The following is a 59,158-nucleotide window of genomic DNA, read 5'->3' as shown; positions in this document are numbered from 1 at the left end:
CTGATTCACACCCTCCCCTTCGGTGTCTCTGGGCACGTTCACATCAACAGCACTTCTTCTCTACGTTTGGACAGCAAAAACAACGATCAGCAAAGTCTCTTATGCTGCGCTAAGCAAGGAGTCAGTAAGAGAATCACTTGCCATGCGTGCCACTTGCCATTCGTTGTGCATGTGTGGTGCAACTTCAAGGTGAGAAATTATATATCAGCAATATGTGATCATCAAAGGCCCCACAAGTCAAAGTCAATGATCAGGCTGATATCGACAATCTCAGTGTTATTCAAACAGATCTTATTGCGAGAATTTTTTTTTTTTTTTCGTTTACTTAATTTAACTTTAATGTAGCTTACACCTAGTAACAAATACTACGAACAATAAGGTACAATAAGGGTGATGGACCGAGGGGCTGCGGGGGTAAGGGTCGTGCGTCGGGCGGTACTGCCGCAAGGCATGGCTTCGCCGCCGCGAGGACACCTTTGCCGTCCGCTCCTTCCGCCTTAGCGTTCTCATAACGCTACAGGCGAAACCCGCGACCGCTTCCCATACTCTCGGCTCAGCCAGCATCAGCGTTTCCACGCTTATTCTTGTCCCTGCAACGGCTTCCAACTCTTGCCGCTCGTAGCCGAACCTATGGCACTGGAAAAGGACGTGCTGTTTGTCTTCCTTTATGCCAGTGCCACACTCCACTCCAATCCACCGTCTCGAAGCCGAAGCGCTTGAGGTAGCCGCGGAAGCAGCCATGCCCGCTCAGACACTGGGTGAGGTAGAAATCTACCTGCCCGTGCTTCCGCTCACCCCTCGCTATGCGCGGGATGAGGGTGTGCGTCCAGCGCCCTTTTTGTGAGCTTTCGCACCGTGACTGCCACTTCTCCAAGCTTCTCTTTCTGGCAGCAACCTTCAGCTTGGCCGTGGTGAGCCGCTTCTCTGTCCTGAGTGGCGTCGTATATCTCCGTCCTCTCCCGTATCAACTCCCAGAGAGGAATTTGCCCGGCGATGACCAGCGCTGCTTTTTCACCTTCGCGGCCTCCGCCCACACTGGCGCGGCGTAGAGAGTAAATAAAATGATGCGTAATTTCAAGAAGGACAGCGCAGATCGGAAAACCAAAGCGTATTTTGAAACACGCACACAAAATTTGCAAAGGTTTTCAGGTGAATTTGAACAAAATCGTCAACGCTTACTAGTACAAGTACGCATACATACGAGTCTGAAGAGGTATCGTGTCGATCCGATGAGGATTATACCAAGGCTGTCAGTACCATATCAGAGGCCTACGAAACACACATTTTCAAAGGCGCTGTCTCCGTTGCAGATTCCAGGACCAACCAACACATCGGCATTGGCAACTTTTGCAGGCAAGTTTGTGGATTGGCCGTCGTTTCGGGATGCCTTTGTTCAGCTCATCCATAATAACCCAGCCTCTGGTTATTATCTGACATCCAAAGGTTTCATTTCCTTAAGCAAGCGCTTCCTTCGGATCGTGACGAGGAAATTCATCAGATGGCTCTTGCGGAAACTAACTTTGAGACAGCGTGAAATCTCGTTGCGTAGTTGGAATCATTTCTCAATAACCGGATCGTCAGCAATGATGTGATTGAAAATCGATGCCAATCGACAACGTGGCTACCTATAAAGTCAAAGGCATTTGGCAACGCGTGCAAGGGCAACAGTTTCCACACCACGACCGGATCTTTTGAACCTCTTCGCTGCCCTCATTATAGCGACCGTCATAGTCTTAGCCGTCTCCCGGACTTTTTATCTAAGGACAGCTTTGCAAGGAAGGCCATCGTCGAACATGGCAAGGCGTGCCTCAACTGTTTGATCCTTTCCCATGGACTTGCAAAATGTACAGTGTGGGAAACGACATCATACGCTTCTACACTTTCCAACTCCTACTCATGTGGCGGCACAGCCTCAGGAAGGTTTCCCCAGCAATAGTTCGGGTGTCTGCAGCGACCGACTCTGCACAGCCCCGCACTGTCCTTCGGGCCACTGCCCTGGCCAAAATCCACAACTGCTACACTGGCCAATTAGATGTGGTACGTGCGTTTGGTCATTTTGAGAACCCTGAAAATTAGTGGTCTTAGGGGCAGTTCTGGCTATAATTTAGATCCAATCTGATTACCAGATTTGGCAATCTGGTTAGATATTGGCATTTTCCCGTACTCGGTTGGGGTTTGGGCGGGGGGGGGGGGGGGGGGCAACTGAATTATTCATCTGGCTATAATTATGACCAATCTGTTCAGTCGGCAATCTGGTAGATCTACTGCGCTTTTTAGTTTTATCGTATCTTTAAAACTGTGCCTGCCACAGTTTTTCGTTCTTTGTGTGGGCGGAAGGGGGTGGGGCGAAATTTTGAAATACACTTGTAGCAGTGTGATATCACATGAGTCTGGAAACCAAATTTGGTTTCTCTATCTCTTATAGTCTCTGAGATCCAGGCGCTCATCAAGACTGACGGACGGACAGACGGACATGGCTATATAGACTCGGCTATTGATGCTGATCAAGAATATATATACTTTATGGGGTCGGAAACGTTTCCTTCTCTGCGTTGCACACATCCACTTTTACCACAAATCTAATATAACCCTTAACTATTATAATTTTTTGAGTACGGGTATAAAAACGCTCACATCGCAGTTACGTACACAATCCATTAAATTGCCACAATGCTCTCCTCTAAACGAAATAGAACCCGCCTATACCATGCTCTACAAATCACAACGGATTATTTTATTGCTGGGAGTGGATGTAATCCCACAGCTCCTGCTCTCAGACATCCGCAGAGGAACGGAGAATCAACCTATTGCTCAACGCACACAGCTTAGCTTGATAGTTTTTGGTAGAGCCACTGCAGCACGCTCACATGCTGTCACCATTAGATGCCACCACACCAGGCTAACTCCAGAGGAAAAATGGTGTGAGGAGCGTTTCAAACGGACTCACACCCGCCAACCGAACGGAAAGTATCGTAGAAGTCGGTTACCACTTAAGAAGTTGTTTGACCCTTCTCAGGTGCTGGGCAAATCGCGTTAAATCGATTTCAAATGCTCGAACGGAAATTTCAGAGGCAGCCGGAGCTGCAAACCAGATATACAGACGTCATTGATGAGTATTTCCAACTAGGGAAGGTGACCAAAGTAACAACCAATGAGGAGCAGCAGAAGCAAGGATAATGGAATCGAGTCCACATGTTGCACCTTGGCACATCCCGCACCACCAATCTTAGAGTAGTATATGGCGCATCCTGCAAAAAATAAAACGGAAAATCGATCAACAATATCCTATGCACCGGGCCAGGGCTCCAAAACGATCTCGCTGTAGTAGTCCTAAATTGGCGGCTCAATCGGTTTGTCTTCGCTGCTGACATTCAGAAGATGTACAGATGGATTGACATGAATACCGAGGATGCGCAGTATGAACGGATTTTCTGGCGTGATGAACACAGTAAGATTTCTGAGTTCTATCTCAACACCGTTAACTTTGGGACCGCATCCGCTCCTTACACAGCCATTCGCGTCGCAGGACGGATGCGACAGATAGCTGAAAAGGTCTTATGACATAAGATATTCCACCCGGGAAGGAGTAGTAGAGATTCCAAATCAACAAATCGGAGCCCTAAAATAAGTAGGAATGGAACTGAGAAAGTGGTCTGCGAATGACGTGTCTCTTTTACAAGGCATACCTCCAGAACACTGGTCTAGCAAAACCTTATTAGAGTTTGGATACCAAGTTCCCGTCAAAACATTAAGTCTCTATTGGCATCCGTATCAAGACTATTTTGGGTAAAGATCAATTTCGAAATCAGTCAAATGCATGTAGATAGTTTATTTGCTTAATGGAAATTTATTTATAAGTATGGATGTTGAACTCATTATATATATTTCTTAGCTCCAAGTACAATTTGTGGTACAGTTATGTTCTTAACTTATGTGTGTGATTTTCGTACGATGCGTGGCTGAATTATGACTAATTGTCTCTGACTCTCGATTTCGACTGATCTCGCTTCTTTGCTCTCGGCTCTCTCAGAGGCGAAGGCTGCCTATACAGACGACGCGACGAAACTACGGCCGCTTCGTGTCTCTCTCGGTCCTCCATAACCTACAATCGGCTGTCCTGACGGACCATTCGCCTCGGATGGGTCTAGCCAAGATTTCATATACTCTGAAACTGTAGGAGTCGTGTAGGGTCCCTCAGTATCTCCAATCTTCTCGACTTCGTACCTTCCATGATTATTTACCTTGGTAACTTTATACGGCCCTAGATACTTTCCTTTTAGTTTTAGCCCAGTACCATACTGAGTACGCTTTATAGCTACCAAGTCATTCTCCTTTTACTGTCTATCTGTCTTCCTGTTTGAGTCAAAACTCTTCTTATTCTCCTGCTGTATCTGGACGTTGATATGCAATGACTGCACCATCAAGTGGCCCATGCGACACCAAACCGAAGCCTGTTACGCGCGGAACCCAGGCAGAAACGCAGCCCTCCACCCGCCCAACCGACCGAGGGGCGCTGCCGCAAGACGCGCGACGCGTGTTACCGAACCGATCGCGAGCATGCAGGAAAGATAGGTGTTAGACTAAAATTCGAGGAAAATTAGAGCTAAACACCACTCAAAGAGCTAAGAAATATAACTAATAACGGAAAAGGTATGTTAGTATTAGTGATTTAAGAAGAGGAAGGGAATTAGTAGTTGATATTATGTGGTAGAGGGAATTGAAGTCCGAGCAAAGTACCCTACAAAGCGGAAGGAACAAAGGAAAGAAGTTTCTAGTAGATCTAATAGGGATCGTAAAGTTTATGCGGCTCAACAAGTCAGGGCTATCTACGTCACCCTTGATCAGGTTGTGCATAAAATCACACCAAGCATTTTTCTACGACTTGGAAGGTTGGAAGGTTTATTAAAAGCAATCTACGAGGATTAGATGGCAGTCTCATACCTGCATCCCAGTTAAGGCCACGCAGAGCAAAAAGTAAAAAGTTTTTCTAGATTGATTCTATACGGTCCTGGTGTACTTTGTACTGGGGGCACCATACACAAGAGCCGTACTCAAATAAAATAACAGCGCAACAGAAGTTAAGCCCAAACACTTTGTGATTACAGCTTACCGTCTGGGAAATATAAAGCATTGAAATGCAAAAATGATGATTTTTGTGCGGTATTTTTTACGAAATTTTGACTTTAAAAACTCAGGAAAAGTCAAAAAAAAATTATATACAGTGTCCTCTATTTTTGTGTATAGGTGCATTAATTTGGCGTCGTTCAAGGTATCGCTTATTAAAATCTATGGAGAGACTTTGGAGCTAAAATTCGTTAACTAAACCTAAAATATGGAAAAAATGAACAAATAATACCTATTGGAAGGTTGCGAGCTCAACTGCCCATTGGGAACAAAGCAAACCTTCCAATAGGTATTATTTGTTCATTTTTTCCATATTTTAGGTTTCGTAAAAAATACCGCACAAAAATCATCATTTTTGCATTTCAATGCTTTATATTTCCCAGACGGTAAGCTGTAATCACAAAGTGTTTGGGCTTAACTTCTAGCTGTTTTAATTATCTTTTCAAAGTAGCAAAGTTCTTTACAACCAGACGTAAGATACTAGAGCTATGTGAAAAAACAAGCGCTACCTCTGAAAAAAGCTTAAAAAAAAATACCAGTTTTCCAAAATTCTTCAAAAAAAAGTTCTGCCATAGAAAAAAAAAAAAATATCATCAAACCATTTCTAAGCCCCAAATCTTTAAGAAAAAGTTCGTTTTGTTCCTTGAGGAAAAATCGTGTTGACTAGTGTTATTAGCATCAGACTTGCTACCTTTCTTATGGAGCGGAATAATAAAAGATTCCTTCCAGATGGGGGGGAAGCATGAAGAGTTAATGGATAGGGTGAATAGTTTAAGCAAGGGTCCACACAGAGCGTCGGAACAGTACCTGAGTACACAGCCGGGAACTCCGTCGGGACCTGGTGAAAACACCGGCTTAACTAGTCTAAGATCATGAAGCAATGAGCTTTCATTTAACAAGGGGCTGAAGATGCCATTCGACCTTGGTAAACTGTATGGATACGACTGACCAGAGTAGCTTTCATGAGAATAGGTTGTTTGGAAAAATTTGGCAAAAAGATCGGCAATTGCCTGATCATTGTTTGCTGACATATTGAGAAAAGATAACGAGTATGGATGTGCACGTTCTACGCTTACTATTTACGAAGCTGTAAAACTGTTTAGGGTCCTGTGAAAATCGTATCCTGCATCGAGATAGGTAGTTTTTATAGCATTGAGCGTTAAGAACGGAGAAATTTGACCGAGCTATTACATAGTGAGAAAGAGAAGAGGGAGAACCAACTTCTCGAAATTTTTTATAAAGTCTTGATTTTAAATTTTTTAGACTGGATAACTCTTTGGTAAACCAAGGAGGCTTTCCAGATCTAACCGGACAAGAAAGTGGGACACAAGAATCAAAAAATGTGTCAAGTACTTTGTAAAAAATGTTTGTGCCTTTCATAACGTCAGTGCACAAGTACAGAACGGACCAATCAAATCCCTAATAAGTTTATTAAGCTTCGTAAACTCGGCTTTACGAAAGCAGCGGACACGTTCAGATAGCCTACCCATTCGATCCAATACAGTAGGGCCAATATCGACTGACACTTCGAATGTAGGATGGTAGGAGTAGGAGTTAACAACGCTATGGTCGGATCCGAGACAAAGCACAGATCAAGCAATCGACCCAAGGAATTTTTCACATGGTTGACTTGAGACAGGGATAGGTCTAGCAAGCCGTCGATAAAGTCATGTCGTGACATGGGCACAAGGTTATTAGACTCGTTTACCGAAGACCAAACAGTACCTGACAAATTGAAATCACCAAGAACTATCATATGGTCTTTATCTGATAGCGAGGAAGAAACAGTTTTTAAAGCAGACAGGTGAGGCTCGTAGATTAAGATATCCGAGGAAGGTGGAATATACGAGCAAGTAATGAAAATGGAAAAGCCTGGGAGAATCAGTTTTACGCACAGGAATTCCAGGTCTTGTTGAATCTGGACCATGTAATGTTCTCCACGTCGAGACAAACGGTCATTTTTAAAAATTGTGTTAAAAATTGGCAGGTCGGTGCCAAAACTTCGGAACTAAGGATTCGGGCTTTAACCAGGTCTCGGTGAACACAATAACGTGGGATGAGAATGCGAGACTCTCAAGGAAAAGAGTGCTGAGCTTACTACGCAAGCCTCTAGCATTCTGGTAGGTAACTACAAGAGAGGAAGTTAGTTTTTTTTGATGGGTGGAAGTAGAGGTGGAAGATGAGGATGGAGATGGAGCACTGGTCTGAATGCTAGGATGAGTAATGAGGGGCCTATTCTTTTTCTTAGCCTTAAACTCTTTAACCACCATATGCTCCGGCCAAAACTTGGCGGAACAAATGGTTTAAAATTGAGTTGGGGAGACGCTTATCTTGAAGGAAGATATCTCCCTGGCGTAAGAAAAGTTAAATTGTTCCACCTTTAAGCCGACGGCTTTTATTTTGCTTTGGATGTGAGGTCAGGGGCTAGCCGCGAGACTAAAACTTGGTCCTGGACATCTATTAACTGGTGGGAGCGAAACTGAGGGGATAGTTAAGGGGTTGGGTGCGGACTCGATGGACATGGACAACATATCCGTGCTATGTTCTCTAATACTTCCTCCCTAATCTTTTCACGCTCTTTATCAAACTCTTCTATAAGCGATTGTTCTGATATTTCTTTTATGTTCGGATCAATAGGTATGCGCATGTCTAATCCAGTTAATATCTTAAATGGCGTTGACTTGGTACTTCGTGGCTCAACACTGTTGATCATCTGCTGTACCTTTCCTAGCTGCTTGTACCAACTCCCAGAACTACCCTGACACAATTTCGACAACATAGGAATCACTATCTTGTGCATCCTTTCCAGTTGCCATTTCCTCTTGGAACTCCTGTGGCGATCATTAAATGCTGAATTTTCTGCCCCTCACAGTACCTACGGAACAAATTGGAAGTAAATGCTGCACCTCTATCCGTCACTATTATGTTTGGATTACCAAAGTTAGTTTCCTGAACTTCTAAACACTTAACGACCTCTTCAACGCCTGTACTACAAGTACGATACAACCAAACAAACTTGGAAAAACCATCAACGACTACCAGTATATAATTATACTGCTTTTTGGTCATTTCAATCGGTCCAACGTGATCAACGTGATAAGTTAATAGTGGCCTGTCGCCCTTGTCTATCGGTTGCAAATAACCTTCACGTTTCCCTGACTTTACATTAATTTCCTTCAATTTTGGAATATAATACGACTTTTCGATTATATCCTGTCTTTTTGGCCGAAAAATGCCCTTGGTTATGACCTACGATATATTTTTTTTCATTAGCCGGGGGGGCCGCGACGGCGGTTGGGCGGCCCGACACTTCTTTTTTATTGTCATTGTAAACGCATTACAGTCTGTGACGATTTTGAACTGTATACCCAAAACATATACACGCCATTTTACTAAGGCTTCGATAATTTCCAGAACCTCGAGATCATACGAAGGATATTTTTCTTCACACGGCTTAGTCCTACGACTTATGTACTGAACGGGATGGAATTGGCCGTCTTCCAAATTCTTCTACAACAACACTGCACCGTATCCCCATTTTGAAGCATCAGTGTGGATTTCTGTCTCCAATTTCGGGTTGTAAATTTCTAAAACAGGCCTACTAGTCAATGCTACCTTTAGTTGTTCAAACGCAACGTGATGGATCTCCTTAAACTCAAATTTAACATCCTTCCTCAACAGATCTGTCAACGGCTTTGCAATAGCAGCATAACTCTCCTATGAAACGCTGTACTGCCTTCTTATCACCTGGCACTGGGAACTTTTCGACAGCCCACGTCTTCTCATCGCTTGGTCTTATCGTATTATTTTCTACTATATACCCTAGAAAATTAACCTTTTGTTGTAACAGCTGACACTTGCTCCAATTTATACGTAGCCCATTCAATTCCGCTACCTTCAAAACTTTTCTCAGCTTTAACAAACCCTCTTCTATGTCTTGACTCGAAATGATTACGTCATCCATATAGACTGCTGCTTCGTTATTCTTCACCATATCTCTCAAAACTGCCATTATAAATCTGGTAAATACCGCGGGGAGTTCGAAATTCCAAATGGTACATATAAAAATTCGAACTGGCCCTTTTAAGTCACAAAAGACGGATATTTTTGAGACTCTACTTCTACTGGTACATGGAAAAAACCATTCGATAAATACAATGTGGTGAAATACTTTGCACCCTGCAGCTTCTCCAAGACTGTATCCATATGTGATATTGGAAAGTTATCGCGAATTATTTTCTCGTTAAGCTTTCTGTAGTCACAGCATAACCTTTTGCTGCCATTTTTTTTCCCTACCAACACTACTGGTGATGCGTACTCCGATGTACTTTATAATCTTCTGAGCCAACCACTCTTCCACTTGCTTATCTAAGATTTCTTGCTCACACATCGCTAAGCGTCTTGGATGCTGAAAAACTGGAATCTCATCCGCTAATATGATTTTCATTTTGACAGGTGCATCAACATTTCCTCTGAGGCTGGTACTCTTTGACCATACTCATAACTGATCTGGCATCTGACTCACTGAGATGCGATACGTCCACTGAGAACTCCTTCTCAACTTCATCAATACTTGACATGCAAATGCCTCCAAACTCATCAAACAATTTCTCACATGACGACGATTCTACATTATTTGGTTTCTGATCTTTTTCCTCAATAAAAACTCTACGAACAAACTTTGTTCCTGCCTTAGAAACTTGCATATCAACATGATCAAGAATAGTCCTTCCTAAAATGGCTTCAAAACCAATATCCTCGTCACGTATGACATGAAATTCTACCTCCATTTCAATCTCATCCACTTTCACTGGTATCGAAAAGCTACCGAAAGTCACAACTTGACTATCTCCAATACCTGTTAAACATTTCTCGCGGCCGATCAGTTTAACATTTCCGAATTTCAAGAATACACCTCTACGAATTAAACACAAATCTGCTCCCGTGTCAATTAAACCGTGGAATACAAATGTAGCATACTTTACATTATTTAATTCCAAACCTGATGGAGTGAAAATACCTGTCGGCTTAGCAACGACTTCCTTATCTCGAATAATGTTCGTATTCATCCTCCTTTCTTGTCCGGTTTCGACTTTAACTTCACAATTAGCAGCACAGTACCCTGGCTTACCACACTTAAAACAACAAAAATAATTTTTGGGACAGTCTTTCCTTATATGCGATTTTTCCCCACACTTAAAGCAATTCTTAAAATTCTCTGCTATCGAATCTTTCGTCGAACTCTCAATTTTGATACCCTGCAACCAATTCTTGCTCACTGGCTTGGATCCGCCTCTTGATTTCTGGTATACGTCAATCTGAAATTTAAGCTCCTTTATGTTTCTAGCTTGGTACAGCATTGCCTTATTTGTCCTTGCGTCTGGGATACCATCCACAAAATATTCGATCTAGCTAGAATCATCTAGTTTAATTGGCTTGGCTATCTACATTAACGCGTACAAAAACTCATGCAACGACTCTCCCTTTTTCTGCTGACGCTTCTGCAACATCCTATGTACTTCCACTGACGATAGTTTTACACTAAACTCTACCAACAGAGCTGCCTTCAACGAACTCCAATTACGAATATCACGCAAACTACGCGAAAACGATTTTGCGGCACCAGCCAACAACTGCTTGGCATATATAAATATTTGTAATTGCCTCCACTGAACAGTAGATGCGCATTCCTCCAATTCCTCTATCCATTGATTGATGTCGGGGTTATTAGAACCAGAAAATTGTGGCACGCTACCTTCCACGTCTTTCAGCGTGATCTATTCTTCAACTGTCGTGCACCTCGTTGGACTGCCACGGTATCGTCGATTGCTGTAACTACAGACTCATCATCTGAACCTTCATTTTCATCTTCCTCAACTTGGTAACCGAAATGAACTAACAGTCTATCTTGCAAATCACGTTTCCGACCCGTCGTCTGTAACGCAAGCTCTCTCAACTTAACTCGCAAATCTGCGACTCTCAGTGTCATAATCTCTTTAACTTACATCGTGACGATTTAAATACAATTTTAATATTTTAATATTATTATATTAATAATTAATATTATATTATATCTAAGAAATTTAGTTCAATCAAACAATATAAATCAAACGATAAAAATCAAAGAATATAAATCAAATAATTAAGGTCTTAACGTTGGCCTGTTAACAATCTTCTATGTTAACAGAGCTTCTGATTTCGCCTTTACAGCCTCTGTTAACGATCGCTTCTCTGTTAACACTCACCTCCCCTTACTAGGGCTTTACCCTTGTTTCGCTCGTATAACTTTCCAGACTCCAAATACGACGCACACACACTACCACATCCAGATCTCGCTTGACTGTCGATGTTGCTTTGGTCGTCCTCTCTTTGTTGCCTTGCTTCTGCTCACGAATACAAGAGCGCTCGGATTGTCGTCTCTTTGCCGCTTGCCTTTCGTAGCTCACGCCTCTTCTAGACGCAATGCACAACAACAACCTTTGATTTTTGCTGTGTCCTCTGCCGTCTCTCGTCGCTTTGTCCCTTCTGCTTTCGTTGGAACGAACGCGCACAGATTGTCGTCTCTGTGCCGCTTGTCTCCCTATAGCTCTAGCGTCCTCTGCCGTCTCTCGTCGCTTTGTCGCCCCTGCTCTCGTTGGAACGAACGCGCTCAGATTGTCGTCTCTGTGCCGCTTGTCTCCCTGTAGCTCTAGCGTCCTTTGCTGTCTCTCGTCGCTTTGTCGCTTCTCGTTCTCTTGAACATCTGCATACACTCCTGCGTGTTTCTTTCCGACAATTGTGGTGTTGTCTCTCTCGCACTTGTACGCCAGACTCCGCTTCAATTTCGCACAGCGACTTATTTCACTGGTCAACACGATTTTTCCTCAAGGAACAAAACCAACTTTTTATTAAAGATTTGGGGCTTAGAAATGGTTTGATGATATTTTTTTTTTTCTATGGCAGAACTTTTTTTTGAAGAATTTTTTAAATCTGGTATTTTTTTTTAAATCTTTTTTCAGAGGTAGCGCTTGTTTTTTTCATATAACTGTAGTATCTTACGTCTGGTTGTAAAGAACTTTGCTATTTTGAAAAGATTATTAAAACAGCTAGAAGTTAAGCCCAAATACTTTGTGATTTCAGTTTACCGTCTGGGAAATATAAAGCATTGAAATGCAAAAATGATGATTTTTGTGCGGTATTTTTTACGAAATTTTGACTTTAAAAACTCAGGAAAAGTCGAAAAAAAATATATTATATCCTATTATATCCTGTGTTCTCTATTTTTTTGTGTAGAGGTGCATTAATTTGGCGTCGTTTAAGGTATCGCTCATTAAAATCTATGGAGAGACTTTGGAGCTAAAATTCGTTAACCAAACCTAAAATATGGAAAAAATGAACAAAAAATACCTTTTTGAAGGCGGCGGGCCCAACTGCCCATTGGGAACAAAGGAGCGCGAACAGGTACCAAATGTACAACCCTTGCAAGGGCCTTGTTCGTTTGCTACGGCCGCTTCGTGTCTCTCACGGTCCTCCATAACCTACATGCATACTAATTGCTTTTTACCTTTGGGGCTTATTGCTCCATTTATCATGACAGCGAAAGCGATACTCAAGGACACGTGGTAGCCCGCATCAAATGCAGCGATGGCAGTCTTGCACAACTGGACTGGGACGAGCCGCTGCTAACCGCAATGCGTGATAGATGGTTCTACAGATGCTACAGATACAGGTCAGATGCTGCGATCGTTTTGCTTTAAATAAATGGAGATCCACACCGATGGCAATTCTTTGTATCAAACCGTTAGTAGCCGTCACGCAAAGTTTCTAGTTTCGACCTAAACATCAACACACTGTGCAAGTCTCGGAGGTGCAGGGAAACTTCATCCAAAACTATTATTCATACAACAGGTTGGTGTCAGTTATGGGATATTTTCGACGGTTTATACACAACGTGCACTCCAAAGAAGACAAACTTTCTGGCCCACTAACTGTGCAGGAGCTCGACAACGCTTAATACACCTCGTTCGTATCATTCAACTGGAGGTATACGCGATGGAAATATCACGGTTAAAATCAAAAAAATGAATTATCGGGCACTCACAAGCTTTGTTAATTGTCCCCATTTCACAGACCTCGTCGTGCGTACTTCCCTGCGCGTTGCACTCCACGGTGGCACCGAGTTAACGCTTGCCACAACTCGACACAAATTCTGGATAGTGAATGGAAAACAAACTGTCAAACGCATCCTTCGACAGTGCCGATGTCTTTGTCGCTAACAAGGCTCTTCAAACCTGGCAAACACATTTGAAACGAGATCTACCGACAACTGTTATACCTGTGTTAGTAGCCCAGCATTTTAATCCACCACATAGACCTAATTTTGGAGGCCTTTGGAAGGCAAATAGAAAGTCTGTCAAAATACATCTTTACCGAGCGTTTTCAGGATGTAAAATGATCTACGAACAACTTGCTACAGTGCTATCACAAATTGAAGCCTGTTTAAATTCTAGACCATTATGTCCACTAAGCGCTGAGCCCGATGACCTAGCTGTTTTAACACCGGCTCACTTTCTTATTGACGATTCGCTTATAGCTCCTCCGGATGTAACCATTAGAGAGGTCCCACTCACAGTCCAATTCCTGGAAGGACAGAAAATGATCCGACTCTTTTGGAATCGTTGGAGTTTCGATTGGCTTCAAGCCCGTCCAAATTGGCGTCCAATTGTGATCATTCAGAATGAGCGATTAGCACCCACTGATTGGAAACTGGGAAGGCTAATAGAAGTTCACCCTGGAGCGGACCGTTTAGTTCGAGTCGCCACCGTTCAAACAGCGTCAGGCCAAAATAACCGATCTGTTTCTAAACTATGTCGTCTACCGTTGCCAAGATCCTCAGAATAATTCTACCACCGCACAGTGGACGGTCTTGTATGGAATCAGCGGCCAAAAATAGTTCCACTGCCTATATCAAAGTGAAATCTGTGTATTAGCTTTTAAAAATTATTATAAGTAATAAACAATAATTTTTATAAAAATAAACCGCAACAAGCCCTTTCCCACTACTCACGCCCACAAAAATTAATTTGTGAAAAACTTGTACAATATTTTTTTTTTTGATTTTGACTAGTTTATTAAAGTAACAAATTAAAGAAAAATAAACTTTAATAAAATGATAATGTACTTTAATTATTTAAAATTAGTTTAAGTTGAAAGATGCAAAAAATGTTTGAATACTAAATCCAAAACATATTTTGATAAGATCGATTTGGGTTTGCATGCTAATTACGTTGACCAGTGATCAAAGGATCTGAGCTCAAAAGTAAACGGTTACTGCCTGTCTCCAGCACCGCGGAAAATTGCGGCAAGGAATTTGTTTGCTATTCCGTGAGGGTGTGGAACATAGCTAAAACAGTGTTGATGAATCAGCTGTGTTTTGTAAACCGAGGCAACTGTAAAATTCTGCTAAAATTAAAAAAGGAAAAAATGCACTCTGATGATGAAGTGATTGTGTTGGTGGCGGCATATTTTGTTGTAAAACAAAAAAGAATAATTTTCATCTCTCTTTTTGGTTTTGCGGACAGTTTTTGCCAACATCTTGCACCATTCACTTCAGGAAGAATTGTAAAGTATATATTCCTGAGCTGGGTATCAGCTGTTCTCTCAGTCCACACACGGTCCCGATAGGCAACTATCAATATAAATCTGTGGATTCCGCTCGTGTTGCTGGATACACACTCCAGGAATACGTAAACAAAACATTCCTTTCACAGTTTTTTTTTATATGGAGTTTGAACAAGTCCTCATTTGTAGCGACCCGTGAAATCTTTCTGTATGATGGAGTCGATACATCTTGATGTCTTTATTTCTTGACTCTGCAGCTTCTTCAGAACACTCTCCAATTGAAACTAATGAATATTCAATAACATCCGGAGCGCTAATTAAAATTGTATGGACTGACGGAGGAAGATAGTACCAGAAATACATGGATGTTAGTCCTCTTGCAGTATCTAACGCAAATTTTCTAACCGTATGGAATGCAGTGCACACCTCTGGTCACACAACTGGCCGCTAGAAGAATATATGACATTTGGTTTTGTTTAAAGTTAAATGCACTTCTTCGGCTGGGGCCGCTCTTCCCCTGGGCTGGGCTCCTGGGCTCCCCAACATTTTATTGGCAAGGTAATTTGTCTGATTATAATCAGCAGGAGCAGATGGCGACGCCTCCCATGCCGAAGACCGTGAAGGAAAACTGTTTTGAAAACAATATTTTTTATATATTTATGAAAATTAATAAAAATAATAAATTATAATATCCATATAATTGTCATTCATATAATACTGCATTAATTAGATTCATTGGTCTTCATTACTAAAATATTTCATTTGGTTTTTTGTTCTCTTATTGCAATGTTTTCTTCGTATTTGCTGGCAAAATATATCAAATTGATATATTTTTCTAGGTGGGTCGAAACATACCAGCAATACAAGCAAATACTTCGGATACTTTTCTAGTATATACCGCCTTTTTTGTTTGTTGATCTGAGTACTGCCTTCCGTACAGAGCCTAGAAAACAGTTTTTGCCGTAAACAATTTCTTATCGGTTTCATACGAATATCAACCCTTATTCTGTTCGCGAGTGTTTTTTTCGATCTGAGTACTAGGCTTAAATAATAGGCTGCTTACATTGGGGCTGCGTCATGGTTCTTTGCGTCTTGCCGGAGGCGCAGTTTTTTTTACATAGGTTAAGCATAGAGCCCTAGTGGTGGCAAAAATTTGAGGCGGTATTTGATTCATGTGCGTCCTTTCGCACTATTCACCACTAACCACAAAAACTTGCAGATCAAAAATCAGATTTTGGCGCTAAAAATTTATAGTTGTGCAAAAAGGTAAAAATATACATAAAATCATTAAATAAAATATTTGAAACTGTTTGTATTATTATCATACGACATTTTTGTGACCCCCCTGATGCCATTAAGTCACTGCTGGAGACGAACTTCGATGGTTTTCATAATTTGAAGAAGAACTCCCACAAACTCTACAAAGAAATGTCTGAAAATAATAAATAAATATGAGAATCAATTCTCTTTCGTGCATTTTCTTGTCGTCTTGCATAATTCTGTTCATTTTCCAAAATTAGTTTTTATTTCCTTGTCTTCAAGCACCCAAATCAAAATTCAAGACGAACGTTTGCTAATGTAAACGCCATTTCTTCTTCATTGCGTCTATTCCGATATCGATAGCAGACGCGCCCAGTGTAAAACGGCTATAAGAACACACGACGAACGTTAGAGGTGGAGTTCTGCAAACTTCGAGATTAACATATGTAATAAATCGAGTATGATAAATCGTAGTTTAACTTGAATAAATTCAAAAATTCTCCAGTTCAATTTTACATTTAAATTTCTTCTTAATTATACATTCCAAGGTATTTTACAAATTAATTGTGCTTTTCTTTTTGCAAGTTCTTCCTAAATATGTCAGCTGCATTTTCATTTGTTGGTACATAGTTAATGGTAAATAGTTAAAAGAACAGTGCAAACTCGAAGAAAAGAAAACAACAAAATCATAACAAAAGTCGGGTAACACCAATCAGAGAAGAGACAAAACCGGTTTCTGCTGGACGGATCGCATACACACAAAGATGTTTGCATGTGTTGGGCTTTCAGTATGCTGGTACACAGCACAAACTGTGTATGCATACAAGAATTGGTTTCCTATGCTGAGGGCAATTACATAGGTGGGCAATGGGCCTGGGCATAGCTGCAGTATATAGATGTGCGTGTGTGTACTGGGCTTGTGTGGGCTCTAAAATTTTTGGCCGCTTCAATTGGTGTAGCGACCTGATCTGACCTGCCGCAATATATTAAAATAAAAAATTTGTTTGATTTATTTGAAATTGCACATATACTAAATTAAATGTGCATGTACATAAATATTGTGCAAATGACGTCTGCTTTCGACTTTGCAACTTGGTCAATAAATTCCTTTTTTCCGAAAAACTTTTCTATATATATTTTTTCTTTTTATATATATTAATACATATATGCAAAGAATTGGTATATGTATATACATACATATGTCGATTTTTTAACTTAAATTAATTATTTATCATATACATACATTGATTGTTACCAAAGACTATACAATACAAAGATGTTGCACGAGGAGCAAATGCTCGTTCAATTTTCGTTTGACGCTTAATGGCACGGGCGCGCGGGGTATTTCTTCTATTCTCTGCTTTCGGCTTCGTAAATTCCTCGGTCCGCGTCGAGTCGAGCGACAGAATACACCAAGAAAATATGAAGTCTGACCACGGGAATAGGTCCAGGGCCGCATTAGCAGTTGCCTAGGGCCCCCCCTAGGGCTAACAGAAAAATTTGTTGAAACAACTCCAATTAATGGATAAAAAATATAATAGCCACTGATAAACATACAAAATAATCAAACAAACATTAAATTTATAAGTTTTTATTTTAAATGAAAAAAGAAGGAACTGGCGTGAAAAAACACAACTTATGTAAATTCGAAAGTCATCGGACGTGTTTCTTGCCCAGCTCCAAGAAAATAGCAAATTCAATAATAAATATTAAACTTTACTCGCTTGAATTTTTTACAAAGTACAATCGAATGACAACTCCCTCACTCTGAGTTCACGGCAAACAAAAATAAACACGGCAGCAACCTTCAACAGAAAATTTAATTCGCGTTAGACGCCGCCAAATACATTCAAGCTAGACGCTAATATACAAACACTCCAAGTTACACTGATACGCACAAGTAATACAGAAAGCACTCAATACGGACAACCGGGGAAAAGAAACAAAGTAAATAAACACTCAAAACAACGATGGCACCACGACAAAAACGCCCACGGGACACGCTCACGCTCTCGCTGCCGACAGCCCTCGACAGCTTGAGCGCAACTTAGAATTAATGCGCTTCTTCCCCCCAAGCAAAACGGCCGGTTTCTTTACACGCGATCATATATATATTACGAATAAAACCCCCAGGAAAATATTGAAGAAACTTGGACTTTTCATTTCGACTTGGGATTCTGAACTGTGGGACTTCGAGACGCCTCTACGCTTAAGCATTGGTCCTTCGAGCCGGATTCCTTCGCCTTCCCCAACCAGAAGATATCCAGCATTCAAGCACGGCAACGCCTTCACCACTAGAGGATCCCAAGATAAGTACGACTTTTTTTGCCACAAATCGCCTCCATTCGCGGTTTGTGTTCCTAAATTCCTCTGTATATATATTTTTATATATGTACTTATTTCATTCTACTGTGCAATTCCGTTGTCCGATTCTTTCTTTTCGACACCGCCATATTATCGGCGATTCCGGCCGTCCTCCGTTCCATCAACTCCAACTACCAGTGCTACGGTAGTTTTTCAATTCCGTTTTGTCTGTGCATTATTTGTGACAATAATTAAAAAGAAAAATATTTAGCAAGTGCATTCCAGCTCACAACAACAACTCCGCAGCTGATCTGCAAATATTCAAGTTCCATACGCACATTCCGCAAGTGCATTTGATACAAAACCCACCCCAATAAACATATACCTTGGCACACTCCAAGTGCAAGGAGAATATAAATAAAGAGTCTTAATTTCATCCATCTACATATGTATAAATTCATTTCCATAGTTGGCGGCAATATATTTATATTGCCAACTACATACATACATATGAACATAGCGCACATACGTAAAAATACTACACCCCGCATAAAAATACTGCACTCCATACTACATAATTTACTCCGCGCATAGTGTCACGTTTTAATATACAAATTCTGCGATTCCGAGCAATTTACGCAATCCAGCCATACGTTTTGGCCGCCACACTAACGATTAGTATCTCCAAATACGCAATCAATTTTCCCCAACCAAGGCACGGACTGCGTCCGCAGTCCATCCGCAAATAACCCATTTCTGCTCAAGACTGAGTCAAGAGGGTAAACGGAGGAGCCCGCACTAACAATATTTGCAAAATATTGCCAAAATCAGTGTGACCCTTCCTCTCCTCGTCTCAGCGCAATATAAGTCACTCATTGTTTGAGAAATTTCACTTCACGGTGATCTCAAACAATCCGAGTTGACCCGACTATTGTTTTCCAACAAGCTCGAGGCCTTTTTCCTCGCAGCCTTCCATAAGTGGGTTATATTTCCGAACAAATATTTGTTTCCGGGCGTCTTTCTGTTTGAGTTCTACTCAGAGCAGTCTTCTGTCCCTCCAAGACTTCCAAGTCCGATTTTCTGTGCGTGTGTGAGTTCGTAATATGCCAACAGGTCACAATGACAGCAGCAAGCTTTTTCCTGTGTCCTCTTCAAGCCGTTTACGAACATCGTCCGCCTCCGGAACTACGCCGACACAGAAAATCAAGGCACCCCTCACTCCGAGAGCAGCCAGTAGCAGCCCTGCGGCAAGGACCAAATCGGTTCTATTTCCATCTCCTGTCACTCTTAAGGTTCCAGCTGAGACCAAACAAGATCCGAAAGGCTCCTTCGTCAGTAGCCCCGTCAGCTCTCGCCACTGCATCACAATGGCTCAATCCGCCACCTCAGTCGCTCGGACCAAATTGATAGCCGCTATTAGCCGACTATCGCACCTGGCAGAGCGCATCACCGCCGCCCCATCCGCCTCTCTGTCCGAGGTCCGCCGAGGCCAAATCCTCAGCATGTGGACGAACGTCGAGGCCGAGTACAGCCTGCTCCGCGGTGCTGACTGATGAGGATCCAGAAATTCAAGCGGACATCCGTGACACATACGGCGAATGCTATGGGGTATTTGAGCAGTGCCTCAGTTACCTCAATGCTCAGCTGGCCACATCCACAGTCCTTCCTCCTGCACAGTCAATCCAACAGGGCGGCTGTCGACTGCCTCCCGTCAACATTGTAGTTTTCTTAGGGGACTACGTCCGCTGGCCCACATTCCGGGATCTGTTCACCACGGTCGTGATTAATAATCCAAAATTATCTACGGTAGAGAAATTGTACTACCTCACCGAGAAGACCAGAGGCGATCCGAAGGCCATCGTAGAAAAATCCCCCCTCACCAATGACGGTTTCGAGTCCGCATGGTTGGCTCTCCGCAGCCGATATAAAAATAATCGGCTTCTGGTGACCAACCACATTAACATCCTCCTCCGAGTGCAGTCGTGCCTTGAAGGATCTTCAAAGTACGATGCAAGAAGTCCTAAATGCGCTAGCGGTCTCCAACGTCTGCACGGACAACTGGGATAGTCTGCTTGTGACCATCTGCGCTTCCAAATTGCCGAAGTTGAGCCGCGCGTTGTGGTGAAGCGTCCGTAACGGACAAAAAGGAGGTGCCGCCCTCACTCAGCGCTATCTGACGCTCGAGGCTATGGAGAGCGACCCTTCTACCTCATATGTCCGCTGAAGCACGTTTTAGTTGCATTAAGACAAAACAGCTGTGCCTAAATTGCTTCGCAAGAGGCTATCAGCTTCGCGACTGCTCAAGCAGCCACAATTGTTCCACTTGTGGAGCCAGGCATCACACGCTTCTGCATCGTGCCGCTCCTTCGTCCAGCATGGCGGCTTCGACATCCGCCCAAACCCCCAGCTCGTCCGAATCTCAGCCCAACGTACAGAGTTATTTCGCCTCCAGCACAAGTACCGTTCTTCTGGGCACGGCACTCATTAATATTTGCCACCTGGGGACCAATTTCCGTGCCTGCGCTCTGATTGACTCAGGCTCCGAGGCGACGCTCATCACTGAACGTCTCTTTAACATAATTAAGCCACCGTTCGAAGCCATCCAGACTCAAGTCGCGGGGTTAAACCAAACCGTAGTGCCCAAGGCGCAAAAGCGTTGTCACTTCCTGATCGGGGCCGCCTCCAGGCCTGGTCTTAAGATCGAGAACATGGCATATATTCTGCCTCAATTAGCAGGTAACCTTCCCTCATATCCGATACCGCAGCACTTTTTGGACAAGCTTCCAAACCTCCAGTTGACAGACCCCTCCTTCCACCGAAGCTCGCAGATTGATGTGCTTTTAGGCGCTGACATCCTTCCTTCTATTTTGTTGAGCGGCTTCCGGTCTGTCATTTGTGGCTCGCTTCTGGGACAAGAGACCATCTTTGGATGGGTCCTATCCGGTCCGGTATCAGCTGACTCGACTCGTACGGTTTCCGCCTTCACCACAAAGCTCTCGTTATATTCGGATGTCCGACTCGAGAAGCTTCTCACCAAATTCTGGGAGGTGCGAGGACCTTTCGGGGAGACCGACGAGTGAGTCAGATTCTGCGTGCGAGGAAAACTTCCTCCAGACCACTAAACGATGGGAAATACATTGTTACTCTCCCTTTCAAATGTCCAGAAAATGTCGATCTAGGCCACTCCAGAAGCGCGGTACAGGCCCAGTTCCTTAGAAACGAGCAGCGTCTGCAGCGGAATCTGCCGAACAAAGAGCAGTACTACGCCGTTATCCGAGAATCGTGTGTGACTATGAGCTTCCCACTGTCACCTTCGGAGTCGATTGCGCACCGTACCTTGCCCTTCGCGTCATTATGCAACTCGCATAAGAGGTGCGTCCACAGTTGCCAATGGCAAGCAACATCCTGGAGAGCTACATGTACGTGGACGACGTGCTGGCTGGTGCTCACACTCAATCGCAGGCAATTTCCGCCATTTCCGAATTACGCGAAGCACTCGACTCCTCAGGCTTTCCACTCCGAAAATGGACAGAAAACCATAAGGGCGTACTGCACGACATTTCGGTCGACCACCTACTCATAGCTGACTTCCAAGAGCTTGAAGAAAGTAGCATCGCTAGGACTTTGGGGATCCGATGGCAAGCCAGTGCCGATGAGTTCTTCTTTGCTCCTCCCGAATTAATTCAGCGGGAGTCCTGTACGAAGCGCAATGTTCTGTCTCAGATTGCGCAGCTGTTCGATCCAGCGGGATTGCTTGCCCCCTTTGTCATCCAAGCAAAAATGTTCATGCAGGAAATTTGGTTAAGAGAGTTAGGGTGGGATGACGTCCTCCCTAGCGATCTGGGAGACGTTATGAAGAAGTTTTCCGGCCATCCAAGATATCCGCATTCCACTGTGGTTGCACGTTTGTCCGATGGCCAAGGTGCAGATACGTGGCTTCTGCGACGCGTCTCAACGTGCCTATGGGGCAGCGATTTACATCCGAGTTGAGCGACCGCAGGGCATTGTCTGTGCCCTTCTCACAGCCAAAACCCGCGTGGCCCCCTTGAAAACGGTTTCCTTGCCTCGACTAGAACTGTGCGGAGCCGTCCTTCTGACAGAGCTTTTCGAGGCTATCCTTCCTCAACTGCCACTAGACACCAGCCAGGTGTCCTTCTGAACCGATTCCACGATTGTATTGGACTATCTGAACAGACCTGCATGCGATTGGACCACTTTCGTGGGCAATCGAGTAGCCAAAATCACTCGATGTTGGCCCAGCGAGCGATGGGGCCATTTTGTCCGATCCGAGGACAATCCGGCCGACCTGGCCAGTCGAGGGCTAGGACCCACTGACCTGGTCGGAAGTGGTTGCGTGCTCCGCAGTCGTAGTGGCCATGTCCACGGGACTCAGTCCTTGAGACTGACCTGGAAGAGCTAGTCATCAAGGTGCACCAGGCCACCAGCAGCGCCTCCGATATCCTCAGCCGTTTCTCCGAGCTCGGGCGCGCTCTACGCGTGATCGCCTACGTTAGGCGGTTCACCCAGCGAGTTAAAGGGAAGACAACCCAGGAACTGAACGGATAAGAGGTCGCTGCCGCTCTCCAAGCTGTCACCCAAACAACCCAACGCTTCCATTATGCGGAGGAACATCGGTGCCTTGTAAACAAGCAGTCACTCCCGGCCACGAGTTCTCTCCAGAACCTTAATCCTTTCCTTGACCAGACCGATCCTGCTGCCTCCCGCATGTCTCCTGGTTCGCCGGCTGGTTCGATTCACCCATCACATATCCCTACATGGTGGGAACCAGCTTGACATCCGCCTTATTCGGGCAACATACTGGATCCCTCGACTACGTCATGTAGTGAGGACAGTGATCCACTCCTGTAAGGTTTGCGTCCTCCATCGTAAGCGACTCCAAACCCAACTAACAGGCGACCTTCCTGCATCACGAGTCATATTTTCCAGGCCGTTCACATACACCGGAGTCGACTCGACCTCAAAGGGTTATGTCTGCGTGTTTGTCTGTTTTGCCATGAAGGCCATCCACTTAGGCCACGTCCGATTTATCCACCGACACCTTCCTAGCCGCCTTCGTTCGTTTCGTCGCGAGACGAGGCTGTCCTCATGAAGTTCAATCCAACAACGGCAGGAATTTTGTCGGCGCATCCCGCTCTCTGGCTGGGGATCTTCTCGAGGCCATTCACACTGGGACTTCTGCGGTGTACAGCCAGCAGTTCCTATCGTGGCGGTTTATCCCTCCAGGAGCCCCACATATGGGGGGCTTGTGGGAAGCGGGTGTGAAGAGCTTAAAGGCTCTGTTCCAACGGTCGATGTGTACGTCCAAATACACATTAGAGGAGTTCGCGACCTTACTTTCGAAGATTGAGGCATGTCTTAGCTCGCGACCAATCTCTCCTATGTCTGAGGATCCAACGGATCCGTTGGCTTTGAGCCCAGGCCATTTCCTGATTGGTGGTCCGCTACTATCTGTAGCAGAGCCAGAAATAAAAGCGAGCGCCTCCTCCATCCTAAGCCGCTGGCAACTTCTCAAGGCTCTCAATCAGCAATTCTGTTCGCGCTGGAAGACAGAGTTGCACAAGCGTAACAAATGGCAGCATCCGACAAGAGACCTCGAGGTTGGAGACCTCGTGGTGATCAAGGAGGAGAACATCCCCGCTCAGGAATGGCGTCTCGGCCGTGTACAGAACGCGTATCCTGGAGCCAATGATAAGGTCACTACTCACGGCCCGCGGCCTTATCAAGAGACCGATCACGAAGGTGGTTCTGCTACTTATGGAATCGGAGGTCCATTCCACCTACTGTCGCTTAGGCTCCGATCCATAAGACTCCGTCCTTTTTTTTTATGCTTAAGTCCAGCTTAGCACTCCGTATCTCCTAAGTAATTCTAAGATCTCACTGCTCGATTAGTTGACAACCCGTGCCAGCTCTTTACTTATGCTTGCTTGACTCCTTTCTTTCATCCTAGTATTTTTCCGGAATCCAGACATGTCCCCGCAAATTTCCTCACGGTCCCGATCCAGTCGCAGGTCGTATCGCACACGGACACGAGGTAATACCTCCTTCCAATGCCGAGTGTGCCCAGGAGTACATTTATTAAGGAACTACCGGAAATTTATCCGCTTGAGCGTAGAGAAGAGACTCCGAGCCGTCCTCTAATTGCCTGGCTCACGAACACTCGGGCAAGGACTGCCGCAGTGGGGACCTCTGTAAGGTGTGCACCCGCAACCACCACACGCTGCTCCACCTGCTCGGGTCTCGGCGCCCTGCTGGCTCCTCTTCGGCACCGTCGCCTTCCCGCGCCGAACCACGCCCTCGTCTTCCGGTCAGCCGCCCTGTCATCGGATGTCCAGCCCCGACAGCAAACTCCTTGCTCCAACACCGGGGCATCAACGTCCTCCCGACGGCACTGGTGGTCCTCGCAGTGCAGCAGAGCACTAAGGTGATGGGTGCGCTGATCGATCCCTGCACGCCGTTCAGCTGCATCGACACCGATGTGGCCAGGGAGTTCAAGTTGCCCACCACCTGCATCAGGGACGAGAAGGTGTGTACCGCCATGATCCGGGCTAAAACGGGAGACTTCCAAGTGGAGGCAGTCTTCAAGATCGAGCCCCGTCTGCGCGTCCGTACGCCGATCCGTCCACTGAGCGACACCGTCCGTGCTTGCTTCGACGACCTGAAGCTGGCCAATGAGCAATTCCATAAGCCGACGACCATCTCGCTCCTCTTGGGTGCGGATCTGTATCCGAGGGTCATCCAACCTGGGTTCCTCGCCCGCTCAGACGGCCTTCCCGTGGCTCAAAGAACGGTGTTCGGATAGATCGTGTCTGGTGCGTGCACGCAGACTTAAGAAAATCTTTGCAATCCTGCAAGGGGGGGGAGAATGTTCAGAGTGAGGACGGCGCTGGCAGGGCAGCCGCTCTATGGGCATTCCAGCCACACATCGCTGTTAGCGTTCCAGCTACACAAGAGGTCGCCCTCGCTCTCGCCCTCATACTTAAGAGCATTTTTCCCCCCGGCGACGAGCTCTCGCGCGTAATCTCACCTCGGGCACGCTCCCGCCCACGCTCACGCTCTCGCTGCCGACAGCCCTCGACAGCTTGAGCGCAACTTAGAATTAATGCGCTTCTTCCCCCCAAGCAAAACGGCCGGTTTCTTTGCACGCGATAAATATATATATTATATATATTATGAATAAAACCCCCAGGAATATATTGAAGAAACTTGGACTTTTCATTTCGACTTGGGATTCTGAACTGTGGGACTTCGAGACGCCTCTACGCTTAAACAAAAGGAAAAAGGCAAAAAAAGCTCACCGCATTATTTACGCGCCTGTCCGCTGTTCATGTGAGAGAGGCTGGGAGCGATAACTACGTTCGCATTAGTAGCATGCAAGAGCTTTTGTCCATGTATGCATCTCAATCTCATCACCCAGAACACGATCAACAAGGGAGCTTTCGTAGCTAAATGTCTCTCTTACCATTCTCTTTATGTATTTAATGTTAGTCTTAAGAGTTTACTGCACTTCTTTCTCCTTTATAACTTTAAGTTTTAATGTACGTTTTTAATGTGTAAGCTGAATATCTCTTTGAATTTGTCTATGCGTCTCTTAATTATGGATAAATTAATTGCAAAATGCAGAGTAACATGACATCAAAGGCGAGCAGTCATGCATTAATCCATATACTTAGCAAGCAACACTTAGGAATAAATATTTGTCATATTAATGCTCAAAGTCTTACCAAGAAGATGGATGAATTCAGGTACCTTTTTACTAACTCAAATGTTGATGTCATCTGTGTGTCTGAAAAGTGGTTTAAATCTAATATCTGTGATGTTATGACTACGTGTGACGGATACAATGTTTTTCGTTCGGGCCGTGAGGGACATGCTGGGGGTGTTGCAATCTATGTTAAGTCTAACCTGACATCTAATGTAATAAGTAAGCACACCAACAAGAGTCTACTAGAGTAAATCTTTCTCGAAATAAAGGGAGCAAGACAAGCGTCCAGGTTACTTGTTGGCTGCATTTACAGACCAAATCGCACAACAGACTTTTCGGAAGCCATCTCAATACTGGACAGAATATCATTAGGGTATGACAATGTAGTAATCACCGAATAATGACATGAAAAATGACCTAAATAGCAACGTTCTGAGAGAGCACCAGCTAAAAAACAATTTGAAAGCGATAGGTCTGCATGCTGCAAACTCTGACTACCCAACTCACTTCTCACTTAAAACAAAGTACTGACACCCTGCTGGACGTATTTTTTGTTAGTAATCGTCAAAGTATTTTATTATATGACCAAATTTCTGTGCCAGTATTCTCTAGACATGACTTAGTATATCTGACGATGATGTTTACTTCGAAAGCTCTGCCGAAAAAATATATTACAGGGAATTTAAAAATATTGACTAGGTTTCGTTAAGTGCTGAATGTGACCAACTGGACTGGAATAGCATCCTTGCTACAACCTCATTGGACGAACAAGTTTCATTAGTTCATAATAACATACTGTACCTTTACAATAAATTTGTACCAACTAAATCACGCACTATTAGGCCGTCTTTAAAGCCCTGGTTTTCTGACAATATAAAATTGCTAACAAATGCTCGAAATGTTGCTTATGAGTGATGGAAACGATACAAGACAAGCCATCACTACGCCATGTTTAAGGAAGCGAGACAAAAAGTGCAGAATAGCATTAAGAAAGCTAAAACTAACTATTACACGACCAAATTTCATGAAATCATTTCAACTAGCCAAAAATTGCAGGAATTAAAGTCGGCAAACAGATGCCGAAATCACCACAGGTGGATATCGACCTTGATGATTTGAACAGAAAATTTGTGCAATCTACCGTACCTACTGTAATAAATAACGTATACCTTGACCGTGATATTTACTGTGATAATAGATTTAGCTTTGAATGTGTGTACCAAATATGATGTTGTAAGGTCGATTCTTAAAATTAAATCTAGTGCAACAGGACCAGATGATATAAATCCCAAATTTCTTAAACCACTGCTACCAAAGATAATACTATATGTAACACATGTCTTTAATAGTGCAATAATGAGTTCGTCATTTCCTCAGGCCTGGAAAGCAGCCAAAATAATTCCAATACCGAATTTAGACCGATTGCCATTTTGCCTTTTCTTTCAAAAGTTCTTGAACGATTGCTCTCAACCCAACTTATTATCTATATGGCAAGTAATAAACTGCTTAATGAAAAACAATCGGGGTTTAGGAAAAACAGGAGTTGTACTTCTGCAATCCTTAAAGTCACTGAAGACATCCGTAAAAAAATTGATGAAGGACAGGTGGCATTCTTGACATTATTAGATTATAGCAAAGCATTCGATACCGTCAATCACGAGGTTCTGTGTAAAAAACTTCAAAGTCTATATGGACTGGACAGCACCGCAACCGAACTAATTCATTCATTCATCGATTACAATCTGTAGTCACGAAATTTGGGTACTCGTCATCTCTGTCCCCTACGAGAGAAGTTCCGCAAGGATCTATCCTTGGACCATTATTGTTTACTGTTTATGTAAATGACCTTCCCAATGTACTGTCTGAGTGTGAAGTCAATTTATATGCTGATGACGTCCAAATGTATGTATGCCGTCCCGTAAATAATATAAATAAGTGTGCAATAATAACCAATAGGGAACTAACAAACATAAACAGTTGGGCAAACAATAACGGACTGGGAATAAACCCAACTAAATCTAAATGCCTAGTAATCTCAAAGAGGAAAGTCGAATTTACTAACCTACGCAAAATAAAAATAAATTATAATACCATGACATACACAACAACAGCAAATAATCTGGGCCTGGTTCTTAATAGCATGCTTACATGGAATGATCACATCATAAAGGTCGTAGGTAGAACCTATGGTTTGCTAAGAACTTTAAACATGACACAACGTTACTTTCAAGAAAATATTCGTCTCCTAGTTGCTAAAACACTATTGATACCAACACTTTTTTATGGTGTAGAGCTATTTGCAAACTGTGATAGTACTTGTAAGCAAAAACTGAACGTCGTATTCAATAGTATAGCAAGATATGTATTTAATATAAGATGGAGGGAGCATATAACCACTCATGCAGGCAGAATTTTTGGTATAGGTTTAACAAAATGGATTGACTCGCGAGCATTAATATTTTTACATAAAATTATAATCAAGAAAGAACCACCATATCTATCAGACATACTAAGGTTTACTGCATCACGGAGAACAAATAATATAGTATGTCTTAAACACAGGTTAGCTAGCCCTGAAAGATACTTTTTCATTTACACTGTTCGCCTATGGAACCAATTACCAAATAGCTTAAAAAAAACTGTAGACGCATTAAAATTCAGGACAAATTTACCATACATCTGAAAACTCTACATTAAAAGAATAACATAACTCAAAATAAAATTAAGAATGTATTATGTTTAGGAGATATTTAAATTTAAATTTAGAATTAAAAATGTGTATAAAATTAAGCAAGAAACATAACATACTCAAAATTAGCTATAGGAACTATCTAATCCAATTTAATTTAATAATTAATCGTATTGAAATTTTTGTGACTAGGAAAATTAAAATAAACAAACAAACAAACGGAGGGCCCAAATTTATGGTTGCCCAGGGCCCGGTTGAAGGTTGATCCGGCCCTGAATAGGTCGACGGCTTTGCACAATTTATAAAAGAAACCTGTCTAAATTAGGAATATGTATATGTAAATGTGCAATTTCAATTAAATCAAACAAATAACATTTTTTATTTTAATATATTGTATTTATTTCCCACCCCTACCCACTCTGCCCATTCCTCATTTATGTTGCGGCAGGTCAGCTCAGGACGCTACACCAATTCAAGCGGCCAAAAATTGTAGAACCCACACAAGCCCAGTATGTGAGAATACATGGCACACACGCATTTACGTAAACTGAAATCTCAAGCAAAGTCGGTTTCGGCATCTAAAAGTTATTCTATGCTTACAATCATGTATTTTGTGGTGTTACACGTACAAATTCCACACAAATCGTAAGCGTCCATTTATACTGACTGACTAACGGTTTGAAAGTAGAGCCGAGCAAACAGAAGCGACTCACAACGTTCCTCCTCGTTTTTTTCACATAACTTAACTATCTTAGCTCTGGTTGTAATGGTGTATGCCATTCTGACAAGCTGATAAGTGCAGCTATTATGTGGACCTGAACACTTTGAAGCTTCAGCCTACCGTCCGGGAAACAGAAAGCTTTCAAATGCAAAATTTAACATTTTTGTTGAGCTATTAAGCGTTTTTAATAGCTATTGAGGCCTAATTTTTAATAAAAAGAGCCGAGAAGATTTAATACAAATAATAATTTATTGGTATGTAGTAGCGGCAGTACGCATATGTATATTATTGGTACAAGTATAGAGACCAATAGTGACGAAGATCAATACCAGACTATATAACGTGATTTCGATAATGATGACGATCAATTAAAGACTCAAAAGAGGGCAGGATAGAGAAGGAAAGAAGCGATAGAAGCTCGGGCTGCTGCTGAGCCGAGTACGAGCGATAGATAGAGAGAGAGAATGCGAGAATGCCGTAAATAATTATAAGCAGTTACAATATTTATATGTAGTGGGCACTGCAAATAGCAAACAAAGGTGGAATCCACCAATTGACACATCCAATTGACACAAGATCAGGCATATTGCGATAGGCTCAGGAAACAAAGAGAGAGAGCCGCCATTCAAAAGCGCTAGACAGATCACTTCCAGATCGGCAGGGCTCTCTGTAATTGAAGATGGAGTTTTGGAATTAGTAAAGCCCAAAATGTGGCCTGAGTTTTCAGTGATACTAAAGCAATTGTAGCTGCCCATCTTCACGGCAGCTCCACTCCCTCCAATAGGCCAATATTGGGATGGACTTAGTGTAAGCAGAGAACAGAGTTAGAAACGTTTCTAGCGGAAAGATGACCGAAAAGAGCAACACGCGAAATAGACGGTAAAGACTGCCGACAGCTATGTGTGGATGTAATGTATGTAAGTGCGGCCGGTGAAAATGCTTGAAGACAGCTATATGGTCGATGACACTGAGTGGACACAGTAGGCAAGCGAAACCAAACGAACGAACGGCAAATTATTATGTAAAGTTATAGTTTGTGATATGCACAACCGAATCGTTTATTGTACAAATCACGACAGGGTCACCAAATGTTGAGCTATTAAACTATTTTAAAAGATAATAAATGCTAATAAGGCTACTGAGCGCAGTGGAATCAACGTCACCAGCGAGAACTTTGTGAAGAAAATGAACTCCATAGAAAATCCTGCGGGTTTTGAGAGAGCGGATATCGAGGAGCCGGAGGTCCCAATTAAAGCCACGAAGTGCAAAAAGGATAAACTATTTTTGAACGGACTCAATCATATCCTGCTATTTTTGATAATGCGGAGACCAAGCGCGAAACCGTATTCAAGGACAAAGGGATACATATATAAGTTTACTGGTATAAGGGTCGGTAAACTCCTTAGACCATATTTTGATAATGCCCAGGACACCTCTGGCTTTATTCGAAATAGCGGATACGTGTGAGCTATAACACAGATTAGGTACAAAGATAGTTCCCAAGTCAGGAATTTTGTAAAGGCGTTTTAAGGAACTATGAATATTCAAGGGGAAGAATTTTTATTAAGCACCAGTTGTTGAGGGCGTCAAGATCGGATTGTAGACATAACGGGGACATGGGGTCGCCATGCTGCGATTCAGAGAATAAGGAACAACAAAAGTGTTGGAGCTGGGAAGTAATTATTTTTTCGAAGAGTTTGGGAATGGCAGATAAATGGGAGATCCCACAGCAATTAGAAACATCCGATTTAGACCCCTTTTTATGAATGGGAATAATATATGACTCTTTCCAGCCGGTGGGAAAATCGCTGGGCTCGAGAGATAGGTTAAACAGTTTAAAGAGGGGCATACAGAGAGAACCTGCACAAAGTTTAAGAACAGCACTAGGAACCATATCGGGGCCGGTAGAAAACGAAAATTAAGAGGTCATTATAGTCATGAAGGGGGGATAGATAGAGTTAGAACTATTCATGAGAAAAGGATAAGATTGATTGGGACAAAGTATGTCAGAAGAAGCCAGAATAGAGGGATGGTTACACTAGTCAACAAGATTTTTCCTCAAGGAACAAAACGAACTTTTTCTTAAAGATTTGGGGCTTAGAAATGGTTTGATGATATTTTTTTTTTTTCTTTGGCAGAACTTTTTTTTTAAGAATTTTTCAAACTGTTATTTTTTTTTAACCTTTTTTCAGAGGTAGCGCTTGTTTTTTTCACATAACTCTAGTATCTTACGTCTGGTTATAAATAATTTTGCTATTTTGAAAAGATAACTGAAACAGCTAGAAGTTGAGCTCAAACACTTAGTGATTTCAGCTTACCGTCTGGGAAATATAAAGCATTGAAATGCAAAAATGATGATTTTTGTGCGGTATTTTTTACGAAATTTTGAGTTTAAAAACTCAGCAAAAGTCGAAAAAAAATTATATCCTGTGTCCTTTTTTTTTTTGTATATAGGTGCATTAATTTGGCGTCGTTTAAGGTATCGTTCATTAAAATATATGGAGAGACTTTGGAGCTAAAATTCGTTAACCAAACCTAAAATATGGAAAAAATGAACAAAAAATACCTTTTCGATGGTTGCGGGCCCAACTGCCAATTGGGAACAAAGCAAACGAAAAAGGGTTGTACATTTGGCACCTGATCGCGTTCCGTGCCCTAATGCAAGCGAGATAGAGAACGAAAGAAGCGATAGAACTCTGGCTGCTACTGAGCCGAGTAGTAATTGTAAGCGGTTAAAATATTTATATGCAGTGGCAATGCAAATAGCAAACAATGGTGGTATTACGTTATTTTTCGCCACTGGCTATTATTTAGAAACTTGTTGGGGAATTTCAGGCTGGGAAACCAGACAATTTGTATTAGTATTTTTGTAAACTGAAGTCATAACTAAACTAGCAGTTGGGCAAGAAATGTAAAAATACCGCACAAAAATGTTAAATTTTGCATTTGAAAGCTTTCTTTTCCCCAGACGGTAGGCTGAAGCTTCAAAGTGTTCAGGTCCACATAATAGCTGCACTTATCAGCTTGTCAGAATGGCATACACCATTACAACCAGAGCTAAGATAGTTAAGTTATGTGAAAAAAACAAGGAGGATCGCTGTGAGTCGGTTCTGTTTGCTCGGCTCTACTTTTAAACCGTTACTCAGTTAGTATAAATGGAAGCTTATGATTTGTGTGGAATTTGTAAATACTTTATCTGTACATCTACAATGTAGATTTTACATCTTACATCTTTTACATCTGAAAATTAATTTCTTCATTTTGGCTATATTAATGATTCAATCCGAAAAAAGTGAATTTCGTGTGCTGATTAAGCATATTTTTTGTTGGAAAAAACCCACGACCGAAACCAAGGAAAAGCTTGATAAATATTACACTAATCGATAAAATCGAACTTTTTTTGGATCCAAACCAACTTTTTCTAATAGATATGGGACTTTTTGAATTTTTGAAAACTGGTACTTTTTTTGTAAGCTTTTTTCAGAGGTAGCACTTCTTTTTTCACATAACTCTAGTATTTTGCGTCTGGTTGTAAAGAACTTTGCTACTTTGAAAAAAATTGTTAAGCCCAAACACTTTGTGATTTCAGCTTACCGTCTGGGATATAAAAAGCATTGAAACTCAAAAATGATGATTTTTGTGCTCAATTTTTACGAAATTTCGACTTTAAAAACTCAGGAAAAGTCGAAAAAAAAATTATATCCTGTGTTCTCCATTTTTTTGTGTATAAGTGCATTAATCGTCGTCTAAGGTATTGCTCATTAAATCTAAAATCTAAGGAGAAACTTTGGAGCTAATAAGTGAGAACCATTAGCCAAACCTAAAAAATTAAAAAAATTAAAAGATATTCTTGATCAGCATCAATAGTCGAGTCGATATACCCATATAAAATTGTGTTTGACACAGATTTTCGTCCTTTGGGGTGGCGGAAGGGTGCGGGGCGAAATTTTGAAATACACTTGTAGCAGTGAGATATCACATGAGTCTGGAAACCAAATTTGGTTACCCTAGCTCTTTTAGTCTCTGAAATCTAGGCGATCATCGAGATAGACAGACGGACAGACACAACTGAAAATACACTTGTAGCAAAGTGATATCACATGAGTCTGGAAACCCAATTTTGGTTGCCCTAGTTCTTATAGTCTCTAAGATTTAGGGGCTTAACAAGACGGACAGACAGACAGACGGACAGACAGACATGGCCATATCGACTCGGCTATTGATGCTGATCAAGAATATATATACTTTATGGCGTCGGAAACATTTCCTTCTCCGCGTTACACACATCCACTTTTACCATGCATATATGTATGCTAATATATGCATAAATTAGTCGTCGTTTAAAGTATTGTTCATAAAATTGGTTAACCAACATGCCAAAAATCACATTTTATCGTTTAAAACGTTGCTGCAGTCCTTTTGTTTTTGTCTAAGAATCAAGATTGGATAGAATACGCACCCACGCGCAGATAACCAGGCTATATATTTGATAAAGACTTGAATTTTCTACAAGATCCATTAAGTCATATGGAGGCACGAGTGGACTCTTTTTTTGTACGCTTCTTCAAAGATTAATTTTTGTCACAAATTTATACTTGTTAAAAAATGAGCCATGAAACATAATTCTGAGTCCAATTTTTACAGTTTAAACTCACATACACATTTTACATACCTGTCTGAACCAAACCCATTGTAAAAAATTCACTTAATTGGATGAATTTACAACTTTTTAGCCCTTTTTACAAGATGAAAAATAAATTTTTGCACCAACATACGCCTATCGAGAGCAAACAGCTGACTTTAACAGTTAACACTGTTAACATTTTCTTTGCGTAGAATTAAAGGTCAATGTTATTCGGATATATAAGGGCTCCAAATATATTATTTTGACTACTTTTAAAAAATGAGTGTTGGCCAGAAAAAGTGTTTAAATTTCCCATAGTGCAGCGGTAGCAGCGGATCAGGACGAACATCCCTCCCCCCAGCAGACCTGGGGCAGTCGATACAGTCGTTGTGTTCGACGATATTGATGCAAGCGCTTTGATAGCTGCTTTAATGTCTGTGAAGACGCGCACTGAGTGTCTGTCTAAAAAACGATTGGAGACGATAGAAACAGCCTCGACTATTGCTAAAACCTCCGCTTGGAAAAAACTACAGTGTGTTAAAAACAAACAATGACTGATATTGAGCTCGTTACAGTAGCCGCCTCCATCCACACGGCCGTCTAACTTTGAGCCATCAGTGTATATATGAATTGCATTTGCAGGTCTAGGTTCGCCCCTCTCCCTGTCCTCCCTAAGCGGGATAGATACCTGGAAAGGCGTCGGTTTTTGGTTTCCCTCATTCTGAGAGTGGTGCTACCTTCTTTCCCATGAGATCTACGGGAAGAAGGTGCAGGGCACCCAGGGCATCGCCTGGGGTATTGCGTAGCCCACCGGTAATACATATCTGCTCCATGCGTTGAACTCGGTTGAGCTTTTGTAGACAAGGTCTGTTGTCAAGTGCTGGCCACCATATAACTCCATATAACATGATTGGTCGTATGATGGCGGTGCAGAGCCACCGAACTATATACGGGGTCATGCCCCATTTCAGTCGAAAGGTTTTTCTACAGGTATAAAGGGCCACTTTGGTCTTCTTTATCCTACCTCTATGCTCAGTTTCCAATCGATCTATCTGTCGATGATCAGGCCAAGATACTTAGCATTGTTGCTAAAAGCTAGAACTTTCCCACAGAGTTTTGGGAGTGTTGGAATCTTATACTTCCTAGTGAATAGTACTAGATAGACGTTTTAACTCCTAGCCCGCATTTGTCTGCCCATTACGACAGTTTTTTAAGAGTGCTATTCATACACTCACATAGTGTCTGTGGAAATTTTCCAGAGAACGCAATGGCAATATCACCCCCTCTATCTTCCGCTACGTTCCATACGAGGGGCTAGAGGAACCTCTGCTGACAAACCTAGTGGACGTTGACGTCTCCAGTGAGGCCTCAACGGTCCTGCATTGAAGCATCTGATCCCCAGGTCAGTTAGTGCACCCGTGATGGCTGTCGGGATGATGTTGTTAAAAGCGCACTCTATGTCAAGGAAGGTTACCAAAGTGTATTCCTAACAGTTAAGGGACGATGCAATGATCGATGTGATCGCATGTATGGCCGTTTCGGTGTTTCTTCCTTTCCGATAGGCATGCTGGGCATACTCGCCCTGAGATGCAGCCCTAAAAGCCGTTCCATCGACTTTTAAAGAAAGGACGAAATACTTATGGGTCTGAAATCTTTGGGGGCAGTGTGCGAGTGCTTGCCTCGACTTTGGTCTGAAGCCATGTGTCAGGGATTTGTCCGTGAGAGAAAACACCCTCGAAAATCCGTTTGAGCCAATTTATGGCCTTTGTCCGGCGTGGATCAGTTGGGCTGGGATGATGCCATCTGCCTAGGATATGTTCTATTCACGTAAGAGGTTTAAGTGCAGTGCACTAGGGAAATGAGTGTTTAGGGTAAGGTGTAGCGATTCACTGCTGGACGTTGTTCATGACTGATCGGCTTTCTTCAGGTAACCCAAGGTTGGGGTTGACTTCGAGAGTAATTTATGCAATTATGCGATTTTTGAAGGTGGGGTCATTCCCCCGGCTTATGATATTTAAGGTATTCACTCCGTTCATTTGTGTCAGTGCTCCCCTACTGACAGTGGTGTGCATTGGCGTCGCAGTCTGCTATGAGAGCACGGAGGGGCGCGTTAGGAGCTGATCCTCAGCGAGCTCTCCTGGCCTTCGAGGCTCACTGATGTGTGGTCTTCATTACTGACATTTGGGAAAAAAAATAAGTGCAACTCTCTTTTTGCAAGAATACAGGTACGGATTTTACCTGTGGTGTCAGCTACATATAGCTTATAGTCTTGAGTCCTCAGACCGAAAACCCTGTGTCCAAAGGATCCTGGGCTCCTGAATTCGATCTACAAAGTGGACGGAAAACAGGAATAAAGTTTGTAGTGGATCCTATAGGAATCGTGAAGTTTATGCGGCTTAACAAGTCTGATCTATGTACGTCACCTTTGATCAGGTTGTGCATAATAATCACAACAAGAATTTCTCTACGAGTAACTAGGTTTGGAAGGTTTATTAAAAGCAATCTACGAGGACTGGACTGATTCTATACGGTCCTGGTGTACTTTGTACCGTGGGCTTCATACACAAAAGCCGTACTCTAAAATCGGACGAACAAGCGAGATGTAGAGAGTCTTCGTTATATAGGGGTCGTCAAATTGCTTTGACCACCTCTTTTTAAACTCAAGCATGGACTTATTTATAATGGTAGAAATGTGTTCATCACACTTTAACTTGGGGTCTAGTTTAACACCAAGATTATCAACTAAGGAAATTGTCTCAAGAGAACCACCGCAGAGAGTTTAAGGACCCAACAAGGGGCTGGAGCGATTAAATGTCATTACTTTGCATTTCGAGGAATTAAGGTGTAACATATTTGGACAACACAATGACTGAAAGCTATTGAGATCGGATTGCAAGCGAGAGTGAAATAAAATGGCCACTGAGTTGAACATCATCCCCATGTTTGTTAATACTGAAGGCATTTCATTAATAAAGAGTGTGAAAAGTAGGGGGCCTATATGGCTGCCCTCTGGTACTCCAGAAGTAGCCTTAACAGGTGAAGACAAGGAGTTTTTGAAGAGGACTCTTTGAGACCTAGAACGAAGGTAGTTAGAAATCCATCTCAAAAGATCAGGCGGAAACCCTAAAAGCTCAAGTTTTTGTGCTGAATGGGAGTGGTTTACAGAGTCGAATGCTTTACTCTAAAATCTATCCAAGTGGTCAAGTTAAGGTTAAGTATTTTATTAGTCATGTGTGATACATGGTAGAAACGTACGGTTTCCCATGACCGGACAGTGACAGAAGAAGTCCCTGCAGCTTCTATAGAAGTCGTTATGACGGATTGACAGTCTGGCAGCGGGTGTGCCGATCTGCCAGTGTCCCGTGATGGCTCGGACGACGGTAGAACACTGTACTCTGCTGAGTTTGTAGAGCCCTTCCGAACGTTTCTTCGATCGACTTGGCCAAATCGACCTGGAAGTTTTACAGGTGATGGTTTGCTGCCATCGTCTGTCGGCAATTAGCTCAAAGGCTTCGTGCGTTAGTAGCCTACACGTAGCCAAGGGCATCGCTACTTGCTTCTTCTCCGGTTGTTAGTACCTTGCCTGGCTAGTTCGTCGGCAGCATCATTCCCTTGGATATTCCTGGGTCCGGGGACCCATATTAGGGAAAGATCTAAATGCTCAGCGGTTTCATTAAGAGACCTACAGGGATTTTATTTATCGAATCTTCCCTATTAGAGACTGACGACAAGTATGCAAATCTTAACCTAATATATTTATTTACTTAATTACACTTAATTACTTAGAGTACGTCCCTAGCTAAGTATTATTGCTGGGTGGAAAGGTCTCTTCGCCGGAGTCTTGTATGGCTAGTGTGCCAAGTTAAAGACTGCGCCAGTCTATTAGAATGGGCTTGAAGCTTGGCCTGGTACTTTGATTTCACTTTGGCAATTTCATCTTTAACTGATCCTACATTTAAGTCTTTATGGATATTTTCATCCGTATGTACCATGGTGCCCCAGTGATAGTTCTTAGTATCTTCGATTCAGCTCTCTGGATTATTTCTAAAATACTAACGCAAGCGTTTCCCCTTAGCTCCGAGCCGTATGTCCAGATGGGTTTGAGAACTGCATTGTACAAAAGTACTTTGTACTCCAGTTTTAGTGGTGAACGGGTGTTTATTAGCCAATGTAGATTACTAGCTTTAAATTTAAGTAGATTTCTCTTCGCTTCGATGTGTTTACGCCAAGTAAGCCTTCTATCCAGATGAACACCATGGTATGTTACTTCGGTGGTTTGTGGAATGTTGATATTGTTCAGACATAATGGAGGGCAAGTTTGTCTGTTTAACGTGAAGGTGACATGCTTGCACTTTTGCTCATTTGCATGTATCCGCCAGTCTGCTAGCCATTTTTCTAAGGCCACGAGATGAGATGATAAGTGCCGTTGCCCTTCTTGGGCACTTGGAGCGAGTTAATATGGCAGTATCATCAGCAAATGTCGAAGTTGTTGTTAGGCTGTTTGTCAGTAGGTCTGCTGTGAATATGATATACAGTGTCGATCCAAGCACGCTGCCTTGCGGTACACCAGCTTCAATTGGATGATATTCAGAGAGGAAATCTTTGCATCGTACTGCGAAACTTCTTTGCTGTAGGTATGACTCCAATATTCCATGGATGTTCTGTGGAAGTAATATTTTGATTTTGTGGATTAAGCCATCTAACCAAACGCGGTCGAAAGCCTGGGCGACATCCAAAAAAACCGCGGAGCAATACTCTTTTGAATGCATTTCGTATCTCAGAGGTTATACGGTTACTTGTTCAATGGTTCCGTGTTTTTCGCGAAATCCAAATTGGTGAGTCGGGATGGCACCGTTGATGTGTAGGTGTTGTTTGATACGATTAAGGTGCAGCTTTTCAAATATCTTTGATAGGCAAGGCAGTAGGCGGATAGGTCTATATAATGATGGCTTGGACTTGTCTTTTCCGGCTTTATGGATCATTTTGATGACTGATTTCCTCCATTCTTGAGGATAATAGCCCCATTTCATCATGCTGTTGAATATCACAGTAAGGAAAACACTGCACAGCTCGGAAATTCTATGATCATTTTAGGGGAGATGAAATCGTGGCCCGGAGCTTTCTTTTGCTTTGAGATTTGGTCTTTAATGACCCTTGTGACTTCTCCTGATTGGAATATGATAGGCGGAGTAGCTTCGAAATTGGTGGTTGGTGGGAGCACAAAGCTATTTGTTACTGGGTGTGGTTTGAAGACGTTTTCTAGATAGAAGGCAAATGTATTTGCCTACTTCTTTTTGCTGCGATTGCTCTCGATTGGTGGGCATACAGCTGATTTAGCTTTCCACAGTGGGAATCATTTGCTAGTTGGGGAGAGTTCCTCCATATAGGATATTTGAGCTGGGGTTTTTCATCTTCTAGGGCTCTGCGTAGTATGGTTCACTATTTTTAGCCGCTCTTTCGAGGCAGGTGATCTGTGTGCTTGTCACTCTCGGCGAAGCCTTCCTTTATCGCATAGCAGCACCTCAATGTGCCTAGAAATACGACTGCTGTTGGAAGGTTTATTAGCTGCTAATATTGGTGTTGAGTGTTTTGCCGCCAGTGACATTGAGGATACTAATGCTTCGACTGACATCAATATCATCTTTACAATAAATGTTTGGGCAGCTATCACTATGGGAACTTATGTACTTCCTGTATTTGAGCCAATCTGTTTTACTAGATGCTAGAAAGTGTGGGCGTTCCGAAAGCTGTGGATGGTCGTAAGGGTGAAGTAGACTGGGCGAGTGATCCGATGATAGATCTGTTAAGTGATCTACATGAATCTGAGCTTGCAGCACCCTTCGTGTAACTGCAAAATCAATCATGTCGGGTTGCTTGTTTGGATCTGTGGGCCAATATGTGGGCTTGCCCGGAGAGATAAAGTCTAGCTTGTTTCGTGGGGTTATTATAGCGTTATATAGTTGTCTTCCTCTCGGGTTGGTAAGTCGAGATCCCGAATGGGTGTGCTTGGCATTGTAGTCACCAGCTGCTATAAATCGGTCACCTAGTAGGTCGAAGAATGTTACAAATTCTGTTTCGGAAATGCAGAAGCGCGGTGGGCAGTATACTGCGGCTAGGTTTAGGTAGCCGCTCTGAATTTCAATGTGGATTGATGTTGCCTGTAGATAAGGTATATCAAATGAAGGAAATGGATAATGCCTGATGCGATGCTTGATCAGAACGCCAGTAACTCCATGTGCCTTAGCATTGGGATGATGTGCCATAGAAGTTATAGCCAGCGAGGTGAAAATAGTTTTTATTTGTTAGGTGAGTCTCTGATATGAGCATGGCGTCAATGTCGTGTTGAGCGAGGAACTGTAAGAGCTCGTATTTGTGCTGCGAAATGCCATTGCTCCAGGAGGAGATTTTGGTTACGCATAAGCTCCTGTATCGTTTGTTGTATTGCTATAAATGTGTTTGTTATAGTTACCAGCATTGACTCAATTCCACTAGGAAATTGGGATGGATTTGCAGGGGTATGTTGGGCAGAGATTTCTGGGATCTGATTTGATGCCTGATGCTGCATTATTCCTGCTGTGATTGGTTGCAGTGTCGGCTTAGAGACTGAGGCGTACGACCCGTTGTTGTAACTTAACGCCTGAGCAAAAGAAACTCCTGGAGTCGTAGTTGATGGTATATATGGAAATTTTTGTCGGACGACCGGATTTCGAGCTGCAGTTATTTCTTGGTTTGGGCGATTTTTCAATTCTTTATAAAGGACAAACTCTATAGTTAGAAGTATTGTTTCCCCCACAGTTGCTTTATTTTTTGGCAGATGGGTCCTCCTATTTACGGGGCAGGCCTCAGTGAGATTAACAACACCACAGGCAACGCAGACTGCCCGTAGAGTGCAATAGGTTTTCGTGTGTCCATATTACTGGCAATTTGTGCATTGGACCGGTCCATTTTGTTTCTGTGGTGATCCTACGGTGCAGTAGATATTGAAGCTTGTATATTGGGTGAACTTAATTTTTACTTATATGCATATTTTCAGGTGTCAGTTCTACCTTGAACATTGGCTGGGGAATTTTATTTCTATTTATTATGTTCATAGTCATTTTGACTTCGAAGCCCTTATCGTTAAGTCCATCTATTATCTCATTGATGCTACTGTTGAGCTAGCGAGCTTTTTACTAGCTGTTGAATTTAGATTAAATTAAGAGCGATTCAATATACTTTATGTGTGTACAGTTTATTTGTTAAGCAGGCGAAATATGGGGTGCGTAGGTGTAGCGAAATAAAAGCGAGATGTGCCGGTTGATCAAATCGAAGCGAGGAAAATTTAAGACGCAGGGTCTGTTCAATATGCGAGAGAAATGAGTGATTGATCAAGACGGTAGAACGTGAGTGCGATAATGATGACGATCAAATAAAGACTGTCAAGAGGGCAGGCGGATCGAATTGCCCGTGCCCTAATGCAAGCGAGAGAGAGAACGAAAGAAGCGATAGAAGCTCGGGCTACTGCTGAGCCGAGCACGAGCGATAGATAGAAAAAGAGAGAATGCAAGAGAATGGTATAGATGCTGCAGCTGCAGTAGTAAATGAAGAAGGAGATATAAAGAGGCGAAAGAACGGCCGCTGCTGTGCATAGACATAGGCTTATTAACAATATTTACATGCAGTGGGCAATGCAAATAACAAACAAACTTGGAATTACGTTAGTTTGCTCCACTGGCTATTTTGAGGAATTTCTTGGGGAATATCAGGCTGGGAAACCAGACCTACTCTCCCCGTTGAAAGCCTGACTTTCAACAGATGCTGAAGGGTTTCACAGACGTCGCTTGTGGCTGATTCGATGTAGCAGTCCTGATGCCGTATTTAGCACCTATGGCGTGTCTCGGGACACGCCAATGAATCCGGGGATGAATTTGACCAATACCGTTATTGGCCAGTTTGTGTGCGTCTGACAGCCCATGGTTTTGTATACGCTTTGAACGCATCTGCAGCAACCTTCCATAACGGCCAGAAGATATGGAGCAAGTAGTCAACGCATTGCCTGACATCCAATTGACGCAAGATCAGGCATGTTACGCTAGGCTCAGGACTAGGCTTTGCCAGCACTACGATGACCACATCATCGGCGAAGCCAATTATCGTCGTGTTCTCTGGCAGGTGTAGTCGCAAGACACCGTCATACATCGTGTTCCACAGGAGCGGCCCAAGTACCGACCCTTGGGGAACTCCAGCAGTTATCCCGTACGTTCTGGAACCCTCGCTGGTCTCATACGTCAGCACCCTGTCGCTGAGGTAACTATCCACCGTTCTCAGAAGATATTCTGGGATCCGGAGTGTGAGTAGAGCCTTCAAGTTCTTGCCCAGTCTGCCGTGTTGAAGGCATTTTTTATGTCAAGAGTGACAAGTAGGCAATACTGTTTGTTGCCCCGTCTCCAACGTGTTCCGCTGATGGCATTCTCTGATATGGTTGTAACCTTTTCGATGACAGCCAGCGTCGATCTTCCTTTACGGAATCCATACTGGTTGGTCGATAGGCCGCCGGCATCCTCTATGGCATCGCTTAGCCTGTGCGCAATAAGCTTCTCAATTACACCTTCCCCGAGTTGTCCAGAAGACACATTGGTCGGTACGAGGATGGATCACCTGGTGGTTTCCCTGGCTTATTAAGCAGAAGCTGCTTTTGCGTCTTCCTACGATTGGGGAACGCTCCTTCCTCGAGACAGTTGTTAAAAACAGCTGCGAAAGATGCTGGCTGTAATGCGAGTGCCAGTTTTAGCACTCTGTTCGGAATTGCGTCAGGACCTGGGGCTTTTTTGCTGGGCTGCCGTGATTGCTGCGATATTTGTTAGCGGCGCGTCCCTTTCTGGGGGCCTTGTGGCTCTTTGCGGGGCGGTTGGAAACAGGGTACGGACTATCACTTAGAGCTTTCCGGGTTCCGTTGGCGCTTTACTACCGGCGCTGAGCCGCTTCACTACGAGCTTGTAGGCCCTGCCCCAGGGATCGTACATCACTGTGTCGCAGAGTTTGAGGAAACATTCCCGCTTGCTGTCTCGGATCGCGTTTTTTAGCGCTTTCCTGGCAGACCTGTACTCCTCGTGGGATGCTTCGAATCGGTCTGTGCGCCTCGCTTTTTGCATCGCTCGTCTGGCCGTCAGGCACCTGGTGCGAAGTCTAGCGATCTCTGCATTCCACCAGACGATTGGCTTGTGATGCTGCGTGAACGGCTTGCGCCGTCTCATGCTTGTGTTACAGGCCTCCTCCATTCTCGTGGCGAGCTGATTGGCCAACTCGTTGGCACTTTCACCGCGGAAGGCCTCCCACCTTCCAAGGCTTTGCGCGAGCGCACTAGGGCTGAGTGTGTACTCCCTGTACGCCTTAACGTAGCTGACTGGTCTGCTGGATCTGGGATGGTCGCCAATGGTGCATACAATCGCTTCGTGATCGCTTCCGGTGTACACACCGCCTATTCGCCACCTTGCATTACGCAGAAGCGAGGGGCTCGTAAGGTCGATAATCGAGCCCTCGTTCAGCAAGGCTAGGTCCAGTGATGCGAACGTTTCGAGCAGCGTTCGGCCTCTTGCGTTGGTGACCTGGCTACCCAATTCGTGTGCCCAGGCGTTGAAGTCCCCTGAGATTAGGACTGGACCGCGGCTCCTTGCATCGTTTCATGTCCTCGATGCTCCGGCTGAATGCCTCAAGGGACAGACTAGGCGCTAGGTAACAGCTGTATACCCACAAGTTTCCAGCTCTCGCGCGCACGAATCCATCTCCGGCCTTGACGTTGTGGAGTGTAAAGGAATCACTTCCGCATGCCCAAAGTGCTGCTTTCCCTGTTGTGTCTGTCGCCCACTGCTCGTTGTCGCCAGTTTGGTACGACTCGCTGCGGATAGCCAGGACTATGTTGAGCTCTCTCACCGTTTGCAGGAGCAGGTCCTGTGCGGCCCTGCAGTGATTCAGATTGAGCTGAATCACTTCCATCGTCGTTTACTTGGTACGACATCTTGCTTGGCGAGGGAACACTGCTGGCTTCCCGCTTGGTGACCTCTGTCCTCGCGGCCTTGGTCAGCGCAGACGAAGCATTTTGCCCTATTTAGGCAGGTTGCTATCTTGTGACCTCTGTCACCACAGCGTATGCAGCATCCCGTACGGTCCACTGCACTCTGGCATTTGGGCGCGATGTGCCCAATCTCCAGGCACCACCTTGGCTTCGAGTCACTCTCCTTGAATCTGCACATCGTCCACCCCACCTTCATCTTGCCTTTGCCAGGACCACTTTTGAGCAACCACTTTTTCCAGCCTGTGTGCTCGCCACTGCCTGGGACTGCGCTTCTTACGGCTCGTTCCTCTCGACTCGAACTAGTGGACTGCATGTTGGTTCTTTTCCCCTTATTCCTCCTCCCGGGCTTGGTCGCCGTTCCAAGTCGGAAAGGGGGACCTCGCGGCTAAGCCGACGCCATGTGTCCGTTTGAGCGGCGCTGTCCCGTTTGGGGCGAGAGGAGGTCTGCAGCTTCCTGTCCACTCCTTTTGCCTTCTTTCGCCCGCCGGAGGGGCACTCTGTGGGCTCCGCTGGCGTCCTCGGGAGAGTACCGTCGCTCGATTTTTTAAGTGCGGCGCACGCTCCTCTTGGAGGGCCTTTATTTTTGTAAACATGTCCCTCATGATCATGTTTATATGTTGCTTTTCCTTAGGTCGGCTGAGCAGCGTGTCGAGTAGGGTTCCCAACTCCGCAAGCCCGAGTTTTTTTACCGGCGTAGTCCTCTGTTCTTCTGTCGGACTATTATGGTCCCTTGCCCGCTTGGGCGTGTCCTGACCGTCCTCTGGTGCTGCCTGGGCTGCAACGCATTGATGGGAGGGTGCTGGGGTCGTGGCTGCGTTTAGGACTGGGGATCGTGCGATGCTTGAGCTGCTCCTGAACGCCGCTGCAGAATCCGTCTCTTCTTTCCTATTTGTCAGGATCGTGCTCGAACTGGGAGCATTCACTGCCGAGACGGCCAAGTTTGCCACCGTCTGGTCAGGTTTCGTTGGAATGGGATTTAGGGCCTCCAGAATCCGTGCCCTTGCCCCGGGTTTCCCCGCGTGTGGATTTCCACTTGAGTGGTTGCCACCTGGAGTAATTAGTAATTTAGACGACATTCTTCCATTTTGTGCATTTTATACCTTCTGCCAGGTTTTATTACAATTTTGACCTAATTGTCAGGTTGCATTTTAAACCTCCTGCCAGGTTAGATTGCTGCCGGCCACTAAGGCTAAGTCGCAGACCACGTAGCCGCCCAATGTGGAACAGACGCTACTTGGATTTATCTTGGAGTTGATCCTGTGCGTATGTGTACAGTGTGAAAATCCCATTCGCTTCCAACTCCTGGTCGCCGTTGAATGAGCAGCAGCACCTTAGTGTATGCTACGGTTCTCTGTTTTCGGGGCGATCGTCCGTCGTAGCAGTGTCACCGTGCGTTGCTTGGCACACGGGCGCCCTCTAGGCGGCGGCATCGAAGCTCGCAGCGCCGCCTGTCGGGAGGATCGGCCCGGTGGGGGCTGCCAGACCTTGCGTTTTGCAGGTTAGCCAATACTGGTTTGCAGCTGATTATGAGATCAGCTGACATGACCTGCACAATATTGTGGGAGCAGCCACATTTGGTCGCAGAGAGAGGTTTTTGGACGCATAGTGACAGTAGAAGAGAAAATCACACAAAAACAATTTCTCTTCTCACTCCTGTCCTCGGGCATCCAACCGGACCGCTGGACGCAGAAGAGCTCGTCCCAGGGACACCCTGGGCCAACCGTCTTGCCAGAGTAATCCGCTCCTCCTTGTAGCACCAACCATCGGCAATTTTTCGTACTCTGCAGGAGGCGCCGCAGCACAGCAGCGGAGCCCCACTCGGAGAGCCGGCGCAGCACATCCGCGCCCCACGCCTGTGAACTTTCACTCCTGACGCTATAAGCTTGTGTGCACCTATGTGGTCGATGTCACGCGCTAAGACAGCAGGCAAGTTAAACCAAACGAACGAAACTTGAGGGTAATTTCGATATTAAATTGTAGTTTTTAATTTGCACTACCGAATGTTTTATTTCACAAATCACGTCGGGGTCACCAAATGTTAAGCTAGCGAGCTTTTTCACTAGCTGTTGAATTTAGATTAAATTAAGAAGTCGAGCGATTCAATATACTTTATGTGTGTACAGTTTATTTGTTAAGCAGGCGAAATATGGGGTGCGTAGGTGTAGCGAAATAAAAGCGAGATGTGCCGGTTGATCAAATCGAAGCGAGGAAAATTTAAGACGCAGGGTCTGTTCAATATGCGAGAGAAGTGAGTGATTGATCAAGACGGTAGAACGTGAGTGCGATAATGATGACGATCAAATAAAGACTGTCAAGAGGGCAGGCGGATCGAATTGCCCGTGCCCTAATGCAAGCGAGAGAGAGAACGAAAGAAGCGATAGAAGCTCGGGCTACTGCTGAGCCGAGCACGAGCGATAGATAGAAAAAGAGAGAATGCAAGAGAATGGTATAGATGCTGCAGCTGCAGTAGTAAATGAAGAAGGAGATATAAAGAGGCGAAAGAACGGCCGCTGCTGTGCATAGACATAGGCTTATTAACAATATTTACATGCAGTGGGCAATGCAAATAACAAACAAACTTGGAATTACGTTAATTTGCTCCACTGGCTATTTTGAGGAATTTCTTGGGGAATATCAGGCTGGGAAACCAGACCTACTCTCCCCGTTGAAAGCCTGACTTTCAACAGATGCTGAAGGGTTTCACAGACGTCGCTTATGGCTGATTCGATGTAGCAGTCCTGATGCCGTATTTAGCACCTATGGCGTGTCTCGGGACACGCCAATGAATCCGGGGATGAATTTGACCAATACCGTTATTGGCCAGTTTGTGTGCGTCTGACAGCCCATGGTTTTGTATACGCTTTGAACGCATCTGCAGCAACCTTCCATAACGGCCAGAAGATATGGAGCAAGTAGTCAACGCATTGCCTGACATCCAATTGACGCAAGATCAGGCATGTTACGCTAGGCTCAGGACTAGGCTTTGCCAGCACTACGATGACCACATCATCGGCGAAGCCAATTATCGTCGTGTTCTCTGGCAGGTGTAGTCGCAAGACACCGTCATACATCGTGTTCCACAGGAGCGGCCCAAGTACCGACCCCTGGGGAACTCCAGCAGTTATCCCGTACGTTCTGGAACCCTCGCTGGTCTCATACGTCAGCACCCTGTCGCTGAGGTAACTATCCACCGTTCTCAGAAGATATTCTGGGATCCGGAGTGTGAGTAGAGCCTTCAAGTTCTTGCCCAGTCTGCCGTGTTGAAGGCATTTTTTATGTCAAGAGTGACAAGTAGGCAATACTGTTTGTTGCCCCGTCTCCAACGTGTTCCGCTGATGGCATTCTCTGATATGGTTGTAACCTTTTCGATGACAGCCAGCGTCGATCTTCCTTTACGGAATCCATACTGGTTGGTCGATAGGCCGCCGGCATCCTCTATGGCATCGCTTAGCCTGTGCGCAATAAGCTTCTCAATTACACCTTCCCCGAGTTGTCCAGAAGACACATTGGTCGGTACGAGGATGGATCACCTGGTGGTTTCCCTGGCTTATTAAGCAGAAGCTGCTTTTGCGTCTTCCTACGATTGGGGAACGCTCCTTCCTCGAGACAGTTGTTAAAAACAGCTGCGAAAGATGCTGGCTGTAATGCGAGTGCCAGTTTTAGCACTCTGTTCGGAATTGCGTCAGGACCTGGGGCTTTTTTGCTGGGCTGCCGTGATTGCTGCGATATTTGTTAGCGGCGCGTCCCTTTCTGGGGGCCTTGTGGCTCTTTGCGGGGCGGTTGGAAACAGGGTACGGACTATCACTTAGAGCTTTCCGGGTTCCGTTGGCGCTTTACTACCGGCGCTGAGCCGCTTCACTACGAGCTTGTAGGCCCTGCCCCAGGGATCGTACATCACTGTGTCGCAGAGTTTGAGGAAACATTCCCGCTTGCTGTCTCGGATCGCGTTTTTTAGCGCTTTCCTGGCAGACCTGTACTCCTCGTGGGATGCTTCGAATCGGTCTGTGCGCCTCGCTTTTTGCATCGCTCGTCTGGCCGTCAGGCACCTGGTGCGAAGTCTAGCGATCTCTGCATTCCACCAGACGATTGGCTTGTGATGCTGCAAGAACGGCTTGCGCCGTCTCATGCTTGTGTTACAGGCCTCCTCCATTCTCGTGGCGAGCTGATTGGCCAACTCGTTGGCACTTTCACCGCGGAAGGCCTCCCACCTTCCAAGGCTTTGCGCGAGCGCACTAGGGCTGAGTGTGTCCTCCCTGTACGCCTTAACGTGGCTGACTGGTCTGCTGGATCTGGGATGGTCGCCAATGGTGCATACAATCGCTTCGTGATCGCTTCCGGTGTACACACCGCCTATTCGCCACCTTGCATTACGCAGAAGCGAGGGGCTCGTAAGGTCGATAATCGAGCCCTCGTTCAGCAAGGCTAGGTCCAGTGATGCGAACGTTTCGAGCAGCGTTCGGCCTCTTGCGTTGGTGACCTGGCTACCCAATTCGTGTGCCCAGGCGTTGAAGTCCCCTGAGATTAGGACTGGACCGCGGCTCCTTGCATCGTTTCATGTCCTCGATGCTCCGGCTGAATGCCTCAAGGGACAGACTAGGCGCTAGGTAACAGCTGTATACCCACAAGTTTCCAGCTCTCGCGCGCACGAATCCATCTCCGGCCTTGACGTTGTGGAGTGTAAAGGAATCACTTCCGCATGCCCAAAGTGCTGCTTTCCCTGTTGTGTCTGTCGCCCACTGCTCGTTGTCGCCAGTTTGGTACGACTCGCTGCGGATAGCCAGGACTATGTTGAGCTCTCTCACCGTTTGCAGGAGCAGGTCCTGTGCGGCCCTGCAGTGATTCAGATTGAGCTGAATCACTTCCATCGTCGTTTACTTGGTACGACATCTTGCTTGGCGAGGGAACACTGCTGGCTTCCCGCTTGGTGACCTCTGTCCTCGCGGCCTTGGTCAGCGCAGACGAAGCATTTTGCCCTATTTAGGCAGGTTGCTATCTTGTGACCTCTGTCACCACAGCGTATGCAGCATCCCGTACGGTCCACTGCACTCTGGCATTTGGGCGCGATGTGCCCAATCTCCAGGCACCACCTTGGCTTCGAGTCACTCTCCTTGAATCTGCACATCGTCCACCCCACCTTCATCTTGCCTTTGCCAGGACCACTTTTGAGCAACCACTTTTTCCAGCCTGTGTGCTCGCCACTGCCTGGGACTGCGCTTCTTACGGCTCGTTCCTCTCGACTCGAACTAGTGGACTGCATGTTGGTTCTTTTCCCCTTATTCCTCCTCCCGGGCTTGGTCGCCGTTCCAAGTCGGAAAGGGGGACCTCGCGGCTAAGCCGACGCCATGTGTCCGTTTGAGCGGCGCTGTCCCGTTTGGGGCGAGAGGAGGTCTGCAGCTTCCTGTCCACTCCTTTTGCCTTCTTTCGCCCGCCGGAGGGGCACTCTGTGGGCTCCGCTGGCGTCCTCGGGAGAGTACCGTCGCTCGATTTTTTAAGTGCGGCGCACGCTCCTCTTGGAGGGCCTTTATTTTTGTAAACATGTCCCTCATGATCATGTTTATATGTTGCTTTTCCTTAGGTCGGCTGAGCAGCGTGTCGAGTAGGGTTCCCAACTCCGCAAGCCCTAGTTTTTTTACCGGCGTAGTCCTCTGTTCTTCTGTCGGACTATTATGGTCCCTTGCCCGCTTGGGCGTGTCCTGACCGTCCTCTGGTGCTGCCTGGGCTGCAACGCATTGATGGGAGGGTGCTGGGGTCGTGGCTGCGTTTAGGACTGGGGATCGTGCGATGCTTGAGCTGCTCCTGAACGCCGCTGCAGAATCCGTCTCTTCTTTCCTATTTGTCAGGATCGTGCTCGAACTGGGAGCATTCACTGCCGAGACGGCCAAGTTTGCCACCGTCTGGTCAGGTTTCGTTGGAATGGGATTTAGGGCCTCCAGAATCCGTGCCCTTGCCCCGGGTTTCCCCGCGTGTGGATTTCCACTTGAGTGGTTGCCACCTGGAGTAATTAGTAATTTAGACGACATTCTTCCATTTTGTGCATTTTATACCTTCTGCCAGGTTTTATTACAATTTTGACCTAATTGTCAGGTTGCATTTTAAACCTCCTGCCAGGTTAGATTGCTGCCGGCCACTAAGGCTAAGTCGCAGACCACGTAGCCGCCCAATGTGGAACAGACGCTACTTGGATTTATCTTGGAGTTGATCCTGTGCGTATGTGTACAGTGTGAAAATCCCATTCGCTTCCAACTCCTGGTCGCCGTTGAATGAGCAGCAGCACCTTAGTGTATGCTACGGTTCTCTGTTTTCGGGGCGATCGTCCGTCGTAGCAGTGTCACCGTGCGTTGCTTGGCACACGGGCGCCCTCTAGGCGGCGGCATCGAAGCTCGCAGCGCCGCCTGTCGGGAGGATCGGCCCGGTGGGGGCTGCCAGACCTTGCGTTTTGCAGGTTAGCCAATACTGGTTTGCAGCTGATTATGAGATCAGCTGACATGACCTGCACAATATTGTGGGAGCAGCCACATTTGGTCGCAGAGAGAGGTTTTTGGACGCATAGTGACAGTAGAAGAGAAAATCACACAAAAACAATTTCTCTTCTCACTCCTGTCCTCGGGCATCCAACCGGACCGCTGGACGCAGAAGAGCTCGTCCCAGGGACACCCTGGGCCAACCGTCTTGCCAGAGTAATCCGCTCCTCCTTGTAGCACCAACCATCGGCAATTTTTCGTACTCTGCAGGAGGCGCCGCAGCACAGCAGCGGAGCCCCACTCGGAGAGCCGGCGCAGCACATCCGCGCCCCACGCCTGTGAACTTTCACTCCTGACTCTATAAGCTTGTGTGCACCTATGTGGTCGATGTCACGCGCTAAGACAGCAGGCAAGTTAAACCAAACGAACGAAACTTGAGGGTAATTTCGATATTAAATTGTAGTTTTTAATTTGCACTACCGAATGTTTTATTTCACAAATAACGTCGGGGTCACCAAATGTTGAGCTAGCGAGCTTTTTCACTAGCTGTTGAATTTAGATTAAATTAAGAAGTCGAGCGATTCAATATACTTTATGTGTGTACAGTTTATTTGTTAAGCAGGCGAAATATGGGGTGCGTAGGTGTAGCGAAATAAAAGCGAGATGTGCCGGTTGATCAAATCGAAGCGAGGAAAATTTAAGACGCAGGGTCTGTTCAATATGCGAGAGAAGTGAGTGATTGATCAAGACGGTAGAACGTGAGTGCGATAATGATGACGATCAAATAAAGACTGTCAAGAGGGCAGGCGGATCGAATTGCCCGTGCCCTAATGCAAGCGAGAGAGAGAACGAAAGAAGCGATAGAAGCTCGGGCTACTGCTGAGCCGAGCACGAGCGATAGATAGAAAAAGAGAGAATGCAAGAGAATGGTATAGATGCTGCAGCTGCAGTAGTAAATGAAGAAGGAGATATAAAGAGGCGAAAGAACGGCCGCTGCTGTGCATAGACATAGGCTTATTAACAATATTTACATGCAGTGGGCAATGCAAATAACAAACAAACTTGGAATTATGTTAATTTGCTCCACTGGCTATTTTGAGGAATTTCTTGGGGAATATCAGGCTGGGAAACCAGACAGCTACTTTTAAGTTGGTAGGTGTTGTAATTCGCAACTGATCGATAGTTTTGTTCGTCATTGTCTTGTATTTTTGTTTCATTTATGTTACCCCTGCAAGATCGCGAAAACCATGTGCAAGGAGAGCAATGGTAAACTCAGCCAATACCTACTGTACCTACCACGGAAGGACTGTAGGATGCTAATAGGTATACTCACAGGTCATTGCCTGGCTGCAGCACATGCAGTCAAACTAGGCATCACCAACAGTGACAAGTGTAGGAAATGTGATGAATCTGGGGCTATCGAAACCCTAGAACATCTAATCTGCCAATGCCCTGCCCTCTCAAGGGCAAGAAACAAACATCATGGCAGCCCGGTACTGGCATCGCTGGAAGATGCATCCAAGAGGACGCCAGCGGAACTCCTTGCCTTTGCAAAACTCTCCTCGATCCTCACGGACTTCGAAACCGCGTGAAAACACTCAGAAGGTCCATACGCACCGATCCGTACAACTAAGGGCCATTTTGGCCTATGCGTGGCCCCGTGAGGGCCGTCCGGGACAACCTAACCTAACCTACCCCTTTTGATGGACGTGACATAGAATATGTTGAATATGATCCACTTTGCAATGCAGGGGAGAGAGAGCGTGCTCTCTCCTCGTTAACTTGCAGTGATGCAGGTTTTGTTAGTACTGCTGCATTTGGCGAGCGTATAGAGAAGTACGCGTTGTTTTTTGCTTGCGAGAGCCGACGCTCGTCTTGTTGCTGTTGCCGGGCTTGGCGCATTTGACTTTGGTTACAGTGCTTGTGCTCATTGCCGAGCTGGTGCTTTTATACGCTGACATTTGTTCTTTACTATTATTTCTATTATTCTTTATTGCACGATTGGATGGTATTGATGGGCAGCATGATTACTAGTACCCATGCTTACCCCCAGAGCTTTTTCGCGAATTAATTTACGATTAAATGCGATTAAATGATTTTCACGGCGGAGCGATACAAAAATACGTCTGAAGTCGTTGACGGTAGACATACTGAGTGTCTGTCTAAAGAAAATTTGGAGACGATAGAAATAGCCTCGTTTATTGCTTGAACCTCCGCTTGGAACACACTACAAAGATCCGGGAGTCTGAAACAATGACTAATGTTGAGCTCGTTACAGTAGACGCCACCACCCACACGGCCGTCTTCCCGAGTGGAAGGTTTCCAGAGTTTGGATTCTCATATTCTGAGAGCGGAAATAGTTGCCACCCTTTTCCCCATGAGTTCTACAGGGAGAGGGTACAACATGGTATCGAGGGCTTTGCCTGGGGTTGTGCGTAGTCCGCCCGTTATGCATAGCTTGCCATCCGTTGGACACGGCTGAGTTTCCTAAGACAAGGGTTTTTTTTCCAGTGCTGGCCACCTCACAACAACTCCGTACATTAGGATTGGTCATATGATAGCGGTATATACCCACCGGACTATATACGGGGTCATTCCCCATTTGGGTCCGATGGTTTTTCTGCAAGTATAGAGGGCCACAGTAACCTTCTTAACCCTATCCTCTATGCTCAGTTTCCAAGTTTTGGGGGAGTCAGTATCGGGATCTTGTACTTCCTGGTGAAGAGTACTAGTTCCGTTTTAGACGGCATAGCACCTAGCCCGCATTTTTCTTCCCATTGGGACAGTGGGACTATCATTCATGATAGTGCTTCTCATGCACCCGCATAGCGTCTGTGGAAATTTCCCAGAGAATGCTATGGCAACATCATCAGCGTACGCCACCACGTGACATCCACCCCCTTCTATTTCTCGCAGCAGTTCATTTACTGCGACGTCCATAGGAGGGGCGAGAGGACTCCGCCCTGCGGCGTACCTCTGCTGACAAACCTGGTGGAAGTTGACGTCCCCAGTGAGGCCTCAACGGTCCTGCATCGAAGCATCTGATCGATGAGACTCACCGTCCGGGAATCAGTCCTTAGGTCCGTCAGTGCACCCGTGATGGCGGTCGAGATGACGTTCTTAAAAGCGCCTTCTATGTCAAGAAAGGGCCGTGAATGGCCGTCTCGGTGGATCTTCCTTTCCGATAGGCGTGCTGAGAATCAGAGATTAGATTGGGCTGAATACTCGCCCTGAGATAAAGCCCTAAAAGCCGTTTCATCGTCTTTAAAAGAAAGGACTAAAGACTTATTGGTCTTTAATCTTTGGGGACAGTGTGCGAGGGTTTACCTGCCTTAGGTATTAAAACGACTTTGGTCTGAAGCCATGTGTCTGGAACTTGTCCGTGAGAGAAAATTCCTTCGTAAATCTGTTTGAGCCAGTTTATGGCCCTTTGTCCGGCGTGAATCAGTTGGGCTGGGATGATGCCATCTGTTCCCGCGGACTTGTATGGCTTAAAGCTTTTAATTGCCCAGGATATGTTCTCCTGACTTAGCAGGTTTAGAATGGATCTTGAGGCAACAGAAGGAGGTGCGCTGTAGGGACTGTGTGGGACTCAGGGTGAATACGGCCAGGTGGTCTGAGTAACGAGTCCAGTTTGTCCGCCTGAGGTTCCGGAATTTGACTGGGCTCGGTATGGAGAATGAGAAAACAGTTTCCACGTACCTGTGGTCCGAGAAGGAGTGTTCTTCAAGGACTCTCCAGGATACTATGTTATTCTGTATCGTGTGAGAGGCAAGTGTGAGGTCCAGGACCTCCTCGCGATTTTTAATAATAAACGTGGGATCGTTCCCCCGGTTTAATATGATCATCTGAGTGGTCAGTATATAGCTGAAAAGGGACTCACCCCGTTCATTGGTGTCAGTGCTTCCCCACTGACTGTGGTGTGCGTTGGCGTCGCATCCCACAATTAGGCCGATGTCATTGGCCTCGCAGTCTGCGATGAGAGCCCTTAGGGGCGCGTGTGGAGTGGGGTCAGGTTGGTCGTGACCCATGTATGTGGAGCACATCCTCAGTGAGCTCTCCTGGCCTTCGAGGCTCACCGCTGTGTGATCATCATCGCTGAAATTTGTCAGAAAAAATAAGTGTAACTCTCTTTTTGCAAGAATGCAGGTGCGGATTTTATCTGTGGTGTTAGCTACACATAGCTTATAGTCTTGAGTCTTCAGACCGGAAATCCTGTTTCCGAGGGTCCAGGGCTCTTAAATGAGGACTATGTCGGCTCAAAACTTGGCTAGGCGGAGCGCATGCTGCCTTACAATGATGGAGGTTTATCTGCAGGAGTGTCAGGGACATTTCTGAGACTCACCTCCACCATTGTGTCGTCAGCATCGCTCTCGGTGGACTCCGTGTCCTCTCCGACATCGATCCGTCTTAGACCCCTGACTAGGTCGCTTGCATCAGACTCGTAGCGGTCCAAGATGTCGTCCGACGCCGCGGTTTGGCTTTCCACTTCTAGGACCACTGGCAGATCGAGATCTGGCTGGATCTCTGCTTGCATGCCCTTAGAGTCGCATTTGTAGGGGGCTATGGTCACCTTCCGGTAGCCATAGTCCACTACTCCGTCCGACTTTTTCAGGAGTACGAGGACCATCTGGCGCCTCTGTCCAGTAACCTCATCCACCTTGGCCACCTTCCAATCGGCTGTAGGTAGGTGGGAGTTGCAGACCTGCAAAACCTTAAGGATCTTCTCCGGCTCTGCAGGCTTCACCGAGACCCACGCTCTGGCCCTCGGTCTGCTGGGGATGTCTACCCATTTGAAGGCCTCCAGTTTGGCCCCTGGGTAGACCTCCTTGAGCGCCGCAACTTCCTTTGTGTAGAGACCCGCCGAGCGAGCATTTTGGCAGGCGATGGCTTTCACCGTGCCTTGATGCCACCCGGCGTCCTCACATTTACGCGGTGGCACGCCATTCTCCGCGAATTCTCCAGAAATCTGTCCTGGAGCTCTGCATCGACCAGATGCCATTTGTCCTGAGGGACCTACCTGGAATTTCGGGATAATTGAGCTGGCCCAAAGCCTCTGCTCCTTCCCCTTCACCGACGACCTGAAGTACCACCAGTACCTCCGCCTGTCGAGGTTGACGAGGGTTCCCCGATCACAGGGCGCTTTCCAGCCGCGATTACGCTCTCCTTGGCAGCCACCCCGATAACTGGTTATCCCCCGGTGCCACCCGACGTGGATGGGCCCGATTGTCTTATCGGAACCCTCCTCGCATCGGTAGCTGCTAGAAGACGGCGGACCGACTGAGTCTCCTTCCCCGTCTTCATAGGACCTGGTTTCCCAGGCGTTGATGTAGAGGGATTGGCTTGTCCCTTTTGGTACTTTAGGAGGAGTACCGAGCTCCTTTGCGGCTTGTTTTTGGTAGTTTATTTTTGAGTTTGGCATGTTGTTCCCACGAGTATGGTCCCCCGAGGCATAGCCCGCTTGCCCCGGGAAGCCCAATTTAAGCTGGAGGTCGGCAGGTATCCAGAGTTCGCATATGCAGCACAGAGCTCCGCCTCGTCCACGCATCCATTAGCATATCCTGTTTCACCGTGGATTGGGGTAATTTCACTACAAGAGTTTTCTTCTCTCCGCGCGACTAAAATTAGTCAGCATCCGTGGCAGAGACTTGACCGTACCAGGACCTGTTTCCAGCCGCCCCCACGAGAATAGTTTAGTCGCACTTCCACTGGTGTGTACAGTTACGGCGGTGTGACCCAAAACGCACATACCCCTAGTCCAAGGGTCCAGTTATGGCGAGACGGCCCTTCATCTGTTAGTCCCCCTCTATTACCCGAATGGCTGACGGCGCGAAACGTATTAAAATAAATACATATTTGGCAATTGAATTAAAGGCTACTACTAATCTGCGCATATAACGAGCGCCAACATGTCCAAATATTTTAACACCATAAAATAGAGTGGGGATGAGAATGACTTTTGAAATCAGAAGTCTTATTTCTTCTGGCAAAAATTTTTTAGACGCTGACAATTGGCGTAACCGACCATAGATGTACTTCACATTCTGATAAGACACTAGGTAGATCATTAACATATATTGAAAACAATAAAGGGCCTAACACAGATCCCTGAGGGACTCCCCGCGTGAGTTCCATAAAAGTGGAAACTTTCGTACCTGAGACTACTGCTTGCAATCGATTTGTAAGATAAGACTTGACAAAGTTGACTGCAGTGTATGAGAAATTGAATAAGTTCGTCAATTTTGTGCAGAGTATGTTATGGTTCACGGAGTCAAATGCCTTACTATGGTCAAGAAGTGTTAATAACGTAACCCAGTTCTTGTCAAGTTGCTGTCGTATATCTTCCAAAATATCCGTTATAGGACTTATACAACATCGTTGTTTTTTTGAAACCCCGAATGCTTTTGGCTTATCAGAGCGTTTTTAGTCAAAAAGTTTTCAATCTGTAAAGACATACGACTTTCAAGAACTTTTGAGAGAAATAGAGGATTTGAAATGGGACTGAAGTCATTGCTATATTTTGGGATGGGTACAATTTTTCCCTTTTTCCATATAGTTGGAAACGAGGACGTAGTAATTGGGTTGTTAAAGACATACGTCACGTGGGACAAAATCTTGGGAAGTAATACATCGAAAACCTTCTGTAAAGTTCTTCGAAATTGACATCGTGCTCAGTCTTGTGTTTACATTTCCCAGTTCCCAAATTGTTCATTTCAGTCGAGTGAAACAGTTTTGAAATTTAGATTTATAGAAGTCACACTTAGCAGATCTGATACCCTTGTTAACTATTGCTCTTAATCGTTTGTATGTTAAACGAAATTCATCTGTTTTATAACGCTTCCATTTAAGGAAAGCATTGTCTATCTGATGCATTAGATTTTTTATATAACTGTTGGAACATGGTTTTTGGCTTAGCTTGGTTACTTTGGTTTTTAGAGGAACAAACTTATTGAACAGGTATTGAACATTGTTGTTTAAAACACTCAATTGACAATCAATATGGGGAGATTTGTAAATGTAAGACCAGTCACATGCATTATATTCTAGTTCTAGTTCATTAAGGTCAATATTCTTTTAGTCTCTATACGTAAAGGAATCAGTTTTGTAATTTAAAGTTAAGTCATATGTTATTAAAATAAGGTCATGTTTAGAAAAAGCTGGTACTGATACCTGGTCATAGAGTAAGGTCTTATTAGGGTCATTGATGAAAAACAGAAGTGTATCACAGGTATTGCTGAAGTGTGTAGGCATGGTCAAATTAACGGCATATAACCAGTGGCGTAGCTACGTACGTGCAAGACGGTGCGGCGCACCGGAGCCCTTGAGCTTAAGGGGCCACTTCTGTTTGAAATGCAAGCATGAATTCGACTTATATAATTTGGCGTCGTTTAAAGTATTTTTCATAAAATTCTATGGAGAAACGGCTGAAGTAACGTTCCAAACGGTAAAAATTGATTTTCGGAGGGTTGTTTGTCAACCAATTCCAGATCAGCCGACTCTTCATTGAATTTAATGAACATTACTTCAAACAACACCTACAAAAATAAAAAAATTTAAAAAAACGAGAAGTAAGTTGCTTCTTTGGACGCGACTCTACTTTTATACCAGTACCCAGTCAGTATATAAATTTTTGAGCTTATTATTTATGTGAAATTTTAAATATTTTACATTTTAATTTTGTTCTCTACATCTGTCTCTACATCTACATCTAATAGGTTTATTCTACATCTAAAATTTAGATTATACACCTACAATGTAGATTCTACATCGTCTCCGTGAAAGGGCACTCACTGCATAGGGCAGAGTGTGTGCGAGCGAGAAAGACAATGAGTAGCGTCAGCAGCGCTGGAGGAGGTGGGGAAGGGAACTGAAAATTAATTTCTTCATTCTGGCTATAATTATGATCTGATTAAGATTCGGCAATCTGCTAGATGTGGTCATTCTCAACGATACTGAGTTTTTAGTTTTATCATATCTTTAAAATTGTGCCTGCCATAGATTTTCGTCCTTTGGGTGGGAGGAAGGGGCGGGGCGCAATTTTGAAATACACTTGTAGCAGTGTGATATCACATGAGTCTGGAAACCAAATTTGGTTGCTTTAGCAGTTAAGGCCTAGCTCTTATAGTCTCTGAGATCCAGGCGACAAACAAGACGGACAGACGGACATGGCTATATCGACACGGTTATTAAAGCTGATCAAGAATATATATACTTTATGGGGTCGGAAACTTTTTCTTCTCTGCGTTGCACTCATCCACTTTTACCACAAATCTAATATACCAACTCTTTTTTGAGTACGGGTATAAAAACAATACTATACAAATTTTTAAATCACGAAATCTATCAGAAAAAGTCATTTTGGTCCACAGCGGGAAGAAAAAGTACAATTTTGTCGAGTAGTGTAATTTCTTATTTAAAAATGAGTTGTGATATAGGTAGTTCCCTAACCGGTTGCATGCTTAAAATGATTAGCAAACACCAAAATGGTCTTAAAGTTGTCTATATAAATGCACAAAGTTTGCTGAGGAAAATTGATGAGTTTACTGTTTACCAGTTCAAATGTAGATATTATATGTGTGTCCGAGACGTGGTTTGTACCTG

General features: G+C 44.7%; 1 protein-coding gene across 1 annotated transcript; it reads right to left on the bottom strand.

The window, feature by feature from the left end:
• Positions 1-28,955: 28,955 nt before the first annotated feature.
• LOC111079197 lies at positions 28,956-56,867 on the bottom strand. The gene is made up of 3 exons (XM_041596106.1): positions 55,754-56,867; positions 54,441-55,142; positions 28,956-29,012 (listed from the first exon to the last, which is right to left on the bottom strand). The coding sequence occupies exons 1-2, from the start codon at positions 55,859-55,861 to the stop codon at positions 54,849-54,851; spliced, it is 402 nt and encodes a 133-aa protein (XP_041452040.1). The 5' UTR covers positions 55,862-56,867; the 3' UTR covers positions 28,956-29,012; positions 54,441-54,848.
• Between the last annotated feature and the right edge of the window lie 2,291 nt (positions 56,868-59,158).

Source organism: Drosophila obscura, unplaced genomic scaffold (assembly GCF_018151105.1).
Source record: "Drosophila obscura isolate BZ-5 IFL unplaced genomic scaffold, ASM1815110v1 contig_139, whole genome shotgun sequence".
NCBI classification, from domain to species: domain Eukaryota; kingdom Metazoa; phylum Arthropoda; class Insecta; order Diptera; family Drosophilidae; genus Drosophila; species Drosophila obscura.
The sequence above is the reverse complement of the archived record's forward strand: the minus strand, read 5'-3'. Positions and strand labels throughout refer to the sequence as shown.

Excerpts from the sequence above, each read along its gene's own strand:
- LOC111079197 (XM_041596106.1), bottom strand. The coding sequence starts at position 55,861 with ATGAAGACGGGGAAGGAGACTCAGTCGGTCCGCCGTCTTCTAGCAGCT. Across the intron at positions 55,143-55,753 it reads CCACGTCGGGTGGCACCGGG|GGCTACCGGAAGGTGACCAT; the intron begins GGATAACCAGTT and ends GTAGTGGACTAT.